Consider the following 71,706-nt stretch of genomic DNA (forward strand, 5'->3'; position numbering starts at 1 on the left):
TGTTCCAGTTCCTTTCATAGTTTTCCCGTGGTTGCGCTGCTTCCAGACATGTTTTTTCATATTAAATCATTGAACCAATCAGATTTCAGGCATCATCTGTTGCTAGGGTCAAAGAAATCTGCCCGAGGCCTTCGCTATCCGTTCCTGATGGCGCAGTGAAGTAAAGTGAAGCGTCAAACAGACAGCTGCTTCAACCAATCAGACAGTTGCTTCAACCAATCAGACAGTTGCTTCAACCAATCAGACAGTTGCTTCAACCAATCAGACAGTTGCTTCAACCAATCAGATTTCGAGTTGGCGACTCAGCGCCTTCTAGCTAGCTACACTAACAACAGCAGATCCAGGCCCTCTGATTTACATTCACCAAGAGATACAGTAGGGGGCGGTATGCACCTAAGTTGTTGGTCGCCTACCTCAATTATTCCAAAGAAGAAGAAGAAGAAGACCTGAAGAGAAATAAAACTTAGCCAGAAATCCCACAGGGCAGCTGGACTTTCAGCCCTGGCTTTATGGAACTGAAACACACGGATAATCTATATGACAGAGCAGTTGAACTCTTTTTGAGGAAGGAAAGGAGGATGGATTTTGTTTTCAAATAATCGGGATTTTGGTGAGTAAAATGTTCCTCTTTTCCTAAATAATATTGCTGTTTCATTAAGTTGTTGATGCTCATTGTATGTGCACAGATGTAGTCGGAGACTAGTGCACTTCAGCAAAGGCATTTATTCTGGCTGCACAAGTATCTATCTGCTGTGCAACAACTCTTTATGTGCATATCTGTATAATAAGATTGTTTTTTTTTTTGTAGAAAAAATAGTTATTGAGAGGTGGATTGGTTCAGGCGGATCTGTTCTGAAGGCCTTAATGTGAAATGCACGGTCCGCCACTGGAATTATGTATCTCAGCATAAGCATAAGCAGAAATGATAACATACCAGCATTTTAACAACACGAAGCCTGGACCCCAGGATTGGCCGGTCATTTCTCTCTCAGATGTTTTGGGCCAAAAGTAAAAACGTCTGTTTTATCAGAGTTTAGAAGCAGAAAATTTCCACTCACTCATCCAGACTTTTATGTCTTTAATGAAGAAATGAAGTGTTGATAATGCAAAGGGTGTGTTGAGGGAACATTTAAATCACAAGTGGTGTGATTACGAGTTCATTGTCCAGTCAAAGTGACAGAGCCTTTAATAGAAACCACAGTTGGCATAAAAGAAGCAAACCAAGAAAATGTCCAATTAAATAAAATGTTCCTCATCCTTCTTCACAAACACACATTTTCAACCACAACTGCTAAATAGATTCATAACATCATCTTCATCAATAACAAGAACTTTGAAACATCATCCAACAACTTCATGTCTCATTCAAGAAAAAAACCCAAATCCCCAAACCAACTCAATCATGCTACAAGCTAACTATAATATTCCAACCACAGCTTCCCTCTTTCAGCATTCTGTGTCATTAATGAGCATCACGTTGTGGAAACTGTCTCAACACTGAATTTCATTCATCAAGAAACTTCTTCATATGATTATTTAGACTAATATTTCACTTATTTCCAACCCAAATCACAGTAGATTCGTCAACTGGATGCAGAACAAAAAGCATTGGGTGTTTCCGTTTCATGTGAAGAGCTCTTCTTGGTCCTGGACTCAGACACTGGACTCCTTCTTCTGCAGGGCCTTGCGGAGGACCTCCTGGATTTTCTCCTTGTTGTTTAAGATGTTGTAGGTGGTCAAGTCCCCGAGAGCATCATAATCCTCCGGGGAGTAGACCAAGTTGATTGTTGCGTATGGAGTATCATCACTGGTCACATCCACCTTCCCAGCCTGGATTTCCTCCTCAGTCTCTCGTTTCACACCTGGAAGGGCACACCATGAAAGATCTCATTCAAATTATACTTTAAATCACTGATTTACCAAGACAACCTGAAAATGTGGAAGTGTTCCAGAGTCAGTTTCACCAGTGGATGCTCAGAGGGGGACACCACCCTCAAAATACGTCCTGGGTAACATGGTTCCTGTCATCACTGTTTCATGAACAGCACATCTTATCCAACCCATCAGGACCTGTCAGACTCCGCATGAGCCTCATCTCTCTGACATCTCTGCATGGATCAAGCATCCACATGGATAACTCAACCAAACTCTGCTCCAAACTCTGGTGACTGATGACCAGCTAACTTCTGGGATTCAGCACATTCAGACCTTTTTTACAAATGGAGCATGAACTGTTGCACCAAACCTCCCTGGATACAGTTTGTTCACAGAGGAAATGTTTGGTTTTCAAAACAGAACAGAGCAGATGAAATCCCTCCACTCACTGACCAGCAGACTAAACTAACAGAGACCAACCTGTCAATCACAATGAGAGACCGAGAGACAGCTGAAGGGAGAGAGAGTACTCCCAGCACAGCAGGTGTTTGTACTCTAACATTTACACCCTTCAACGAACTAAAGCAAAAAAGTACTACAAACAAAAACAGTTCAAAAGACCTTTTACAGTCTGATGGAGACATATAAAGACAGCACACGCTGAAAATCACTGACCAGGTTTTTTATATTGTTGATATGAGAGGTTGATGAGTGGGAAATGCATCACGATGGGAGCCTTGGGGTTCTCCTCATCCTCAAAGACGTAGACCTCCTGTAATGGCTCCTTTTCCAGACTGGCAAAGTCTGCGTCGGGGAACGGGATGTCATGTTCTTTACAGTACACAGCGGTGTCCTCCAGGACCTGCAAGATTCACAACGGCCATTTTCTCTCTGAACAATACATTTAGGCTGTTTCTGGAACAGCTGGAAGAGGAAGATTGATGAAGAGTTACATCTCCACATGGGAAATTAACGTTTTTTTGTTTTGTTTTGTTTTTTTAACCTGTCCTGTCCAGCATGGAAGCAGCAGACTGGAGGCCTGGCTGCTGTCATGTGCCTGACAGATTTCCTCTTCCAATAAGTATCAAGCTCCTCTTATTAACATGCTTTTTAAATGCATTTTATTTATTTTGAGTACTGATGCATGGTAATGCTGGACCTAACAGGGGGACTGAAAGTGAAAGAAACAAGGAAGTGAACAGACAAGTAAACAACAACAAAAAGGGGGTGAAGAGAAGGAAGAGAGTACAAAGATACGACGGTCTGTAATTAGTATCGTCACTCCAGATGATCGGCTACTGCACCTGCATAAAAATATGACAGAGGGCATCCTACGGACTTTGGTTGGAGAATATAGCTGGTTGTGAACTGGGACGTGAAGCTGAGGATCCAAGTATGAAATTAAACAAGCGCATCAGGAAAAACCTATCACAGATCACCATTAGTATAACCCACCACAAGAAACCAAGGTAACCGAGTCCACATGTAGAAAACGAAGAGTGATTAAAGATCAGCCTGATCATGTAAATCTGACAGTGATCATGCATATAAGACCTCTGACCCCTGAGAAGACCAGAAGCAGGCCAGGGAGGCCCTCAGGCCCCAGACGACCAATGGCCATCCCAGAGCCCAGATCCGAGCCACTCCCCCAGGCAGACGTCCACACACCGGTCCAGCAAGGGAAGGCCCCGGCCTGGACCCCCGGCGTCCAGGGAGCCAAGACCAACAGGCGCCAGCCTCCTCCCAGGCACCAGACACCCAGGGCGGGCAGAGCCAAGAGTCCAGGGCCCAAGAGCCCAAGAGCCAACCCCCCAGCTTGGCCAAAACATACCCAGGAGACCAGGCCCACACGAGCGGCCACCCAACCCAGCCCAGTGCCTCCCCAGCGCTCCAGCTGCACACCCTGAGATCCAGGGTATCACAACCCCCTAAACCACTCCCCAACACTAAACCCCCCAACCTTCCTCAAGCCTCCACCCCCACCACCCCACCCCCAGCCCCACCCAGACCACCCCCTCCTCCCAAACCCCTCCACCCACATTACACAGCCAGTCAAACATACTCACATTTCCGAGTCAGTCAGTCATCCATCGTGTCCTGCAGGAGATTCCCCCCCCCCCAGAAGGCAAGGGAACACCGAACCCCACATCCGGACCCTCCCTCCACCCCCACCTGCAGACAGATAAACACCCCCCGGAGCCAGCAGCTCCCCAACCCATAGCCGGCCCAAACCCAAGGCCTGCGGGGAAACAACCACCCCCCTCCCGCCCTCACACCAGGACAGCCTCAGAAACAGGGGTATAGAAAGATCCCATTGCTTTCTCCTGCCCCGCTTATGAGTATTGATGAAGTGTATGTTGTTTGCATTTAAAATTGAGGGGCAGTAACCACACACTGCTGCGAGTGAGGCCAAGCGAGCAGTCCCACCTACCTGAGCAGCCTCCCCGACATGGTGTGACAAGTCCCCCAGATGTGTGTGTTGTTCGTTTTTGGTCATGTTAGATGAAAACATGTCCTGACAAATTTGGTTTGTTTTTTCTTCTTCATGATGCCTTTCAGACAGATGACTCAGAGGAGTCTCATAGTCTCCAAATGATGGTAACAAGCAGGAAATTATTACATGGAGATCATGTAAACTCCACAGCCGAAAGCCAAATTAGGGGCGCTGTTGCTGTGAGGTGAGAGCGAACCAACTCCAAGTAGAGCGGTCAGTACAGAGCCCATGAGCAAGACGGTGAACTCCAAGATGCCTCCCAGAGGAGGTGGAGCTCCAAGCCCGCCAGCCGTCACCATGGCTGAATGAATGTGATTAACAATGTGGAGTGCTTTGGGACTACTGAAATGAACATCATGGTTTTAAAAAAGTGAAATCCTCAAAGTTAAATATGTTCAAATGCATCTGAAAAAAGGAGGTTTATAAAAGCTAAGAGTCTAACTGAAAACTAGAAAGACTTTATTTGGGCTTTGAACGGATGTTCAGGGTCGGCTGCTCACCTTCAGGAAGCGTTCTCTGTCCAACGAGAAACCAATAGATATGATGACGTCCACGTCTCTCTCTGGCCTCAGGACCGGCACACAGCCCTGTGTGATGGAATGACCGGCATCCACTGGGTGCAGAAAGGCGTCGCTGGGCGTCAGGCGACTCGGGATAGAATCAGGATGTAAGTCTGTGCAGAAAACAAAGGTGGAGGAGGATATATGACATCTTACTCCTCAATGATTCTTTAATCACAAACACATATCTGACATGTTCAGTTTTCCTGCAAATTTGAAATGTGTAGATTGACATTAGCTAGAATTGTTATTAAATGCCTCAACAAAGCAATAAACATCCACCTGATTTTAATGCGTGAATAAAATCTATGAGGCTATAAATGGAGGAACCTTTTAAATATATAGTTTCTATTTTTCTATCCGTTTTCAAAGAGCAGGGAAAAATCTGAGGTTAATATTGAACATTGTGAGACTTTTTTCTGTTACTGTTTGGGAAGAATGAAAGAAGTCGAAGGTAAAACATTATTAAACATCACTTAAAATAATTAATTGTTATATATTTTATCTATGCTGGCAATGTTGTTGGTAAAAATCGATCAGAAATATCAGTTATTTATTTCTTCAGTTTATCTCACTGTACGTTCACATAAGTAGCTGTTGAAAGTACAAACATGAGTTCACACAATAATTTAGGAAAAGGTGAACCAACAACGTGCTTTTAGCAGGCAGCTGCTGCTGAACGTAGCGTTTCACGGCTGACCTGTGTCCGTGTTGAAGTTGCTGTTTTCTGTGTAGTTCCAGCGCAGGGAGAATCCACGCATGAAGTTGAACATCTTTGCAATTACTATTTCATCCCGCAGAAAGTCAGACACGTCTTCGGCCGCATCTGATACAGGGTCAATGACCACCGTGTCCAGACCAGAAGGTTCAGAGTCCGTTTCTGAAAACAAAAGTCACTTTTCAGGATGAAGGGGAGAATGTGTTTCTTTAAAACACTTTCATACAGTTGATATTTAGAGCTGAGTGGTAATGATGGTTGCCCCATTATTGGTTACCATCAAGACGTCATGTTGTTGTACGTACTGACTGAAATTAAGCATATTCGCAAAAAGTTGCTCATTTGGCAGAAAATTCTCCAAAGAAGGACAACATGAGTTTTCATTTGATTCTGATCTGATTATTAGCTTTCAAAGAATTAAAGCTATTGTGTGAAAAAGTGAATATAGAATGTACCAATGTTGAAAGCATTTTGGTTCAGTCATTTAACGTATGCTGTAGGTGGCTGAAACAAGAAGCAGTGTAGTGTGGTGAGGCAACAATCCCACATTCAATATGTAAATGAATCTGTAAATCCACTGTTGGGAACGCATATGAAAACATTAATCTGTGAGGAGGTCTGAGGCCTCCTCACAGATTAATGTTTTCATATGCGTGGCTTAAAACAGGCCCCGAACCATCTTGCAGGCCAAGGTGCTTACGGGACCACTTTTTCCTCCTCATTCACCAGTGAACTTTTCCCCAATGGAGCAGACGGGCAAAGCAGGACCGCACAGACGAAGCAGGACCGTAGCCCGCACAAAACCACAAAAACATCAGTGAAAGTTGACCGATCACCACCTGGTGGTGAGTTGGATCCGCCGGTGGAGGAGGAATCCAGACAGACTTGGTAGAACCAAACATGTTGTGGAAGTCTGGAGTGGTCCTCTGTCAGCAAGGTATCCAGCTCCCACTTCCAGGAGAGTTTCTCCCAGATCCAGAGGGAAGCTGGGGACATTTAGTCTAAGTGGACCATTTTCTCCACCTCCACTGTTGAAGCAGCTGCTTGGAGCTGTGGTCATGAGGTCTCCAGTGTCTGTTGTGGCTGCAACCCCTGAACCTTGTGGTGGACACAGAGGTATTGACCCATGGGTCTCCCAAAGCACCTGACGGGTACCGGCAGACCAGACGGACTGCAGCCCGAGTGGTTGTGGAGGCAAAACTTCGAGTCTGGAAGGAGTTATGGGAGGACATGGAGGAGGACTATTGGTCAGCCTCGAAGAAAATCTGGCAAACCGTCCATTAGTGCCTCAGGAGGAGAAAGCAGGTCTCCATCAACACTGTTTACAGTGGAGGAGGAGAGCTGCTGATCTCAACTGGGGATATTATCAGATGGTAGAAGGAATACTTCAAGGATCTCCACAATCCTGCTGACATATCTTACATGGAGAAAGTGGAGGTTGAGGTTTCAGGGATGGAGTCATCCATAACCCAAGCTGAAATCACTGAGGTGGAGGAGAGGATTCGACTGATAGCTGATCTCTGGGTCCAGGAGGAACAATGTGGTTTTCATCCTTGTCATGAAACACTGGATCAGCTCTACATTCTCCATCAGGTGTTCGGGGGTTCGTGGGAGTTCGGCCAACCAGTCCACATGTGTTATAATGGAGAGAAGGTGTTTGACCACATCCCTCATGGTATATTGTGAGAGGTGCTTCAGGAGTATGGAGTCCGGGTCCCTTTGCTAAGGGCTGTCTGGTCTCTGTATGACTGAAGTAGAAGTCTCTGGCAGAACTGCCCTTTGTCACCTGTTCTACAGAATCTCTAGTTGAACACAGGGGCAGGAGGGGGTCTGATTTGGAGACCACAGGATCTATCTCAGCTGTCATCTTTGCAGATCACAGTGTCTTGTTAGCTTCCTCAAGTCTGAACCCACAAGATTCAGTGGGGCAGTTTACAGACGTTTGTGAAGTGTAAGGGATGAAAATCACCACCTCTACATCTGAGGCCATGGTCCTTGACCGGAAGAAGGTACTTTGCCCTCTCTAGGTAGGCATTGAGACCCTGCCCCAGGTGGAGGAGTTCATCTATCTCAGGGTCCTGTCCACAAGTGCTGCAAGGATAGACTGTGAGCTTGACTGGTGGATTGGTGCAGAAGCTCTATCAGTCCATAGCCGTGCAGATTTACCAGTCAATCTACGTTCCCACCTTCACCGATGGTCATGAGCTCTGCACCATGACTGAAAGAACAAGGTCGCAGATACAAGCAAGAAAAATGAGCCTCCTCTGTAAGACTGAATCTCAAAGCACAAATACATTGGCATCATCCAGAGATGAACATCACATGCTGAGGTCGTTCTGTGCTGCCCTGCGTTGCAGAGCTTGTTTGCTCCAGCCTCAACAATCACCAGGTGAGTCATTATTGTGGAGTTTACAGAAAAGATCAAAATCAAATAAATTTTCTCGTCTATATCTACCTGTTGTACCTGTGATGCTGACTTGGTCTACAAACTTGCCACTCCATGGAGCTTCACGACCTGTGAAGCGCTTCCATAGATCAGTGATGGATAAAGAAAAGTCACTACCCCATATTCCTGAACAGAAGAAGAAGCACAAGCAAACACAGATTGAATTTTTCTTATATTTTTGAAATTCCTCTGCATATTGAATGAAGACCAGAGTCTCACCAAGAAGATACGCGATGCGGAGCTCAGGGAGTTTGTTGATGATATAACCAAGGAAGAACTCGCTTCCAAAGTTCTCAGTTCGGACAAATACTTCATACTTGTGAAAGCCGACCTCATAGGGGGTAAATTCATACCACTCTGTCAAAAAAAATCAGTTTGAAAGTCAGTATATTTGATGTTGTTTTTGTTTTGTTTTTTCAGCAGTCCATCGATTTTTTTCGATGAGGATGAGCTCCGTTGATTTTGAGACAGATCATGGACAAGCCAGGGCGAAGTTCATGGCCCTTCTCAGCCTCGCTGGTAGTGTCCAATGCAACGGAAGAGACAGGCTCTTGTAGTTGGCACCAGCGAGCTTGGCCACAGGAGTTGCCGGAAGGTACCGCAATGTGAGAACCAACCGCCTTCAGGGCTCCACTCCGGATTTTTCTTTAGGGGGTCTCCCTTAGCCTTTGTCACTCCCGTGACGACCACAAGGCAGTGGTGCTATTTTACCTACAATTATTTTACCCTGGGGGTTGCGACATGCAGACAGGGGAAAGGAGCCCGATTGTAAGACAATTGTGCTTCCCACCAGACCACAGCCGCTCCCATGGACAGCACAGAGTCACATCTTGGATGAGTTAAACATTTGAAGCACCCAGCATTTCTTACAATAGTACATGTTGTAGTTCATCAAAGTGTCATCAAATCTGACACATTCTAATTATCTTTGTTCATTTATTATTTCAAATTTTAAATGAGCTTCGGATTCAGTCCTAAAACTTTTCATTTTCGTTTAAATAACATGTTAACCATATATATCTATATCTATATCTATATCTATATATATATATATATATATATATATATATATATATATATACAGTATATATCTTACCTGCCTTGTACCAGCTTTGTATTGTACTATGACCAAATTAAAATCTATCATTTCAGATGTCAAAGGTCCAGTGGTGTTTGTGCACTTCCACCTGATCACACTTTAGTGTTGTAGTATTGATGAGAGCAAATCGTGATCATCAGTATGAAACCAGTTCTGATACAAATCAAAAGAAGAATTCCAGAATATTTACCAGCTTCACTTCCATTGAACTGTAGGTCGTCTTTTATATTGACAGCAGTGTAGATTGGTAAAGGGTTTTGACCTTCATTCACTGCCATCTGCTGCTCAGACACGGTACTCTCGACTTTCTGCAATGATAAACAACACGCCACAACACTTGGTAACCTTTAAAACATTTGATCAGCCAGCTTAACTTTCAGCTTCTCACCTCTCCAAATATAATTTGCTCAAAAAGCAGCCCGGCGAAATCAGTGAGGGATGAAATGTGTCCCTGCTCCTTTTTCTCTGCCATCTCTTCTCTGTAGTAGCGCAGCCTCTCGGGTGAGAAGAGGTCCAGGACGCTCTTTGTCAGCTGTTCTCTCTCAGCTGAGATGACTTTGTTTAAGTCCTGCTGTGACCAGTTTGCCTCCCGATACAGAGCAGACAATGCCCTGTTCACCAAGAAAAACACTGATGTTACTTTCCTTTGGACTGACTGTAAAACACAACTGAAGGTCTCTGTTCTCTTCCTCACCAGGTGGATCCAGAAACACCAGTAAGGTAAGTGACAGCATCCAGGACCCCTATTTCCTGCAGACCCCTCAGGCTTCCCAGCAGGCCCGTCATTGCTCGAGAGCCTCCGCCTGACCCTGCCACTGCTATAGTTGGAACCTGGACACAGAGAACAGACAGGGATTCACACATTACTATGTTAACGGAGTCAAAAGGAGCAGCATCAGAACAACAGCTTAGAGGTCGGTGAAACTCAGACATGATATCAACATAGAGATGAATCCTACAGCTTATCTTTCAAACATTCTAACAGTTTGAGTTTAACAGTTGAAAATGGTTCCTCAGTTCTCTTATTCCACATTGAAATTCACTTGCTGCAGAGGTCACACAATAAAAATAATAATAATAATAATAATTTATTCAATTTAAAAGCGCCTTTCACAACACCCAAGGACGCTGAACATTAAAACACCGGGAAAAATTAAAAGCAGTTTTAACAACATAAACAAAAGGCAACAACATTGAATGGTGAGTCTATGAGCCATTGTTGAAGTAGGATGCACAATGGTGCAGCGGGAAGGACTGCTCACAGAGAGAACACAATATACTACATATCATCAGGATTTTACTTTACTTGAACACCAATCCATCCATCCATCCATCCATCCATCCATCCATCCATCCATCCAACGATGCAAACTGGGTGGATCCAGTCCCCTGGGGTAACAGTGGCAGAGAGCCACCAGACCAAACCACAGATATAACCCCTCCAGTGAGTCCTGGACCGGCGTTGGTTCCTCCTTCCAGGCAGACGTACCTGGTAAACCTGGGAATGGAGGTGACCAGGGGGCATCCTCAAATCAACATAACTTTATTGCTATGGCACTTCAAAAACCACCTGCTTTGACAAATCATCAAGAGTCAGCTGGGATGTGCACACAAGTCTGAGCTCCTTTCCTGTTCTCAAGTAAAAAGTTAAAGATCTTGAGTTATGATGTTTTTTGTTTTTTTGTTATTTTTCATCTGTGAGACTGTTGGAAGGTTTCTGGGTCCTGGTTGGTAATCTAAGCTCAACAGGTCCACAGTTCAGCAGAGTAGATCCAAAATAGAAACACATATTTTAAAAGATTTTGGTTCAAAGAAACACGAGAGCAGATAAAAATGCTAAAATTGTGAAATGTGGCTTAAAAAGGTCCAACTGCCAAAACAACAATAAGAATACTCAAAAGCATAGGAATGGGTAGAAAATGGGAAAGTCAAAAGTAAAATGTCTGAAAAATGTAAAATACATTAGAAATTAAAGCCGCAAGCGGCATTGGTCGGGACCGAGCCTCCTCGCCGGCCCACGACTGAGACGTCCACCCACTAACATGTAGCTGTTAGCATCTGTCATCCACTAAAATGGAGCTGTTAGCATCTCCCATCCACTGACATGGAGTAGTTAGCTTCTCCCATGCACTAACATGTAGCTGTTAGCATCTGTCATCCACTAACATGGAGTTGTTAGCATGTCCCATCCACTAACATGGAGCTGTTAGCATCTCCAATCCACTAAAATGGAGTTGTTAGCATCTCTCATTCACTAACATGGAGTTGTTAGCTTTTCCCATGCACTAACATAGAATTGTTAGCATCTCCCATCCACTAACATGTAGCTATTAGCATCTTTCATCCACTAACATGTAGCTGTTAGCATCTCTCATCCACTAACATGGAGATGTTAGCATCTCCCATCAACTAACATGGAGCTGTTAGCATCTCTCATCCACTAATATAGAGATGTTAGCATGTCCCATCAACTAACATGTAGCTGTTAGCATCTGTCATCCACTAACATGGAGCTGTTAGCATCTCCCATCTGCTTTTGAGAGTCACTGAATGAAGGCACTGAGTGTCAGAGTTTGATTGACAGCTGCTGTCAGCTGTGTAACTGCACTGTATGCCCATATATGGTCATGTCCGTTAGAGTGGAGAGAGGAGAAAATAAAAGCTTCTGTTTGGGAAACAACTGCTCCTTGTTCCTTTCCTGTGTGGCAAAACTGAACAAAAAATATCACGTTTGATAGGAAAATTAGTTGTCTTTCAGTTGGTGAGGCTTTCAGAGCAGTCAGACTTTTAGTTTGGACCGTAGAGGCCTCAGTTTGTGAGAAGCGCGAGATTTTTCCCCATCCGGCTCCATTATAACTGAGAGCAAAAAAAATGCAGAGCGCACACCTTTTCATACCTGTGAAAACATACATATAACATGAAATTATCCTCACTTATGTAACATCATCTTGTTCGGGAGAACCTGGTGAGGCTTTACGTGTGCTCGGTTTGTTGATAGGAGTCACGGTATAGCCACAATCTCCAGTTGTTCGAGGTGCTGAAAAAAGGCGACTTTTTTCTTTTTTTCTCCATTGTAACGGATGAGGGCCGGAGCAAGGCAGGATTTCAGACTTCCAACTTTGAGCGCTAATAAAATCCACACCGTTAGATTTATGACAAAGATTAATTTTTAATTTTAAATTTTTTAATTTTTAATATTTAATTTTTCCATTTTATAAAATGTTTCACCGGTCATGAAGTGCGTGCCAAATTTGGTGAGTTTTCGTGCATGTTTAGGGGGTCAAATTTGCGTTTGTTTGGGCGTTAGTATAATATAGAACGACAAACGAACGAATAACAATAGAGACCGAGCCCGGAGGGCATGGTGGCCTCCGGGCTCGGTCCCTAATGAAGAACGAGAAACAGACGAATAACAATAGAGACCTTGCCCTTGGAGGGCTCGGTCCCTAACAAAAACATAACATAACAAAAACTGTCTAAACTATTGTAAAAGGGAAAGGAGAGAAAAAAAGAAACCAAAACACTTAAAGAACCAAAAATGTCTAAAAACGACTCCCACACAGATCAACATGTATGTATTGCAAAATTCTATAAACAGAGGTTTCTTAGCTGTGCTGTCGGCATTTTAAAGTTGGCACAGGTTTTCTGGGCTCAGGTAAACTCTGCAGGATGCCACCGTTCAGCCTGAGACAACTCTTGTAGTGTTTATTTGAATAGATTATCAGAGACTGCTGTACCTTCTTGGGGTCGAGTGGAGAGGTGAGGGACAGAGTCTTCTCCAGGGCCTTCATCACCAAGGCCTTCCTCTTCATCAGGAACTCTCTCTCCTGCGCCGGGAGCTCATTATCTAGCCGAACGGCAAGATGCTCCTCCTGGCTATTTATAAGGTACGTATATGAAAAGCGTGCAAACATACACACGTATACAAACACAGAAACTTTCAACAGTTCGTCTCCAGTTTTGGATCATCACCATACCTCTGCTGTGCTTCTAGGTCCAATACCACAGTTTTCTAGAAAGACAAAGTGTCATTAAGATCGGCATAAAAACTCACTGTTCAACATTCTCATGATGCTTTTCAACAATATAAATTAGGAAAATGTGACTGTATACCTTATGTGCCCTGGAAAACCTGTTTTAACTCTAAACAACGCTGCAATCTTTATCTGTATGTCTGATAAATGGAGAGAAAAGTTGAGATAAACAGTTGTGATGAATGAACTGTCTGAATGACTGAAATGACTCAGACTTGATCAAATTTAATCTGAAATTTAGTCTGAAATGCCTTTTAATTTCATAAAATCAATATCATTTCCCCTTCATAGGAGAGAAAAAGGAATATCTTCTTATCAACTGAAGCTTAGTAAATCTATCAAAACTAAGCCTTGAATCTTCAGGCTGATTTTATTTGGCAGTCCGAATGTCTCTTCTTGTCCTAAAGTTGCAGACCTCTGCATGAAGAAGACGTATGAGTGTCTTTCTGTTGGAAGTGGAACAGTTTGTGAAAAGCGAAAGGAACCATGTGGTCACTGTTTTGTTCTCAACACACACACAGATTCACTTTCTCCCTGCTGGTCTCATTGTTCTAAAGTTTCCCACCAGCATGAGCAAAAAGGTCACCTGGTCAATAGTGAGAGTGGCCGTCCCTGAGTATCGAGCTGGGAGAGGCGGGACGTTGAGAGCAGATTCCAGAGGAGCATCAGCATCATCTTCATCAGAACCAGACTGATGGACACCAGAGGAGAGAACCACGTCGTGAGATATCATGTGTGGGATGTCATGTCAGGTGAAGAAGCTCTTTGTTTGAAGTGAGTTGATACAGAAGATGAGGAGCCTGTTTTGTACAGAAACATGGAGCTGCCACAGTTAATAAATATGTTTCTGAGCTGGTTTTCATTATTATGACACAGTTGTCTCGTTATTGTGAGAAAGTTTCTCATGAGCATGACGCAGATTTGCCATTTTTACAAAAATGTTTCCTGTTAATATGATAGTTCTTTCATTACAGTTCACAGAATCATGCTCTCGGCATTTGAGCCTCTGAGTCTGAACTGTTACACTATGGTCCGACCATGATGAAGTCAGCGGACAGTTGAACTGGTGTAGATCAGGTCTCCAGTTCACCAACTGTAGCAGAGGCCATTGCTGGTCATGAGGCCATGCTAGCTTATCATGAGTATTTGTTACGCACCTTTGTATGGAGTAACAATGCTCACATCAACCAGATTTCTTAGCTAACAGGGAAAGTTACTTCGTTACTTGTATCTGCATCAACTGCGAACCCGTCTGCTTCTACCTCTGCACCTCATCCTGCAATGTCTTATACGAGTCCATCCCAGTTCCTCCGTAAGCCTTCCATACCTGCACATGAGCTTTATAAATTAGGTTCATGTCAGGCATTTCTTAGTCAAGTGTTCTTAAAGGAGTCATATTATACAGAATTCACTTTAAAAAGGTGTCTTTACAGTCATACTGCCTCCCAGAGCCTCTGTATGATCCCCCAGAAGGGAAAAATTCAGTCACCTCCCTCAATTGTGGCTCCACTTTTAAGAAAATATACACTCAAACACTCGGTTCTGAAATCTCCCTCTTCTCGACGTCATGAAGAGGAACACCCCCCCCCCCCCCCCCCCCCCCCCCCCGGAAGAGAATCCAGCCTTTGGCCGCCCCCCGGACAGGTCGCTCATTTCGGCTGTATTTTCTCATCCATCTCCAGTGTTTTCATAAAGTCAGCTCCTCCCCCGTCTTCAGGTGGGTCAGCTGACCAGCTGACAGTTTTTGCTAACTTAGCCACAATTAGCTCGGATGGGAACGTAGCGGAGCTCCTCTCCCCAGCAGAGAGGCTCTTTGAGTCGGCCGCGGCTGTGACGGCGCCCGGGCGTCTGACTTCCAGGAGCCGAGTTGGGGCCGATTGGGTAAACGGCCCGGAGCTGCTCCACGGAAGCTGGTCCCGAAGCCGGCGGAGACGCACGGCTCGCGCGGCCGCTGGGCCGCTCCTCTCCTCGCCGGGACGCTGCGAAGCTCCGGAGCCCAGCGGAGGCGCACTGCGCGAGGCGCAAAGTCAACACACACCGGCAGCGCCGTCCGGATGGGGAGGGCTGCTCCTCTGAGAGGCTCTCTGCTCTCGATATCTCGATTGCCCCAGATCCCGAAACGTAAAGCCTGATGCCCTGTACCACCTGTATGCAAAGGAAGAGCAGTTGGAAGAAGTGGAGACCATCCTGCCCAAGACCTGCCTAATGGTTGACTTGGGAAACTGAGGAAGTGGTACGGGGAGCTCCAGATCAGCTGAACGTACCAGGTAGTGTTCATCCTAACACTATCTGTTCCCAAGTCTGCTCACTCACAGGTTTTCCACTGGAGCCACTCATCTCACCTGACATGCCGCCCTGGAGCAGCCCGAACTCTTGGGGTCCTGAGGCTGAAGTTTTGGTGGAACTCCATGGATAAGGACACTGAGGAGTTTGTCTCAGCCTGCTCTGTGCGTGCCCGTCACTGTTGTTTTCATAAACAATGACGACAACGAAAATATTTCATCAACGCCCCTTTTTTCCGTTACTAAAACGAGACGTGACAAGCTAAAAATATCTCTTTAAAGACGGAAATTTGACGAGACGTATCTGTTGTTTTAGCTAACGAGACGAGATGAGAGGAAAATGGCAGCATTTTTACTCTCAAAATAAATTAAAAACATGCGATTCCCCCAGCTTGTTCACACACCCGGTGTGCTTTACTCTGAAAATATCATCCATCATGAGCTACTTCCTGTTCTTGTTTGACCACGCCCATCAGCAGACCTGCACTGGCACACAAGAGAGCATGGCAGCAGCTTTGGCACAGGGCCTTGAGGGGAGGAAAAGACGCTCTGATTGATGGATGTACTTTAATCATAATCCAGCAGAAAATAAAACTGAATGCCTAGTGGTGGGAGACGGAGGTGTAAAATGCGGCTGTCAGCAAAACTCCCATTAGTCCTCTCATGCTGTCTGGCAGAGCTCATATGAGCAGCTCACTGCATTACTGAGGGTTTAAAGTATCAAACTAGTCCAGTTTATTATTTAATATTCGAAGGCATCAATGCGTTGTGTTGGTTTTGTGCTATTTAAATTACATTTGTTTACTGTGGCAGTCCCATTTTCCAAAGTTCAGTATCTCTGTGATGCCAAAAGTCAAATCAAAGTTTCTGAGATTTTCTAATCTTTAATGTAACTGAAATACTCGTGGCCATTGGTTTAAGGCCAACTTTTTTTTTTCAATTTCTGTTTCATTTGTCAAAATTCTAATTATTATACTTCTGAATATCAAGGAAGGCAGATCTTAAAGAGCTTAAAATACTGCCAGATTTTTTGTTTAATCATTTGGTTGTTGATGTTCGTAATTCCCAATGAAAGGAGAAAGATTTAGTCAAACTGAGCTCAATGTTCAGTAACGATGGATCCTCTGTCTCTTTAACAAGTTTTAGACTGTGGTTCAAAATACTCACTGATTGATCTTGAGATCAATCACCAACAACAAAATGAAAACACAACACATTTACAGTAAGTGTAGTGATGTGAAGGTAGACACGAACCTTCCATCTGACTAACTCACACACATCAACATTCATGTCACCACAGACTTCAACAGTCCAAACATAATCACACAAAAACCATTTGACATGAACAGCATTAATTCAGGATACTTTTGTTTTTCATGTAGATGAAGAAGAGACTGAGACTGATTTATCGCACCATGTTTTTGAACACAGGTCAGTGACGCATTAAAACTTATTAGAAGCTGTACAGGCAGAGGAAAGATGTTGCCACTCACCAGGACTCCCAGTTCAGTCTCCAGGTCTCGGTTGATGTAGAAACACAGGTCCGTCCCCTCAGAAGTGAATCTCTGGGTTTCATCATAAGCCCCTCTCACCTTCAGGATCCTGTCTTTCAGATCTGGTGGAGAAAATGAGAGGCACCAGAAGCTCAGAGACAGGTTGTGTCAAACAGGAAGTCAGGAATCATCCAGGAGTGAAGACCTACAGTCACTGTTCTGATGGTTCCTCATGCTGAACTGCAGCACAGAGAGCGGGGCAGCCTGTAGGAAACCAGAGGACACTCACCATCACAACACAACCAACAACCAATCAACTCCCTCAACCCAAACCACTCTCTATGGTTCACCCTGAAAAGGCTCCGGTGGCGCCTAGCACGCTAAGCTAGCTCATCTGGTCAGGACCCCTACTTGTCCATGGGCAACACATCAGTCAGCAAAGAGGTCAATGTGACTGATGCAGAAGCAGGATGATATGATCGCAGCAGCTGGGGCTTCCAGCTAGACCGAGCTGCTACAGGGCTGCTTGTTGAAGACGTACCGGAGTTGAATTATGAGGACAAACACCTCAGAGCTACTCAAATCCAAGGAGGATGACCTCCTGACCCCCTCCGCTCAGTTTACCACACCAGGCGCTGTGGCTATGGGGATGGCTAGTAGCTACGTCATCGAAGCTGAATACGTCACTTCCGTGTCCAAAGGTGCGACGGTGCAGTGCTGTGTCCCGTGTTGTAACAACAGGAACGATGTCAACAAAACCATTTCCTACTACTGCTTTCCTCCGATATTGCATCATTATATTATTTTACTGATATTACAAATAATGAGGCGGACTCACGTTATATAGATCAGATTTTTATTGTTTCATTTAATTATGTCTCAGAGCCAGACAGCAGCGGCACCGTAGCCAGGTCTCCTCCCCACAGCGGGGACGGTCCCACCGAGACACACACACCCAGCACCGGACCCGGTCCTGAGCAGGACCCCTGACCGAGCGGGACACAGGACGGAGCGGAACCGGGACTCAGTCCACGAGGGCGGCGCGTGCCCCCCGCTCCCGGTGCTGCTTAAATTAAACACAATTTATAGAAGTCTAAATAAAATTTTTGGCTACACGTCCTCTGTCTGTGTTTAATCTCCCTTTAGCTAATATTATTTTCGAGGCTGCTGGCATCACATCACTGATTAAATAAATCATTTGCTAAACTTTAGAGTTTATTTACGTGTCAGTCGCGGTTCTTCAGGTCCTGCTGGTTCCCACATCAGCTCCTCTCGTGGCGCCGGCGCATCAAAAGTAACTCTATCGGCCAGAACAATATTGTCTAAAACAGCACAGGACAAAATAAAGTCCCACATCTTTTCAGGGCTGAACAGCAGCGTTTCTCTCGCTGGATCTGAAGCTGCTCTGCAGCAGCTGTGTCTTCTCTCACTGTTAAAACTGCCTCCTCTCCGTGGCAGGATGGACCAGCGGAGTTATCCAAAGTTAATAATCCTTTATTAATCCCACAAGGGGGGATATTATTAGATATTCTGTAAGGGCTTTTTATTATTATTATTATAAGTATTATTATTATTATTATTTTACTTTTTACCCTGTACTGAATGTGTGCTGCTTCTGCTTTATGGCGTGTTTGAGGTTTGGTTTAAAATTATTTCCCTGGATGACACTTCTACAATAAACTGTAAGTTGTCCTAAAACCGCAGACAGACAGAACCCAATTCTAACATTGCTAATTAATTAATAGTTAAGTTACACAGCTTGACGCGACGACTGACACCCGAGTGTTAATGCTAGCTAGCCACTTACTCACTCACCTCAACCTCGTAAATGTTGTTTTTCATTGAAGCCTGTGCTTTCCATTTCAGACTTCCACCTGTCACCACAGAAATATTTACAACTCGGTTTGAGTTGTAAGAGTTTAAACCCCTCTTCACTAACTTTGGAAAGTCAGCAAAATTCACTGTTACCGTGAAAAAAGTGACCGTTTCTTTGGCAACAGCCATGGTGTTTACATTGCGCGCTAGAAGCCTTGGACCCGGAAGTGACTTGTGACGTCACACTAGCCATTCCCATAGCCATGTGGACAAAGAGGGAGGCATGTCCACTGCCCCTCCACCAGCATGTCTGTGCTGGTGGAGGGGCAACAAGCTTCATGCTGGCTGAAAGTCCCTTTGCCTGGAGCGACTGACACCAGCAGTTCCTGTGATGAAATTAAGAAATTCCTCCAGACTGGCAAAACAGCAGCTTCCTGTCTTCTCTGGGCTGCTGGAAGAGTTGTCCTCCTAATGGAAGGACCACCCACGACAAAACCCGGTACACGGACCTTCCTCCCTGGACTGTGAGTGCATAGAGCAGGTTGGCATTCCCCGTATACGCCTCATGGAGCTCTTCATCTCCATGGTGAACTACATCCTCCAGGAGCCCCACTCTGCTTCCAGTACATCATGACGGAGCAAGCCTATAAGCACTGGCTGTCAGGGTGTGTCATGTTTCCTCAATGCTCGCAGGTTACCAAGCTGAACGATGTGGCGATATGTTGACCAAGCTTGACCCGGCAGTATGTGACAAGATTATCATGATGACATATCTTCTGCCACATGCAGCACTGTGCGCTTCAAACCACTGGAAAGTCTCCGCCGATGATGGTGTTGCAGGAAGGAGTGTGATGACTCAACATGATCAACTCATTTGACAGAGAAGAACATTCTGGACACGCCTGCTGGCCTGTGAGCTCATTCTACCCGTGGCCTGGGTGCATCCTGGTGAGATGTCTCTTCAGACAACCCTTCTTACTGGGCAAAACAAGCAGAGGTGCTTATTTGAGTGACGGTAGCCCAGGATACTTTGGGGTCGGTGGCTCCACCCAGTGCAGGCGTCATTATCACCAGCCAGTCAGGGCAGGAGTAACACTGGGTAAAACATCTTCCTCATGGCACTCTAAGAACTAGGATTACCTCAAGCAATTCATCCATTTTAAAGATGACCAGTGTCTACAGAAAGCTCACGGATCTCTGGAATTAAGTGTCGCATTGAACAAACTTTTCAGTGTGACATGATGTTACCATGACGATGCCGTTGCTGATGTACTCCTGAGGGGCTTCATCACTGCAAACAAAGAAGAAAACAGGATTTATTCAGATGTTATATCGGACAATATGTTCAGGTTTATGAACATATGTACAGAAACCTGTGTGATCCAAACCTCTGAATGAGCTCGAACTCCATGACAAGCTCATCATCTGTCTGAAAGAGAAATAAGAGAAAACTTCACCACAGCTTCTGGTTCTCAGTTTGACAGTCTTACATCAATAATTATCTGGTTAAAACCTCCAAATAATGACTTGGTCTGAATTTAATCAAGCTGGAAGCCTATTTTTAAGATCATGGGCAGACTTTGCTTGGCGCAGTGACAATTTCATGCTAAAACACTGCGCAGAAGGTGAGCTGAAAACTGACCAGATGGAACCTGGTCTATTTTCGGCACAGATGAAGCACGCTCGGTTAGTGTTGGTTTGGTTGACAGTCACGCAGGTTTCCAGACTGTTAGCGTATTCTTTTTTCAAGACGTGTGCTGCAGCAGATAGTCTTACTCTGCGGATGCCAGTTTGATGCTACAGAGGAGAGACTGTCACCCTGCATTCCCCCCCCCCCCCCCCCCCCCCCAATTCAGCTAAGTTTCCCTCATCACCATTTAAAGTGTTCATACACTGAAAAAATGCTATTTAACTCATATTGTAGGGTTTTAATGTGCAACATTCAAACAGGTTGTTAACCTAAATGATTAACAATAATTAATTAATTAAATGTCTCAGGCCTGAACCTTCTGTTTTACAGTCTTCAGGACAATTCTTTGGTTTCAGTGACAGTCTATTTCTCACACTGCTGGATGATCAAGAGGAATATTCTGGAGGACTTTCAGTCTGTTAACATGTTTTACCTCAGAGTTCAACTCAAACACCTTGGTCTCCTTTTCCCCAACAGGCAGGTTTCCCAGGTCAAACAGGACTGTTGAAATGTGGTCGTCAGATGTGATGGGATCCTCATCATGGACCTGGATCTCCAGAACATTCTGGGAAAACAGGAGACAGTGTTTGGTCAGAGAAAATGGCTTTCTCTCTCTTCTGGCTGAGAATAGATTTAGTTTTTTCCGTGACTGTTCAGAAAGTGGAGAAGGGATTGGTTGTTTAGAAAATGAAGAGTTCATTCTTTCTTTCAGAGGGAGAAATGTCCTGACCACAACCAGAAAAAGTAGTGAACATATCCACCTGTAATCACCCTTCATCTTTTAGTCAGTCAAGAGACACCTAAAGTTCTAGAACAGGGGTGGGCAACTGGTGGCCTGTGGGCCACATACGGCCCACACCCTCACTCCGTACGGCCCTCAGATTAATTTTTGAAAAAGAAGAAAACGTGTTTTTTGCTGCACAGACTAAGTTGCAATGACATACTTTGGCCACCAGATGGCACACCCCTCGTGTTTCCAGCATGGTCCTACACCAGTGAGGAAGTGAAGTGAAGTTGCCCATCCCTGTTCTAGAAGTTTGACCAGCAAGTAACAAGATGTCCTACCTTGAGCAGGACGGGGACCCGGAGGGTGAAGGTTTCCTTCCACTCCGGCTGGTTTGTGTTTGACACAGTTCTGGTGCGGTGCTTCCTGGCTGTTGCCGTTGGAAGGAAGAAAATGACGTAGCAGTCTGAATTTGAAACTGGAACACAGAAACAGAAAGCCGGTGAGAGCAAGTGACACATGAAGATAACGCCTTGGTTTCATAATCATCCAGGAAAAACAGGCTCTGTTCCTGTGGTGACTGTTTTCATAGAAGTTTGCAGAGGTGGAAAGAGAACTGAAGACTTGTACTCAATTACAAATACCAGCTGAGGCCGTGTGTGTGAGTGTGTGTGTGTGTGTGTGTGTGTGTGTGTGTGTGTGAGTGAGAGAGAAGGGTCTCTGACCCTCTTTTCACCATGCATAAAAATGCGAGTCTGATGATCCGAACATAAATGTCCAGATTACAGTTCATTTAAAAATCAAGTCTTCATCTGAAATATTGTCAAAACATAAATGTGTTCTTACAGAGATCTTCAGAGGTGTGCAGGCGTGCTCTCAGTATGGAGACCTTCAGGGTCCAATAAGAGACCTTCTCCTTGTGAATCTGTTCAAGGAAAACAGAGAAGCCCAGATCACATTGTTCAGTTCAGTCCTTCCTGAACCCCCTACCCCCATCCCCCACCCACCCCCATATGTGTCACTATAAACTAACAATCAAGCTTCCTGTCTGTAAAGATTGAGGCAGTTTCAGGAAGATTTTCATGTTTTTCTCTTCTCGAGGATGATCTGTGAAGACTGGAACATTAACGCCACCTATTCTGCCACTGCTGCACCACGAAAGAATGGAAGAAAACAACTGTTCATTCCTTCAATCACTTAATAAAGTCATCTTAATTTCAAAACAAAACAGAGGACTATATCATAAAAGTGATAAACTTTTCATCACTTCTCATATGACAACCCTGAAAATTTCTTGATCTGCAATCGGAAACACTGAAATAGTGAATAAGGCATATTTAAAAACCTCAAATCAACACATGACCAGAGTCCCAGGTTGGAGGTCTGGGGGGTTTGAGACTGTCCAACAGAATGTAGTTATACTTAGAGTCCATAAAGGGGCATTGGTCTTCCTGTCCACTCTCCCTGCCACTTAGATTTGTCTCTCCATGGTTACTAATTCTGTTTGCATCCGACACTCTGCTCCGGTATGCTGGACTGTCTCTGGGGCATCTTTGCACAGCCTGCACCTTGGATCTGGTCTACTATGGTAGACCCTGCAGGCCTTTATGACCCTTGGATCTGGTCTACTATGGCACACCCTGCATATTTATGCAAGCTAAAGACAGGGAGCCAGGGCGTATCCCACATCTCCCTCGTGGTACTTTGAGTACCAGGATTACCTCGAGCAATTCATGGTTTTCAAACACGGCCAGTGTCTACAGAAAGCTCACAGATCTCTGGGATTAAGTTCCCCACTGAACAAACTTTTCATTTTCACATGATGTTACCATGACGATGCCATTGTCAACGTTCTCCTGAGGGGTTTCGTCACTGCAAACAAAGAAGAAAACGGGATTTATTCAGATGGTATGTTGGACAATATGTTCAGGAACATATGTACAGAATCCTGTGTGATCCGAACCTCTGGACGGGCTCGAACTCCATCACAAGTTCATCATTTGTCTGAAAGAGAAAGAAAAAGAGAAAACTTCACCAGAGTCTCTGGTGTTCTCAGTTTGACAGGCTTAAATCAATAATTATCTGGTGAAAACCTCCAAATAGTGACTTGCTCTGAGTTTAATCAAGCTGGAAGCCTATTTTTAACTTCATGAGCCGACTCAACTTCGCGAAGTAACAATTTCGTGCTGAAACACTGGAGAAGGTGTGCTGAAAATCCGTTTGCACATGGTTGGGCCACAGTTTACTCAGTCACATTAAAAATACACAAAATCACCCATGAAACAAATGGATTCTCTTTAAACGAATCTCCTTCCTCTTCCTCCTCACACACTGGGGTCTCAACGGCCACCTGCGATGGCTCGGCGGTGGGGGGGGGGGACCCTGCAGGTGTTCAGCTGCATCCAGCCTAACGAGGCTGTAGTCAATAGCCAAGCTTACATGCATGTATAATCGGTTTGCAGGGCGGAGCGGAGTGTAAATGCGTCATGTAAACGCCAGAGTGGATCCGCTTCACTCAGAGCGGATTGCGTTTCAGAGTGATTTGTACAAGGTGGTGTACGCCGATCGACAATCCGCTCCATGTCTCATATTGAGCTTTGGAGCGTGATGTCACAAAAAAAGGGGCGGAGCCATTTAGTATTGATCCGCCATTTTGAAAGGGTACAACAAACGCACTGCAGTGCAAACCCATTAGATTAATACGATTGTTTACAATCGGATTGAAAAAACACCCATGTAAACTGGACCAACAGGGGAGAGATGGAAGTCCAGGTCGTGGAGCCGAGTTTCCATGCCTTCGAGCCAGGCATTCAGGGTCACTCGCTGTCTCTCTGGCATCTCAAAGCCCCTCCCCCAGCTGGATGTCGAGAAAGGGTTGATCCTGGTTTTGTACTTGGACCCATCTCTGCCCACCTCTCTGTCCCACAAGGCGCTGTCAAAGTAAAGATTATTTCTTTTTCAAGTTCCATTGAATCCTGAATTGCTTTTTGGACGTCTGTTTTTGCATTCAGCTCAGTTTTGCTCATCACCATTTAAAGTGTTCATACACTGAAGAAATGGTATTTTAACTCACATTATACAATTTAATTGTGCAACATTCAAACAGGTTTTTAAGCTAAATTATTTCTGATATGTCTCAGGCCTGAACCTTGTGTTTGTCAGTCTTCAGGACAGTTTTTTGGTTTCACTGACAGTTTATTTCTCACACTGCTGGATGATCAAGAGGAATATTTCGGAGGACTTTCAGTTTGTTAACAGTGTTTTACCTCAGAGTTCAACTCAAACACCTTGGTCTCCTTTTCCCCAACACGCAGGTCTCCCAGGTCAAACAGGACTGTTGAAATGTGGTCGTCAGATGTGACGGGATCCTCATCATGGACCTGGATCTCCAGAACATTCTGGGAAAACAGGAGACAGTGTTTGGTCACATTACATCCTGCAAAACCAAGAAAGGCAGAAAGGCAAAGCCATCTCAGTAGAACACACAGGAATGAAAATTACGAATGTAACTATGGTTCTATGAATGCCGGATGAAAACCAGATGTGTGAATCTTTAACAGTTGAAATCCAGCACAAGAGAAAATAAGTATAACAGGGTATAAAGGAACAGAGATCTTCGAAATATCAAGATTTAGGACCAAATTAACGGAAAGTTGCAATCAGGCTCGGGCTGAAAGAAGCTACAACACACACATGTAAAAAAGGAATTTAAACCAGGAAATTACTAAATGATAAGGAAATGAAGAAGGAGTTTCATCGTGTTGTCATGACAGAAAACTGATATGAGTGAGGTGGCTGTGCAGACCTCTGAGACTTTAAGCTCATTTATTTTTAATGTTCATTATAAACTGATTGTTTCATATGAAGAGGCCGATTTCATACGCTGAATCCCATTCAGTATCCCAGAATCTCAGAATCCCAGTAGCGAGCAGGGTTAGTTTACTTCCGCAATGGCGGGAGCGCTCGTTTCCACACCCGCACATTCCAGGCGCATTCCAAACACAACCGATAGATGATTATTTTCAGTAAACTGGTTTCTTCAACACCGCCCGCCTGGAATGCTCGGGTGGGAAACAAGTGCTTCCGCCAATGCGGAAGTGAACTAACCCCGCCCGCCAGTCACGGTGTAGGTGGACAAAACAAGCGCCCCTCTCCACTGGCCGCCACTGGATGACAGATTTCCCAGAAAGCCTTCCAAGATCGGTAAGATGGCGGTGTCCGCAATGAAGAAGTTCATAAATGTCAGTATTTTGTCAATTAATAAAGTTTTAAACTGTAAGAAAAACATTCTTCTTCAGCAAACAATTGTCGCATCTGCCTACGTCATCGGCAGCGGCGACTACTGATGACGTACGTGATTTTCAAAGGGGTGTTCCAATTCGGAAGGGTTTACTTTCGGCCCTACCCCTTAGCACTCCGTTTCAAAGGGGTAGGGCTGAGGGGGAGGGCTACAAGAGAAATGGGATTGGGCCATAATCTTACTCTTGTTCTTGCTTGTTGTCTCCTTGAAGTTTAGAGTCTTCTTTCCGTGTAATAAATGTTTCTTACTTTGTCAATGCATGAAATGAAACAAACAGAGAAGAGAGAAAATGGTTTTCTCTCTCTTCTGGCTGTGAATAGATTTTGTTTTTGCATGACTGTTCAGAAAGTGAAGGAGGGATTGTTTTTTCTGGAAAAATGAAGAGTTCATTCTTTCTCTCAAAGCGAAAAAATGTCCTGACCACAACCAGAAAAAGTAGTGAACATATCCACCTGTAATCACCCTTCATCTTTTAGTCAGTCCAGTCACACCTAATGTTCTAGAAGTTCGACCAGCAGGGAACAAGATGTCCTACTTTGAGCAGGACGGGGACCCGGAGGGTGAAGGTTTCCTTCCACTCCGGCTGGTTTGTGTTTGACACAGTTCTGGTGCGGTACTTCCTGGCCGACTCCACTGGAAAGAAGAAAGTGACGTAGCAGTCGGATTCTGAAACTGGAACACAGAAACAGAAAGCCGGTGAGAGCAAGTGACACATGAAGATAACGCCTTGGTTTCAAACTCAGCCAGAAAAATTAGGCTCTGTTACTTTGGTGACTGTTTTCATAGAAGGTTGCAGAGGTGGAAAGAGAACTGAAAACATGTACTCAAGTGCAAATACCAGCTGAGGCCGTGTGCGTGTGTGTGTGTGTGTGTGTGTGTGTGTGCGTGCGTGTGAGCGTGCGTGCATGTGTGCGTGTGTGTGTGTGTGTGCGCCGACTTCCTCCCATGTGATGTTGACTGGTGACTCTAAATTAGCCCTCAGTGTGAGTGTGAGTGTGAGTGTGAGTGTGTGGTTGTGTGTTTGCCTGTCACTATGCGATGGACAGGAGTACTGTCCAGGGTGTATCCTGTCCTTGCTGGTAGCTGGGATTGGCTACTGGTTGACAAAATGAGTGAATGAGGACTGCAAGGTGAAGGGTCTCTGGCCCTGTTGTCACCTTGCATTAAAATGCCAGTCTGATGATCCGAACGTAAATGTCCAGCCCTGAAGAGAAGTGGCCACAGGCGTATTGGTGCGTCTTCACTCAGACCTCTTCCCGAGGTGCTCTGGCATGCATGTGCTGGCACATGTTTGGTAGTAGAAACAATATGTGTCTTGAATGCTCCCTCGGACAGCGGCACATCCGGAAGATACGTCACACACAGTGAAGCTGGAGGTAAATTTCTCATGAAATATGTCGACACATCTCTGCCACAGTTTGCTGGTGTGTGTGTTGTGGTGTCAGCCTCTCCTGGTTCCCCTTCCCCTCTGTGACTGTTGGGCGGAGTCATCTTGTCCGGCACCCAGCAGAGCTGCACACCAGTGAATCATCATCATCATCATCATCTCCTCCATCAATTCTCTGGACCTTTCTCCACTCCTGGCCGGATTGTCCCGTTGCCTACGTGGTATTCTGCTCTGCCAGGATCCAATTCTTGTTTAGGCTCAGCTCAAGTAGTCCATGTCTTCTGATCCATGTGACTTCTCTGTGCACGGATCCCGTGCGCTCCGTGGATTTCCAAGTCAACTGCACTCTCGTTTTATGCGATGGGTCCGACAGCAGCCCCAGCCTATGATCTTCCTTACAATCTCATGGCATCCAAGCAGCAGCAACCCAAATAAAAAGTTGTTGCTCACTCACCTCCAGCTCCTTGTCAGCTCTTGGGTCCAGCACTCACACAACCGTAACAATCACAGTTTCAAAGACAAGACTGAAAGTAATCAAATGGCTGGGCAGGCTTCAACACTTCAACTTTAAAATGCCAACTTGTGTCTGAATGAGTTTACCTGGATGAAGGCTAAACATCAGCTCAAATACATAAAACTCCCTCCATCCAAATGATGATTACAGTTCATTTAAAAATCAAGTCTTCATCAGAAATATCTTCAAAAAATAAATGTGTTCTTACAGAAATCTGCAGAGGTGTGCAGGCGTGCTCTCAGTACGGTGACCTTCAGGGTCCGAAAAGAGACTGTCTCGTGAATCTGTTCAAGGAAAACAGAAAAGCCGAGATCACATTGTTCAGTTCATTCCTTCAATCACTGATTAAAGTCATCTTAACGTCAAAACAAAACAGGCGACTATATTATAAAAGTCATAAGCATGTCGTCACTTCTCACATGATTACTGTCAGGATTCTGTTCAGGCAGGCAGTCCCAGCCTCCCTGGGTCCAGCTGATTGCTGATTGCATTCACCTGGGGACTGCCACTCTGCCTGCCTGTTTAAACCTCTCCCTGCCACCTGCTGTGCCGGATCGTTATCTCTTCCAGACTCCTGTGCTGCAGAAGGGCTTTCCTGCTCTTTCATACTCAGTGAGAGATTTTTTCAAGCCCTGCCTGGACTTCGTCTGGACCTTGCCTCGCCTCAAGCTACCTGCGATGCTGCTGCCAAGCTGCAGCTCCTTTGGATCTCTCCTGCACTCAATTAACTTGAGCAAACATCAAGCCTGGTTCTGGTCTCTCTGGATCTGGGTTTAACGGCACACTGATCATGATAATGATGCTGAAATGTTCTTGATCCTTCATCGGAAACAGTGAAATACTTGATCAGGCATACATAAAAACCTCAAACCGACACATGACCAGAGTCCGCAGTCCGACGTCTGTGGGTCTGAGATCTTTCACAAGAGACCTGGAGGTTTGAGATCCTCCACCAGAGCCCAGAGGGTTTAAGGTCCTCCACCAGAATGTCGGTACTTGGAGTCCTTAAAGGTTTTGCTGTCCACTTTACCTGCCATTTAGTTTTGTCTCTCCGTGATTGCTGATGCTGCTTGCATCTGACAACCTGCTACTTATTTTTATTTATTTATTTATTTCACAGGGACATTGCACAATAAATGTATTGCACAGGCCAGATATAGCTCGAAGCTAATTTTCATCTGTAGTCCCTGAGCAGAGGCAAAGTGAAGCAGGTTTGCACAGTGCACAGAAGTCCACACTGAAAATACAATTGATATACAGCACAACAGCAAGAGACACCGACAGAATTAAGATCAACCCAACAGCAAGTCACAGTTACAGAATGATTAAATATTTACAACAACTTCTTTTTACATGTTTACAACTTGAAAAACACCTAGTGATCACAGACCTGACTATCTTTTAACCACTTTTTCAAGTGGTATGCTGGACTGTGTCTGGGGCATCAGTGCACAGCCTGCACTGATCTGGTCTCCTATGGTAGACCCTGCAGGCCTCTATGGCCCTAGGATCTGGTCTCCTATGGTAGACCCTGCAGGCCTCTATGGCCCTCAGATCTGATCTCCTATGGTAGACCCTGCAGGCCTCTATGGCCCGAGGATCTGATCTCCTATGGTAGACCCTGCAGGCCTCTATGGCCCTAGGATCTGATCTCCTATGGTAGACCCTGCAGGCCTCTATGGCCCTAGGATCTGATCTCCTATGGTAGACCCTGCAGGCCTCTATGCAGGGTCAAGACAGGGTACCGTGGTGTATCCCACAGTGAAACATCTCCCTCATGGCACTCTGAAAACCAGATTTACCTCAGGCAATTCATCATTTTCTATGATGCTGTTGCCGGCATTCTCCTGAGGGGTTTCGTCACTGCGAACAAATAAGAAAACAGAATTTATTCAGATGGTATGTTGGACAATATGTTCAGGTTTATGAACATATGCACAGAATCCTGTGTGATCCGAACCTCTGGATGAGCTCAAACTCCATCACAAGTTCTTCATCTGTCTGAAAGAGAAAGAAAAAGGGAAAATTCATCACAGTTTCTGGTGTTCTCAATTTGACAGTCTTACATCAATAATTATCTGGTGAAAAACGCCAAATAATGACTTGGTCTGAGTTTAATCCAGCTGGAAGCCAATTTTTAAGTTCATGGGCAGAGTCAGGTTGACCCAAGCAGTGTGCAGGAGGTGTGCTGAAAACTGACCAGATGGAACCTGGTCTGTTCTCGGCACTGATGAAGCAGCCCGGTTAGAGCTGATTTGGCTGACAGTCACACACACCACCAAAACCTCCCCGACAAGTTTCCAGAGTGTTAGGGTTTTCTTTTTTCAAGTTCCATGCTGCACAGGATAGTCTCACCCTGTGGATGCCACTTTGATGTCACGGGGGGGGGGGGGGGGGGGGGGGGGAGGGGGTCAACGGAGGTGAGATGGAAGTCCAGGTAGTGGAGCCAGGTTTCCACGCCCTTGAGCCAGGCATTCAGGGTCACCAGCTGTCTCTCTGGCGTCTCAAAGCCCCTCCCCCAGCTGGATGCCAACAAAGGGCTGATCTTGGTTTTGTACTTGGACCCGTCTCTGTCCACCTCTCTGTCCCACAAGGCGCTGTCTCGCTGCCCCCGTCCCCCCATCCCCACCACTGGCACGATGCCGGTGAGGCACAGGGCAGGTGTGTGCTGTGTGGGTTTTTAACTTCAACGATTTCTGATAATAAATCTCAGGCCTGAACCTTCTGTTGCACAGTCTTCAGGAGATTTTTTGGTAACACTTTATTTGAATGGGGGTTCATAACACTGACATAACACTGTCATAATCATGACATGACACCCGTCATGAATATTTATAAATGCTTATGACAGTTGTCATTAAGTGTCACCCGGTAGATTATGTCACTTTTGATGCAAGTTGACGTTGTTGGAGATGTCTTTGTTATGACAACTTGTCATAAACCAAGACGACAGAACCTGTCAGAAACATGACACAGTCGGCTTACTGCCAAGAATCATTAGATGGATGCAGAAACATGGCGTATTGAAGAGGACTATGAAATGTGCAAAATGCAGGAGGAGGATGCATCTGATGACGTGCCGTGTCAAGGATGGTCAGCGGTGGTAAGCAGAAGCTCACTCTAACTTTCTGATTGAGCCATATTAGCATTGTGGTTAGCTTCAGTTTCTTATTTAAGAACAATTATTAACCATCAAGACAGTCAGCATACCAGCCGGTAGTAACATTTGGGTTGAATGTTACAAGTGGATCATGTCTTATTACATAACCAGCCAGAGGGCTGAAATTAGGATTAACTTTATTAACATTAACATTTAGAAACTTTTGGAAACCACTACAGTATGCTATAGTTATCCCATCACATGGAATATTATTTCATATTTTCATTTGTGGTAGTCCACTTCTCAGGCTCTCCCTTTCTTTTTTCCTCAGGGTCTGTAAGCTTCATAAAAACTTCCCACAATCTGTACGCAGTGGCTCAATATTCAGCAAGTCTCACGTCCCTTTGAAAACATGGCTTGACTTCATGCACAGGTACAGTATTATTCATTTACCAAAGAAATTAAATGTGAGGAGGAGTTGTTGCTATAGGCTTTTTTTCTTAAATAATATATTAAGCAATGTGATTTTTAGATGTGTAGTTGATGTCTGAATTCTGTTCCACTAGTACCTCTAAAATGTTAATACTAGAGGTATTTATGTCATCGAACTCCACCTTACTATTGGATTGGATTGCATTAGATTACACATGTGTCCCTAATGAAGAGGCCAGTGACTCTATATATCCTATAAAATATACCTTTAAGTAATAAATACATACAGTACAAAAGGCATGACACTCACTCACGCTTGCCTCAGTCAGAAGTCGTCGTCTGGTTCTTCAAGCTTCAGAACACGCACAAAAACAGAATGTAGAATTTGGACTGCACACATACATGTAATCTTGTTTTACACAGTACAGTCTACTTCCAGTTTCTTGTCAGCCCAATTCAGTTACAGGATATTGTGCAGGCCATGTCAGTTACGTTTCGTAATTATTTTTCTCCTTTCTTCAGATTTGCACAAGGTTTGCAGTTGAAGCAACTTGCCATGATCGCCGAGGGGATAGCAGCAAGCTGGACATTGACGGGAAAGACAGATGTCCTCAGAAAGGTTGACGCATTACATACCAGTCTTTAACTAATAATTAATTGATTCCGGTAAAAAAAATAGATGCTTGATAAGTTACCACTGTAGACAATTGGATTCAACACTGCTATACAGTTATCTAGTAATCTCAGTGACACATGCAGTTTAACTTTTTTCCTCAAGTTGTGCTTCACATATTCATCAGATTCAACAGTAAGGCCTTATCACAACTGAACTTGCTGATGTTTTATTTCTTTATTTGAAGGCGTGCATTACTGACCTCAAGCGACTGAGGAAAAGAGGAATGAGGATTGGTGGCCGTCATCGATTTGTGGTTATCGACGAGAGCAAATTTGCCCACAAATGAAAGGTGGGCTGTGTATTTTTATACATCGACTATATTTAGACCAAGATTTGGTGTGGTGGTGCTCATGTCCACGTCAAGGAAAAATTAAAGTTCCTCACAGATGCTTTAAACATCTAATAGATATTTTAGCTGGCTGATTGAAAAAAAAACCCAAAAAACATTTAGTAATCTCTTGGAAATCAATAGAATAAGATAAGCAAGTCCCTGAAATTAAACATTGCTCCTTAAACTACAAGCAGTATTCTGATAGGACTGTGTAAACGGTATTTTAAAATGCTGAACATAAAGATTTCAGTACTGTCATCGCATTGAAAACACCACAAACCATAATACTTTTGGATGCACAGTTTGAGTGGAAAGAAAAACAATATTTTGCATTAAGGAGGGCACATTGGTGGCCACATGCTGTGGAAACACTCTGGAAAAGTTTTAGTTGAAGATATGCAAGTTTTACGTGAGAATTGTGCAGCATTACCTCTGACCTGTTTTTATAATCCAGAATAACATTTTATCCTGCAGTGCATGTGGAAAAGTCACATACTAAACATTTGATACAACCCAGATCTTATTAATGTTTTTGTCTTAATTTACTTTCAGATCTGAGGCTGAGACTCAGTGAATCAGCAACAAATAAGAACCTCAAAGGTTCACTAACTGCATTAATGATGTAAATAACTTTATAACCATCAAATTCAAGTTCTATTCAACTTCATGAACATTAATAATTCAGTCTAATATATCTTGGCGGCTTGGCAGTAGTTTGTTGACTCTGCGATAATTACCATCAGTTTAAAGGTGGCATCAAAACTTCACCTTCATTGTTTGCTCACTTGTTGAGAGTTCCAGCTCCTACGTTCCAGATGGTCACGTTCCTCCATTTTTCATCAGATCACTGTGACCACAGACTGTGATGCTTCATTCGCTTTCTGGTCACCAGTACTTTGGCTCCATCTAGCGGCGCGGATGTGTAACGACAATCTAGTCCTTGATAATAGTACGAACCCATTTTGGAGAATACAGTTTCTGGAAAAAAGTACCGTCTTATATTTGGGCCAATACAGTATATAGCAGTTTAATGTCATGTTAAGATATAAAACTAAGTAGTTTTTTAAAGTTTGGCAGTAAGTCTACTGTGTCATGTTTCTGACAGGTTCTGTTGTCTTGTTGTCATAACAAAGACATCTCCAACAATGTCAACTTGCATCAGAAGTGACATAATCTACCGGATGACACTTAATGACAACTGTCATAAGCATTTATAAATATTCATGACGGGTGTCATGTCATGATTATGACAGTGTTATGTCAGCGTTATGAACCCCCATTCAAATAAAGTGTTACCGATTTTCTTTGGTTTCACTGACAGATTATTTCTCACACTGCTGGATGATCAAGAGGAATATTTCGGAGGACTTTCAGTCTGTTAACAGTGTTTTACCTCAGAGTTCAACTCAAACACCTTGGTCTCCATTTCCCCAACTCGCAGGTTTCCCAGGTCAAACAGGACTGTTGAAATGAGGTCGTCAGATGTGATGAGATCCTCATCATGGAGCTGGATCTCCAGAACATTCTGGGAAAACAGGAGACAGTGTTTGATCACATCACATCCTGCAAAACAAAGGCAGAAAGGCAAAGCCAGCTCCCATCATATGATTCCTCAGTAAAACACACAAGGACAAGAGTTATGAATGTAACAGCGGTTCTATGAATCCCGGATGACCACCAGAGGGTGGTGCTGAAAGCCCTGGAATGTTCCCTTTGCTCGCACGCAGTTCCAGTATGTATACCAACAACATCACTTGTGACCCCTGGGTGACCCAGGAACAACCATAAGTTCTGGTGTCCAACTCTGCGCAGCATGTGAAAGCATGCCCGAGCTGGGTAGAAAAGGCGGCCACCAGCAACAGCATGTGGCCCTCCTGACAAATTCCCTTGGGTGCGTCAGATCAGAGGATGCGGCGAAAGGCGTAATGGAAGCCTGTTAGGCAAGGGTGTAACAGCAGGCCCCGGTACAGAGGCTGATGGTTCTTCTCAGGGGAACCGGGAAATATGGACTCAGGTAGAAACTCTAATCAGAATTTACAGGAGATATAAGATGTAAAAGGAACAAGCAAAAACACATTATTTCCTGTTAATAAACAAGATTTCCAGTGACTGAAACACTAGAAAATGTTACTTACAGATAGATAATGTAAAATCTGAATCATGACAGACAACATGTGGTGTACCTCAGGGGTCAGTGCTTGGACTGAAACTATTTTATATATTAACAACCTTATTTCTCTGCTCAAATGTATTCTTTTGGGAAATGATACCACTTTCCATGTATGAAATAAAACAAACGTAGAAGAGAGAAAATGGCTTTCTCTCTCTTCTGGCTGTGAAATGTCCTGACCACAGCCAGAAGAAGTAGTGAACATATCCACTTGTAATCACCCTTCATCTTTTAGTCAGTCCAGTGACACCTAATGTTCTGAAATTCGACCAGCAAGTAACAAGATGTCCTACTTTGAGCAGGACGGGGACCAGGAGGGTAAAGGTTTCATTCCACTTCGGCTGGTTTGTGTTTGACACAGTTCTGGTGCGGTACTTCCTGTCCGTCTTCGTTGGGAAGAAGAAAGTGACGTAGCAGTCTGATTCTGAAACTGGAACACAGAAACAGAAAGCCGGTGAGAGCAAGTGACACATGAAGATAACGCCTTGGTTTCAAACTCAGCCAGAAAAATTAGACTCTGTTACTTTGGTGACTGTTTTCATAGAAGGTTGCAGAGGTGGAAAGAGCCGGTAACTCTGTGGTTGTGTGTTTGCCTGTCACTATGCGATGGACAGGAGTACTGTCCAGGGTGTATCCTGCCCTTGCCGGCTGCTGGGATTGGCTACTGGTTGACAAAATGAGTGACTGAGGACTGCAAGCTGAAGGGTCTTCATCTTGCACTCTACTGGCATCCAGCAGCAGCAACCCAAAGAAAAAGTCTTTGCTCACTCACCTCCACCTCCTTGTCAGCCCTCACCATAACAGTCACAGTTTTAAAGACAGGAATAAATGTAATCAAATGGCTCAGACTTCAACACTTCAACTTTAAAATGCAGACTTGTGTCTGAATGAGTTTACATGAATGAAGGTCAAATGAAGATGAAACATCAGCTCAAAGACATGAAACTCCCTCCATCCGAATGATGATTACAGTTCGTTTAAAAATCAAGTGCTCATCTGAAATATCTTAAAAACATAAATGTGTTCTTACAGTAATCTGCAGAGGTGTGCAGGCGTGCTCTCAGTACGGTGACCTTCAGGGTCTGATAAGAGACCTCTTCGGGAATCTATTCAAGGAAAACAGAGAAGCCGAGATCAAATCGTTCAGCTCAGTCCTTCATGAACCACCTCACGATAGAACAGAAAATGTCTTACAGACTTTTAGTAAGTATAATGGTAACTATTCAGAAAGACAAGCTGAGGATACAGGTATCAAATTACAAACTATGGCATCAGGAGAGCCCTAATCCAGATAGCCAGTAATCTAACAGCGTACAAGACAGGTGACTGAATCCACATGCAGTACATGAAGAGTGATTAAAGATCAGCCTGATCATGACCTCTAAACTCTGAGAAGACCAGAAGCAGACCAGAGAGGTCCTCAGGGTCCAGACAGCTGGTCCCCCCCCCCACCACCCCGCTCGCCCAGGTGTCCCAGCCCCGTATCAGAGCCAGAGTATCACAAGCCCCCCCCACTCCCTCCCTCCACATTCCACCCAGCCCACCTCCTCTATAATGACTATATCATTACTGATAGTTAATTCCTTCATTGACTGCTGAACCTGTGCTGTGTGTTTTGTGGAGTTTACCTGCTCCTGACTGGTGGAGACACTGGTCACCTGGAGAAGAGTCAGCAGCGCAGTGCAGCCGAACATGGACCAGAACCAGAGACCCTGAACAGAGACCAGGACAAAAGACTCTGAACATAGACCAAAACCAGAGACTCTGAGCAAAGACCTGGACCACAAACTTTGAACATGGACCAGGACAGCAGGGCCTGAGCATGGACTAGGACCAGAGGCTTTGAATCTGGACCAGAACCTGAGACTCTGAACTTGAACTGACAAAAGCTGACTGCCCTACAGTAATAACAGATAACAGACATTTGAATTTTCTATTGATGAGGTTCAGTGCTTTGCCTTGGTTAACCAATCTTTATTCAAAACCTCTTTAGGAATCTAATGTTTTTTGATTTTTTTTCAGTTGTCTAAATTCAAAGTAGTGACATCTGATTTAGGAATACTTTGGATTTTCTTGATGTCCCTTCAAGTTAAAAGCTTCTTAACAGAAATACACTGACTAAGTGACCGATCTCTTTAACTCTCTTATCTGGATTTATATGTTTGGTGTTAATGTAATCCAAATGCAGCTGACAGTCAGCCGCTGTGTTATTTTAATTTCGTGGCAGGGTATGTTACTGATTACATTTTTCATCAGGTAACGTGCAGATTTTCACAGATTAAATATAACATTGACTAGATCACACATTTGACAATTTCTTACTGAGAAATTAGATATTTTATTGACTTGATTATCAACAACATGTTTACCGAGGGACTGCAGAGGGATTTGTTAGCTGCACTGGGTGTTTCTGGTCTGCTGCATGGATGTTCTCAGAAACTCAAAATGAGCTTTGATACAATTTGATGAACACCAAGTTAACCGAACAACCAGTGTGTGCAAAACATGGCAGGTTTGTTGAGAGTGACCACCGTTGACCAATCAGCAGACGGCAGTGTTGTAGCTCCTCCTTACTGCAGCCAGAGGCTACTGTCCTCCTGGCTACTATGAGCACGCGGCAATAGTGTTTGGTATGGCGGTGTGTGTGGGCGCCGCCGTCTGCTGCAGCCTTTGAAAGGTGGTACACCTGCGGTGGGCAGAGCACAGAGCCCAAGAACCCAAAAGCCAACCCCCCCACTCAGGCGGAGGGCCATGACCATACCCAGGAGAACCGGCCCACATGGACGGCTACCCACCCCAGGCCAGTACCCCCCCGCGCCTGAGCCATGTACCCCGAGGTCCAGGGTATCCCCCCTCTCCCCCCCCCCCATCCCCCCGCCCCAACACCCCTTCCCTCCACCCTACCCCCCCCGTCACGACAGATGACGAAAGTGCAGTTAAGACTGAGAGGCGAGCCACTGAAGGGTGCAGTGATTGAGGCCAATTAGACGGTCCCCTCCACCACACCCATGTGTGAATGAGAGAGGGGGGAGAGAGAGGGGTCCGGGGATGTCGTGTAGCGGGAAGAGAGAACTTACCCCTAGACGACATCCCAACTGATGGAAATTAAGCGACTTTCAAAAAAAAAAAACTAAATGAGCACTCTAAATGTGCACTTTCAAAATAAAACTCAATATAAGACTAAGGGATGTGCACATGTACACTTTCAAAATAAATCTGTTTATTCTTTCTGTGCGGCCGGTAACAGAGGGTCCATGGACAGCTGCCAGTCTGCTGCTCAGAGGTTGTAACCCCTGTTTTAATGTGTCGACTTCATAGATTCCAGGTGGCTTGGACCTACCGTCCGGCCCTGCTTCACCACTCCATCCATTGTTGGCTTCACCGGGAAAACAGACAGGAGTTGTCCTCAGCAGCCTCAGGAACAGGAGCTTCACGTCAGTGTGGATAACAGAGAGCTGCTTTCTGCCTGTACAAACAGCCACAGGACAGGTGAGGAGAGAAAATCCTCCATTAGACAGGAGCAAGACCACATTCCTCCCAGATAGTCTTACCTCACTTCCTGGACGTTCACAGACAAAGAGCTATTACACCAAACATTGTCCTGTCCCAGCCTTTTGTTGGACATGTCGCTGTCATCCAACTCAAAATAATTCAATGACAACATATTTTAAATCCATGATCAGACATGATGTTTATATTCTACTCTGAATGAAACATATTTTAATAAAATAGCAGGAAGAGCTGAAGCTGTTTCAGGTGACTGAAGTACTGATTCCTCTTCTGTTTCACTTTGCACTGTGATAAATGATAAATATCGCTACTAACATCACTAAGTTTGAGGTTCTTTCCTGCAACAGTGATAAAATGTGGGGAAGCTTCAGGCAAAAGCACAAATGAAAACAGCACAGCGTCCAACCACAGTCACGACAGATACTCTTCTTCATCCGGTCTCTAACAGGTCTTCATTTTAAAGCAGAACACAAATCTCCTAAATAAATCTTTAAAGTCTTACCTGTTGTTCTGTTGGTCTTTGTACTTTGAGTCCGTGCACTTTCCAAAGATCTGTTAGTTCTTGTTCTAACTGATTATTTAGTTTGTGGTTCCTGCTTGATGGTAGAAGAAAGCGTTTGGAACTGTGCATGAATGGCCTCAGACTGAGTATTCATCACATGGAGGCAAGCCAAGCCCTTCTTTCTCTATCATGAGTAACCCGTCCATCTGAGCGATGCTGGGCGTGACCTTGTCAAACCTGCTCCTGGTCCCATGTTCGACCTGTTTTGAAGAGTGAGGACAGTGAACTTGTGGGAGTGCAGCAGGTATGAAGGTCACACTGCTTGGCTTGGTGCCCATCGAGATGCCAGAGGCAGACAGACGTCATATCCACTGGCACGAAATAAACAGTCAGAAGACTGAACAACAGGAAACAAGGAAATGTTCATGTGGTCCTACTAGAAGAAAGACTGTCTCTCATCAAGCCACGTCTAGACGATTGAAACATGAGATGATTTAAGTAGTTAGAATATGAAGACTTTCAGCAGTTGTCAGTTACGGTCTAACCATTCCTGCTGAGAGCTGCTTCAGTCCAGAAAAAGATTCAAATTTTTCTAACCAAGTTTAAAAAAAAAACAAACAAAAAAAACAAATTCTGAGAAGGAGTTTAGAAAACTATGAAACCATGATTTAATAGTTTTCTTTTGGCGGTGGTCGGGTCTGGACACATGAAAAAATTGAATACTGTATTGGTCTGAATGAGGATAAGACGAGGCATAGATCTGGGGAATGAGTCTGAAACAGTCAGCTTGTCTTATCGTCATCTTGTCTTTTAAATGTCGATAAACATAGTCTGATCCGGTTTGTATTCTTCACAGAAGCAAGAGTGTATAAAAGAAAGTTGCTCCTAAAACATGGATCAATATGTCTTCGTCAGGTGACATAATGCTTGCGATAGCTGCAGTCCATTGTGGGACGAATCACCATTTTTTTGTGGTCACTCAATGTAAATAAATCAACAGTGGGCATCGTCTTTGCGTTCAGCATTACCAGAGATGGTACAGTTTCTTTTGAAAAAGAGGCTCTGGACAGGAGGTTGAGGAAATAAAGAAGAGGCGTCGGATATCCTGGGTCACAGCGGTGAGACAGAATGGTATCATTCTCCACTCCATATCTCCCTTCATGCATCTTTGATCTCAACATTTTCACAAAGACAAGTAAGAAGGTTTGTTGTGAAGTACTGCTACTGAATATGCTGTTTTTACATTGGCTAACCTTCGCTAGCTAGCTCGCGAACTAGCGTGACTTGTAAACTACAGGCAAAGCAGTTAGGCAGTAGAAACGGGTTAATCTGTTCATGTGAAATCGGTGTTTATTGTATTTCAACATTTTCTCTCTAAACATTACAGAGGGAGTGATTCTAAAGATCCAGTCAGACCTGGCTGCTCAAAACAGGACAGGTTGTGTCGGCTCTGTCCACACAGACAAGTGGAAGACGACGGCGTGGCCGGTGGTGAAGCTTCCGGGTCTGCGGTGGTCTCTGCTGAGGCTCCCCGCCTCGACGACCCGGCAGCCACGGACTCGGTGGTTCCCTCTCTGCCGCTGGACACTGAGACGTCCCTCATCCCGTCGGATCCGGACCTCGTCGCTCCGCCCTGGCTCCAGTGCCGGATCGCTCCTCCGTGGTCCCGGAGCAGCAGCCATTGCCCCGGGCTTCGACCTTCGACCCCCGGTACAGGCTACTCAGGGAGGCTGTCCGGAGACGTTCCGGGAGCCTCTACCATCTGGAACAGATCTCCCATCCAGAGATGAGGTTGCGATCGGCGGTGATGCTGCTCTGGCGGAGCGTCCCCCCTTCCCCGGACGACAACGTTCCTGACCCGCCTCTACCTCGTCCTCTCTTCACCTTAACTTCTTTCATCATTGGAGACAGCATCGAGCGGAACTTTAGCCTCTTTAACCTCATTAGACGGTATTTTCCCAGCGCCACCGTCCCACGATCTTGGATAAACTCTCCAAGCTCCTCCAGTCCGTCCAATCTCCTACATATCTTTACTAATTAGTGATTTAATAACTGATCATAATTTAAATTTATTAAAAAAGGATGAATATCTCAGTTTAAATGTAGTTTTCAGTTTTAATTTAGAAGATGTCTGTCAGAGGATAATGTCATCAAATTCAAGGAAATGATCCCATCAATATTAACTTCACTCCCATCTGTTGGCCCAGTGGACAGCACTATCAGCCCCACTCAGGTTGGTTTAGTTGTAGATGTAGCAGCAGTCTCACTTCACTCCACACTTGATTCAATTGGTCCCCTGAAGTTAAAAACAACTCGGAGGAGGACAGATCCATGGTAGAACAAACAACCTCAACATTAAAGAAAGCAACAGGAAAACTAGAGAGGAAACGGCGTCTAACTCAACCAGAAGTATTCCGTACTGCCTGGATGTTGTTGAAAAACCACTTCGACCTCAAGCCAAGTGAAATCATCCAGAGGTACAAGTTTGATTCTCACAGTCGTAAACCAAATGAGTCAGTGATGGAGTATGTAGCAGAGCTGCGCAGGCCTGTAATTATGGTAACACATTGGAGCAGAAGTTGAGAGACCGGATCGTGTGTGGCATAAATGATGACCGGATTCAAAGAAGAGTCCTGGCAGAAGCAGATGTGACATGTGGAAAAGCCTTGCCCATTGCAGTTGCGACAGAAACAGCTAATAAGAATGCACAGGACCTGCAGAATCCAGGTGCCGTGGCAAAGTGCTTCAAGCTAAACAAAGGTGTGCATCATAGAGGTGCGTTCAAGAGCAGCTGTGTTCAAGAGTGTTATCGTTGCAAAGGACAACATAATGCTGCAGGATGTAAGTTTAAACAGGAGAAATGTCACGCATGTGGAAAAATGGGTCATACTGCTCAAGCTTGTTGGAATAAAAGTAAACAGAAAGTGAATGCTAGAGCTGGAGCAGTAAAAAAGGAGAAGCCTCATTCAAGCCATCGTTCCCATAAAGTTGTAGAACAACAAGAAGAAAATGATTCTGAGACTTCAGTGGAAGATGCTTTTGCTTTACAAAGCATGAAGTTTAAGTTAGGGCGTATGAGTGAAATACACCTAAGGAAAGTGGATCCATACTCAGAAATCGTGAAAGTAAATGGGAAGAAAGTTCTTTTAGAGATTGACACCGGCTGCAGTCTCACTGTAATGAAAAACACCAGAACACCCCACATTAAACCAGTCAGGATTAAGTTGGAGACATACAGGAAATCCAGTGGAAGTTGTGGGAGCAACTCAGGTAAAGTAAAATGCAAAAAGCAAAGAGCCACACTCCCCCTAGTGGTTGTGAAGGGAGAGGGTCCCAGTTTGCTGGGCCGAGGCTGGCTGGAACACATTCAACTGGACTGGAAAGAAATAAAAGCCCGACACAAAACTCATCCCATGCATAACATTCAGTCTGGGACAGGGACACAAGAGACAACAGAGGCACTGCAAGAAGTACTGTGGAAACATGAGGACGTTTTCAAAGAGGAGCTAGGTACATTAAAGGCTACCAAAGCCACAATTCATGTCCCCGATCGATTCCTTATGCAATGAGAGCAAAAGTCGATGAAGGAATTGACAGATTGCTGAAAGAGGACATCATCACACCAGTGAAATATTCAGAATGGGCAGCACCAGTCGTACCCATCCTGAAACCAGAGGGCACAGTCAGATTATGTGGTGATTACAAGTTAACTGTAAATACTGTCGTCACTTGAGCAATATTCAATACCCAGAGTGGAAGATCTGTTCAATGCCCTTGACAGGTAAACAGTTTTCAAAGTTGGATATGAGTCATGCCTATCAACAGATACTCATGGATGAAGACTCCAAACGATACCTCACCGTTAACACGCACAGAGGACTGTTCACTTACAACAGACTACCGTTCGGTGTGGCCTCCACTCCGGCCATATTTCAGAGAACAAGGGGAGAGTCTTTTAAGTGGTATTCCCCTGGTCGCAGTGTGTCTGGATGACATTTTGGTCAGCGGTGTGGATGAAGCAGATCATATGAAGAACTTAGACATGGTGCTAAAAAGACTGAAAGAAGCGGGACTGCATCTCAGAACAAACAAAAGCACATTCCTTCAGGAAGAAGTGGAGTATCTCGGTTACAGAGTTGACTGGATAAAAAAGTGAAAGCAATCGAAGGTGCTCCTGCCCTAACAAATGTTACAGAGCTTAAATCATTCTTGGGTTTGTTAAACTACTACAACAAGTTCCTTCCAAACCTGGCAAACCTGCTGGCATCATTGCATGAACTTTTGAAACAAGATGGGAAAAGAACAGGAAGAGGCATTCCAAAAGGCGAAGGACTCGCTGAACACAGAGGATGTCGTGGTGCACTACTCAGCAGACAGAGAGCTTGTTTTCTCATGCGATGCTTCACCGTACGGAGTAGATGCAGCATTGTCGCATGTCATGGAAGACGGAAGCGAGAGACCAATTGGATTTGTTTCCCCTACTTTACAACCCACTGAGACCAGATACTCTCAGTTGGACAAGGAAGGACTTGCAGTCATGTTTGGCAGAGAAAAGTTTCACAAATACTTGTATGGTCGTACTTTCACGATTTATACAGATCACAGCCATTGATCTATCTGTTCAATGAAAAGAAGCCAATCCCACAAATGGGATCACCAAGAGTACAAAGGTGGGCTGTGAAACTCAGTGCATACAAATACATCATTGTCTACAAACCGGGAAACCATCATGAAAATGCAGACACTTTGAGCAGACTACCAGTCCCTGTCAAATTAAAGCTCGTGTCCGGAGTTTCCATTCGTTTCCAATGTATGAATCATTTTTTAACAGGGGTTAAATGTGTCAGTCTGGTTCGATACTATAATATAATATTAGCATAAAGCAATATAAAAATTTGTTTATGAGCTCCGCCTTCGTCTCATAGACCCCCATGTTATCCGAAAAAGCGCCAGTCAGCTTCAGCCAATAGATTTCGAGCTTCCACTTTGTCATGCTGTCAATCAAAGTGTGGAGCAGCCAGAGAGCACGGCCGCTCGCCCAGCAGAGGAGAGTTAGCTATGCAGCAGCCGCCCCGCTCACCTCGGATATATCCACTGTCTGCTGAACATCCACCGTAAACAGCTGAACATGGAGGATGCTGTAGGACTCGGAGGCTCTCATTTTCACCCCACGGGTAATGCGTGTTGTCGAGGACGGAGTTTTCTTCCCTCCGGTGCCGGGCGGGGCTCCCCTCCGATCGCTCCTCGTACCCTACAGATTCTTTCTTGGATCCCAAATAGAGTGCAGAAATAAAGAGTCCCAATGCAGATTTCCAACGCTGATTACAATTTATTTGTGCAAAGCCTCTAGACAGAATTCTGGTCCCCTGTGTCCCTGGTCTGTCCTCCAGCAGCCTCACTGACAGAGTCAGAGCAAAAGGCCATGTCTAATCTAATGTGTGTGTATTTATGAAGTCTTCGCTCACAGGCGGGGTGATATCTTCATTCTTCTGGGTCACACGTCCCTGGAGCTGGTTTGGGCTGGTTGGGCCTCTGCTTCTCTCACACTGATGTGGATAAGGTGTTCCTCCTGTTGTCCAGCACAGCCGCTCCGCCTGATAAGGAGTTGTCTTTCTGCACAGAGATACTCAAAGATTCCTTGCATGAACATTAGCGTATGTCTGATTAGGCGAGCAAGATTATGAGTCACAAGCTGCATTTCTCCATAATATTAAATAGGTCAGAAGACAGTAGAATAGTAATAGAAGTTGTAAATTTCAACAGCGAGCACAATTAAAGGGCCGTGGCTTGGTCGCTCACGAAAGCAGAGGGAGGGCGGAACCTCGAGACGTTTGATTAAAAAAAACTCATTCTTTCAAAACACGAGCTTTAAGGAAAGAGGAGAGGACTGAACAAGTGTTAATGTTGGACATGTTGGATGAGCCACTGATAAATGCAAACCAGATAACGAGCTGGACAGCGAGAGATACTGTTTTGTCACAAGTACATGAATACATCCTCAAAGGATGACCAGCAGAAGCTGATCCAAGTCTTAAAGCTTCCACCAGAGGAAAATGGAACCCAATGTAAGAGACGGTTGCATTCTTTGGGGAGCTTGAGTCATAATTCCCTCAAAAGGAAGAGAAAAGATGCTCAAAGTGTTACATCAAACTCACACAGGGATTACTAAAATGAAAGGACTGGTTAGATCATACATGTGGGGGCCAGGAATGGATCAAGATGTGGAAAGACCTGTTCAGGCATGTAGGGAATGTCAAGAGAACCAGAAAGCACCTTAGGAATGTCCTGACTCACCTTGGTCTAGGATTCATGTGGACTATGCTGGACTGTTCCTTGAAGAAATGTTTCTTGTAATTGTTGATGCATATTCAAAGTGGCTGGATGTTTATCCAACAAAAACATGCACCTCCCAGGTCACTATTGGAAAAACTCCACCAAAGTTCCAGTAGTTTTGGAATGCCAAAAATGCTTGTTTCAAACAGTGGAACTCGCTTTACAAGTACTGAATTTGAGACATTCACAAAACAAAATGGAATAAACCACGTGAGGTCTGCCCCATTCCACCCATCTTCAAATGGACTGGCAGAGAGAGCCGTTCAGACCTTCAAAGAGGGAATGAAGATGATGAAAGAAGGGACACTCCAATCAAGGCTATCAAGATTCTTGTTTAGCTACCGAATCACACCTCACGCAACAACAGGCTTATCTCCTGCCGAACTCATGATGTCACGAAGGCTAAGATCAGCCCTGGATTTGGTTATTCCAGATGTGAAAACCAAAGTGCAAAAGAAGCAACTGAAACAGAAAGTCAACCATGATGGACGCTGTAAAGAGGGAGGATTCACATCAGGAGATGACGTACTCATCAGGAAATACTCCTATGGACCAAAAAGGATTCCTGGTGTGGTCCAAGACTGTTCCGGACCTCTGTCACACACTGTTACAGTTGGTTCTGGACAAGTTGTGAAAAGGCATGTAGATCAGGTCAGAGCGAGATTGGCAAATCCAGAGCTAAATGTTGAGAAAGAGAGAAGCTCAGTGTTTTTTCCTGACGCTGCTCAAGAGGTTATTTCACCACCAGACAGGAATACACCTCAAAGGTTTGAAGAGCAGAGCTCTACTGCAGAGACAGTGGTGTCAGAGATTCCACAGAGCCCCGATGTTCACATTATGAAGCCTACGGAACCAGAAACCAGGCGTTCTACAAGAGAGGCGTGCCCCTGTACGCCTGAAGGACTTTCCTCGTTAATTTGTAATGCTTAGAGCGTAAAGATTAGTTGTGTACTAAAGCTTTTTCAGTTCAATATTATGATTATGTTATGTTTGATTTGTTACTTAAACTATTGTAGTGGGTTTTTGCTTATTTATTTATTTATTTATTTAATATGGACTTAACAAAGGCATTGGACAAACCAGATGCATTGCTTTCAGTCTTATAGCAGGACTGCTAATTTTCAACACCAGTCCATAGGAGGCTTTTAACAAATTAAACATAATTACATACATAAGAATAAGTCCATGTTGAATAAAATCATGTGCATTTCATACATCGTCATGTGTACAGCTTTCCACCTTAAAGGTGGGGGAAATGTGGTATACTGAGTTATAACAGTTGTTTTAAATATTGAATAGATGCTTAATTGTAAGTTGCTTGTGTCTATAGGTTGAATATACTAATGGTTCAGAGTTGTCATGTTATTTAGGAGTTTGCCCATTAGGGGGCACTCAAGTTTGAGTGTTGTATAATAAATTAGACGAGGTAGAATGATTAGAAGAAACCGTTGAGAACAAGGTTTGTAAAAGACTGTGCAACTGGAGTAAAGTGGTCAGTAAACTTGGAGATGTTTTATGGAGTTCTTTGGACCACGGTGCAACAAGTTGTAACATAAAATGTTCAAGTAATTTTGTCTCACTTAAATCGCACCGTAATCACGAGTATGACTCATCCCGAAATGTGCTGAATCTGTAGAAAGTGAGAAAAAGCTGAAACCAGGAGGTCAGTGTTAACAGCCTCAATGGCCCAGTTTACATGGCTGTTTTTTTCAATGCGATTGAAAACAATCATGTTAAAAGCATCTGTGATCCACATTCCATCCTGGTTTACCCTGAGTGGAGCGGAGTATACAGTGTGTGTAATTGTGTGCAATTCCTGCTTCCTTTTTTCTGTCACGTCATCACCTCACTGCGTACGAGGAAACGCATGGCAGGACCAATAATCCACCTCACAGTCCGGCCGAGTGAAGCGGATGCACTCAGATGTTTATATGACACATAAACGATCTGCTTCACTTTACAGTCTGATTATAAAGAAAACATTTTTGGTCCATGTAAATTGTGTCATGAATACGCACTGAAATACGAGATAGGTCCAATGAAACCACACCACCAGGTCAAATCACATCACTTCACAGAACACAGTGTATTTCATCCACTCCTCAAATTCAACTTATTCTGACAGGAAACTGGCCAAAATCGCAATAAAGACCATTTCTTCCACACTGGTCTAAACTGTCACAATGCAGTAAACAGGGAGGGCCATTTCAATGAGAAAGTCTGAGAAACAAAAAAGTTTTCAAATCATTACTGACTGATGTTGCAGGTGAACATCATAAATGTCTAACTTTGACAGTGATTGTTGATTATGATTTAGTTAAACATTTACATCCAATCATGAAATCCAGACATTGTCTCTCATTAAAATATTTGATTCCACGTTGATGTCTCACAGACTGTGATAATTAAACTGATAGTTGTAAAAGACACAGGACAGCTGATTGATAAAGGAGCTCCAGCTGTTTGAGGTGAGTCCACTGAGCTGCAGTTCCCCCTGTGTCCAGTAGGGGTCAGTATGAAGCTGAACGCTGTTTGTGATCCTCCAGAAAAGCGAGAGAAGAAGCAGCTTGAATGGCGGCTGTGTGGAGCTGAGCTGTTGTGTCTCCCAGAGGAAACATTTCTCCTCCTGCAGCAACAATGACTTCAGTTCAGGCTTTAAGAGAGTTTATCAGCGAGAGACTAACTGCTGCTGCTGGAGAAATCTTCACCGCGTTTCTACAAACTATCGTCCCCTTCGAGGAGGAGATTGACCGACAGAGAAAACTGCTGCAAATCAGCTCCAAACTGAAAACCAAGTCACACAGAACAGGTATGAAAACGTGTGAATGAACACATGAATGTGGTTGATGGAGGAGCGTTACATTTGTTTTGAAGCTGCAGACAGAAATGAGGCTGCAGCTGCAGTTCAGTCCGGTGTTTCGGATTAACTGGTTTCCGTGTTAACTGGTGACCGACAGGTGTTTAAAACCCGACTGAAACTTGGGTTTGTTCCAGCGAACGTCGATTTTTTTTTGCAGTTACAGTTTACTTTTCCGTTTAGAGCCTTTTGTGAGCTTTACTGTAATATCTGCTGTTACCCACATACGTTTACAGAAATCAGTCACCAGCTAGCAGGGGAACCAGTTAATCCGAAACACCGGTAGAGTTAGAAAGCTCGTCACAGATTCAGACTTTCAGCATCAATAACTCTTTGACAAAACGTCTTAAACACACAAAGTACGCCTCTTTCGCATCTTTGTGAGCTATACAAAGTGCTACAAGCCCTTTTTTATTAGAAGTATCTGTTTTTCTCTCAGCAGAAATAGTATTGATCTCTGAGAGCAGCCAGCAGTGTGGTGTTCAGGGACCGTCTGTAAATTCCAAGACTGTGCAACAGTGAAGACAGACAACACAAAAATACACAAAAATATAACTGATATTCACTGCAGTGTCACCAAAATCACTACCACCTTCACTTGTCTCCTGAAGATCAGACTACAACACTTGGTTTATGAATCAAAAAGTACTTTTCATAGTTTGAATGGATTGTTGTGAGTGATAAAATTCAATAACGTCATTTTTACTGTAACGTGTACTAACGTGTAATTTGCTGTAGATGAATGAAACAAACAGAAAACTCCAACTGAACACACTGCAGCTTTTATTTTAATAGTTCCACTCTGTGTTTAATACATTTTTTTCCCATATAGGCTGTATTGGGACCATGGAAAAAGTTCCTAGAAAGTGAATTTCGCTCCACTACGCTGGATCTACGTGTTCAATGCATTTTTTCAAAGTCAATACCCTTCTAGACTCTGGGTTAAAAGTTCTACTCAGAATATTTGTCCAAACTTTGTCACCAACCAGCCATAAACACATCTACCAAACATCTGAAACAAGTACTGATGCCTTGGTGTACACATAGGTGAAATCAGAGTGAGAAATGTAGCTACTTTCTTGAAGGAAACGCTTCAACTTAAAGCTAGGGTTGGCGATTTGAATGAGATACATTTTTTTAAATAGTGGTTAAAATGATCTTTATGACCCGATGGGAAGCAATTCAGAGCATGTTCTTAAAGTAGTTTGGAAAATATCCGCTATCTACAGCAGGAGTAAAACAGGAAAAACAGCAACTGATGCCCCTTTCCCACTGGCCAAAAAACCCGTTTAAACCCGCTAAGTCATGGCAGTGGGAAAAGGTTTGACCTGGGATTTTGACCTGGGTCGTTCACCCTGCAATCGACCCGGTAAATTCCCGGGTCAGCTTTCTACCGACTTTTAGTGGGAGGGACACATCCGGGAACTTACATGACGACGTTGACGCAGTGCGGCTAAGTTAGCGAGCTAGTTGTTGTTTCTGGACACAGCGTGAGATTTCCTTCGTCAGCATGACCCAGCAGTGGCAAGACAGCGAGACCAGAGAGCTTCCCCTGATCCGTGGGGAAGAGGAGATTCGTCTACAGGTAACAGGGACTGTTTTCCGCTGCATTGTTTACTTTCGTTTTGCTCCGTCGCGCTGATGATGTCATCAACGTGGGACACCATCAGTGCGGGAAAACGCAGCGATGCGGCTCGCCAGCAGGAGGTGAGACGCGGGTCTGCAGGCGGTGGGAAAGGACTCTAAAAAGGCGATAGTTAGCGGGTCGCAGACACGGGTCGACCCGCTAGTTGCAGTGGGAGAGGGGTATCATAATCTTGCCGGGACACCTTGGTTGTAAACCAATCAAATCCCTTCGCTGTTCGACCTGCCCCCTGCGCGTTCATGTCAATGGCGTGCACTGACCCTGGTTCAGTGCGTTCAGTGGAAGGACGGAGCGTCGTTGCAGAATGGCAGAGAAGAATGTTTGGGGGTTTACTTACCGTTGAGTGCACCATACTTGGCTTAGTGCAAATAAAGAAAAACGAAGCGCTGAGGACAGCGGTGCTCGTGCATGTAAGCGGGTGCGTCCGAGCTCCCAACGGGAGCTCCTCCAATGGGGTGGGAGCTGGGCGGAGCCTTGGGGAGATGTTACATTCGTGCTACATGCTAGTTTTTCAAGATCGCCAACCCTAGCTTTAAGTGATTTGCACCCAGCACAATGAAATATATGGTAAATTTAGCTAAAAGATTATGTGTCATATATTAAAAATATCATCACAACCTACTGTGTAATGAAAGATAGAAAATAAAAAATGCACACCACGGCCATAAATGGCTGAAAATCAACCGAATTGCGACCACGCCCTCCGAGTAATGGCAAGAATGGAATAAGACAAAAAATAAATGCACAAAAGGTCAGAATCATTCACAAGCATGGTATAAAACATTTATTCAAGTACGACAGTGTCTCTGAATATGAACATATAGATTAATACACATACAAATATAGGAAAAAAAAGAAAAAGAAAAACTACATGGTGATATGGTGGTATATTACTCATCAATATCATTTTCATCAAAGTCATCATCCCATACAGCTCTGTCCTCTGTTTCTTCTGAAACATTCTCATATGCTTGGCACCAACATAAATCTGTACAAGACAGTCTTGGAGACATACAGGAACATCTTTCAGTTTCACATTTAGTTGCAACTACAGTGGAACCACTTGCAAAACACTGCAGGAGCAGGATTTGTAGTCCTCCATGTCACTGCCAGCTCCCATCCTCACTGTGTCGCCCACTGCCTCACATTCTACCAGTCAGACAGTGTTTCATAATGGCTGCTTGGTAGTTTGCTCTCCTGCAGTGTCGGTCCAGGGCATGACTTGTTGGGGGAATGGAGAGTTCTGGCCAGGCTGACGAGGCCATACAGAAAGATTTGTATCTTGCATCATTTACATTTTTGGCAGATGACTGGCCATACAGGAGGCACACATGTTTATTCAGCGTGTTAAAGGTAGGCAGGTCAGGTTTGAAACTGCTGTCCAGCTTTGCAGACCCAGTCAGGTGTTCTTCTTTTTGACATGCAACATTTCTGAAAGAACGGGCCGCTCTCAGGATCTCAGTGAATTCCAGGTCCGTTGGGGTGAGGGGACAGAAAGAGAAGGAGACAGGACAGACAGTTTCTTGTACGACATTTCTTATATAAACACAGAGTATATAAGCTACAAGAGGAACAATCATTAATGACTTGTTGTGATACCTTGAAATTACAGTAGTACAATGAAATTAGATTGAAACAAGAGAAGGAGCAGAACTGGGAGCCGGTTCCACATGGTAGAACCCGGGGTTCAGTAACCCTTCCACCCACTGGGTCCGGGTTCCTCCATTAATCAGTGGAGCAGCTGTTTTGTTTGATGCCCAATTAGAATTACACCCATTGAGTCCAGGCTGTCTCAATGGATCAGCTGATTGATGTTCTGTCTGAGATCCCTCAATCACTGCTCTAGTCCACCTCAGAGACAGCCTCTTCGTCCAGGGTTCTGCTGTTCTGACTCGTTGGTCTCCTACAGTGGAAAGAGAGAGAGAGGGAGGGCGAGAGATCATTTTATTTCCATTGAAGTGGACACAGATTTATACAATAAATCCACCACTCATTTTCCCAACATCACCTTACAGAACAGTTACATAACAGTTGAGAGAGAGAGAGAGAGAGAGAGAGAGAGAGCTAACTGTAAGCTTTATTGAATAGCAGCCTCCCTCACCCCTAAATTCCACTGCGTGTGTTTGTGCTGTGCTCCGCTCCGCTCAGCTCTGCTCCGTTTTGTCAGAACCCTCCGCTCCGCTCTGCTCCGCTGCGTCTCTGTTCCGCCGGCCGGAGAAGCAGAGAAGCGCAGCGCTGTTTAGCATCGACCTCCAAAAGCTGAGCAGTCTGGGCCACACTTGCATTTTTCTCTGTAAATCCTTGTAGAAAGAATGACTGGGGTCATATAAAATTTTATGATTCTCCACTTCCAAAATCAGCGTCTCTTCATCCTGGTTGTTGTGCTTCAACACGCTGAATTTCGTGCGACAGGATGTTGACATTCGGGCCTTTCAGAATAAAATGCATACATGGTCCTGAATATGTATTTTGTAGAAAACACGAAATTTATGGACAATAGCCTACAAATGGGCCATATATATGCAGCTGTGTAAACATTCAGAAACGTTCAACTATAGCTTGATTACAGGCAAAATAGAAGTTTGTCATATAAAACTTGAAATTGTGTTTTATTTTTTGTTTGCCCGCTTTTTAAAGTGTGTATTTTAATCAGTATGGTATGTCTATTCGTGATATATCTGAAACTTAATGTGAGGACAAATAAAACGTCTTTAAACAGTTTAAAGTTTTTAATAAAGACAAAATGATTTTATTTAGTATAAAGCTGGAGGTTGTTGGAGTTCTCTTTCCTGTTTGGTGCATCTGAACTGTGGAAATTTATGCGTACGGAGACCCGGACGGACCGGACCGGAGAGAAAATTAGACCTTGGCTCTATTTTGGACTGACGGAGGGGAGCGGGGCGGAGCAGAGCTGAGCGGGGCGGGGCGGACCCAGACGGAGCCGATCGCAGGCTGTGGAATCAGCTACAGTCATTAAAATAGCAACGTATTTGCTGCGGCGGTCGGACCGGAGCGGAGCGGAGCTGAGCGGACCGCACACAGTGGAATTTAGGGGTTACAGACACTGGGAGCTGGTTCCACATAGCAGGAGCCTGATGGCTAAAGGCTCTACCTCCTGTTCTACTTTTAGAGAACCTAGAACCTCCAGCAGACCAGCACCCTGAGAACCAAGCGTTCTCCTGGGACAGTCTGGGACTAACAGCTGTTTAAAGCTATATTGCGTAACTTCGGTCGCCCTCTAGCGGAATTCTGCGTTCTTACAATAAAGCCGGCGCTTCCACAGGACGTTCGCCCAGGTGTCCCCGGTGTCCCCGTCCCGCTTCCTCGGTCTGCCTGAGCTCTGCCTGTTGCTATGAGACCCTCCCGTCCTCCCCCTCCCTCCCCCTCCCTTCTTGTTGTGATGTAAAATGCGTAATTTCCTTCGCGCCAGCGCGGGAATGTCGCCGGTCGACAAGCAAAGCAAGAATTTTCCATACTGAAAAATCCCGCGACATGTTAGAGGAGCCGATCGGCTTCATCTGCATTTTGTCATCTCCACTAGTAGTGGCCTGGCTAAAATGGACATTCAGAGACATTTAAAAGTTACGCACTATAGCTTTAAACTGGTGTCCAGAGTTTCCGTTCGTTTCCAATGTATGTATCGTTTTTCAACAGAGCTTCAATGTGTCAGTCTGGTTCGATACTACAATATAATATTAGCATAAAGCAATATAAAAATTTATTTATGAGCTCCGCCTTCGTCTCATAGACCCCCGTGTTATCCAAAAAAGTGCCGGTCAGCTTCAGCCAATAGATTTCAAGCTTCCGCCTTGTCGTGTCGTCAAAGTGTGGAGCAGCCAGAGAGCACGGCCGCTCGCCCAGCAGAGGAGAGTTAGCTCTGCAGCAGATATATCCACTGTCTGCTGAACATCCACCGTAAACAGCTCAACATGGAGGATGCTGGCGGACTCAGAGGCTCTCATTTTCACCCGACGGATAATTCGCGTGCACAATTAAAGGGGCGTGGCTTGGTCGGTCATGAAAGCGAAGGGAGGGGGAGCCTCGAGACGTTGGATTAAAAAAAAACCCTCTCTCTTTCAAAACTCCAGACACGAGCTTTAAGATCTGATGGTTCCTGGTTGTTCAGGGCTTTATAGGTTAAGAGGAGGATTTTGAATTCTATTCTAGATTTAACAGGAAGCAGTGAAGAGAAGCTAATATTGGGGTGATATGATCTCTCCTACTGGTTCTTGTGAGAACTCTTGCTGCAGCATTTTGAACGACTTGGAGACTTTTTAGGCAGTTATTGGTTTCTGATAACAAGGAATTACAGTAGTCTACTCTGGAGGAACAAATGATGGATTCATGTATTTCAGAGCTCAGAGAGGCTCATGTTGCATCCAGACAGTTTTCTCATTAATGTCTAAACATCACAGCTGCTGCCAGTTGAAGTGAAAGGAGCATTTTGTTTGTAAATGTTTGTCTTTTAAATGTCTCCTGTTGCGTCTCGTCCGTCCATCAGTGTAAAATATTCCCCTCCATCCCAGAGTGACTTTGTCTTGTTTCCCTCCAGAGAGTCCACAGCAGCACATTGGTGAGCAGAAGAGCAGCTCCAGTGTGGAGCAGGAGGAACATGAAGCTCCACACATTAAAGAGGCGTCTGTTCCTGATGGTGAAGGTGACGATTCCCACCACTCTGAGAGAGACTGGAGCAGCCAGAGACTGACTGCTGCTGCTGTGGAGATCTGCACCCTGTTTGAACAAGCTATTGTCCGGAGCCAGGAGGAGGTGGAGCGTCAGCACAGACTGCTGGAGACCATCTGGAAACCTCAGATCAAGTTACACAGAGCAGGTAATGAAAAGTGTGAATGAACACATGAATGTGACGCTGGAGGATCTCCATCGTTATGGCTGTTTGACACAAGCAGGATCTGAGTCTCTTATGTTTTCTGTGTCTTTAATCAGCTTTATTCACCAGACTGGGAACTCCAAACGCACTCTCTCTTCTTCTCCACTCTGTCCTTCCACTCAGCCACACAGCGCCCCCTCTGGTGTGGAGGTGGAATCACAGCAACAGCATTTAGGAAACACAGCGTCTCCCCAATGACATGTTCCTTCTCAGTGTTTTCTGGAAGTGTTTTTTGTTGTCATTAATGTTTCACAATTATCAATGGAGTTTTGACCTGTTCCAGAGCTCCAGAATCCTTTAGGTTATTAATCCAAATTCCAAATTAGTATTTTAACCTAGTCTATGTGACTGATCACAACAAATTGGTTTCTCTTTCTTTGATTTATACAAGTGGCGCCCCAGAGGTGATCTAATGTACATCAGAGCCCAAATTCTTTTAATTAATCATTATCTTGGAACATCATTATTACTGATAGCTAAATTCTCTAAGTCAAAATCCCAACACTAAATTTGGATCTTGTACTTTTTGTCCCTCCAGAGCTCCAACAGCACCATGACTGTAGAGAGGAGCAGCTCTTTAAACAGGAAACACACTGCTGTCTGGAACAGGAGGAACCAGAACCTCCTCAGATCAAAGAGGAACCAGAAGAACAGGAGGAACCAGAACCTCCTCAGGTCAAAGAGGAACCAGAAGAACCAGGACTTCTACACTTTAAAGAAGAACAGGAGGATTCAGAACCTCCTCAGACTGAGGATCAGGAGGAACTGGGTACCAGCCAGGAGGGAGAGCAGCTTCTCCTGAAGTTTGAAAGTGATTCCTTTAAGGTTCCTTCTGTTGAGGAGCAAAGTGACCTGAGAGAACCAGAAGAAGAACCAGACTCTGAGCAGTTCCTCTCTCAGGACTCTGAAGTCCATGATGGAAGAAAACAGAATGACTCAGAATCAGCTGTAAATGCAGAGCTGGGAAAAAGCAGCATATTTCATAGTGACGGAGTGGAGAACTTTCCTGAGTCAGAGAAGCAGGCTGGATGTGAAAAGATTCTTTGTGAGGAAACATGTGGTGAAACTGTCCGAAAAAAACCTAAATTAAGTCAGGACTCAGGAACTGTCACTGAGAAGAAGAAGAAGTTTAGTTGTGAAGTCTGTGGTAAAGGTTGTACCTATCAGAGTGTATTGTTGATCCACATGAGATCTCACACAGGTGAGAGGCCGTTTTCTTGTCAAACTTGTGGGAAAAGTTTCATCCGACGGTTTCACTTTTTGCGTCACATGAGAACTCACACGAGTGAGAAGCCGTATTCTTGTCAAACATGTGCGAAACATTTCAGTCGACAGAGTAATTTGTTGGTCCACTTGAGAACTCACACAGGTGAGAAGCCATTTTCTTGTATGACATGTGGGAAAAGTTTCAATGAAAAGGGTTCTTTGTCGGTTCACATGAGAACTCACACAGGTGAGAAGCCGTATTCTTGTCAGACATGTGGGAGAAGCTTCGGTCATCGTGGTTCGTTGCAGCGCCATGTGAAAACTCATGGTATGGTATGCGTTTATTTAAACAGGTACAGTGCACAACAACACACACTGACCAAGACAAAGTTTGGAAAGATGTTTGGTGCCAGGTTATAGCAGATTGCCAAGTTACACCTGTAGTCCCCGGGCAGGTTGATGTTAACTAGACTAGAAACTATTACTACAATGCATATGGAAAAATGACCAGTAAAACATAAACGGAGTTACATCCAAGTAAACATACCAAAATTATTCTCTGCACACACACACACACACACACAACACATCATTCACGCCCCATCATTTTCATTCCTAATGATCACATTGTTGTTTACTGAGCAGCCATTTCTTTAACAGACGAGCAAAAGTGGGAAATCCTGTGCATGTAATGGTCTCTGTTGGGAGAGGATTCCAGAGGTTACTTGCTACACATGCAAAGCTTTTTCTGCCAAGGGCCTTGTCAGTTTTTGGAGCACGGCACTCTCCTCTAGAGGATGAGCGTGTCACTCTTATAGATATTTCTGAAGTTAAACAAAAGCTCTTAGAGGAGGAGCAGCACCATGAAAAAGTTTAAAGAGTCAGGAAAGATTTGCAAAGATAATTAAGTTATCAAAGCTTAGAATGCTATATATAGTAAGAATAGGACAGTGATGATACCGTCGATGTTTTTTATCATGAATTTTGATTGCCTGATTATATAAGGAGTGGACAGGTTCCAACACAGTTCTACACGCCTGTGACAGGAAGTCATACAATACAAAAAATGTGACATAATCATGGAGTTAAGATACATAAACGAAGCCTCGGTACTCAACGATCTTCTGATGCATCTACAGTTTGAGAGATTGAATCTGAGAGAGTTGCAGAGTTTTTTAATATGGCTCTTAAATGTTAATTAAACCAATGTGACACCTCAATAAGTAAAATCATTAACAACTTTAATTTATCATTTATAAAAATATCTGGAGGATTAAAGGTAACATTATTTCTAAAATACATGGCAACGGTCCTGTCAACATTAAGTGTTAAGCAAGAACTCTGGAGCCAGGCTGCAACTTTTTGCATGTCTGCTGTCAGTCTCATGGCTACCTCAGTTGCATTTTTCCCATGAGTAAACAGTACAGTGTCATCAGCGTACATTATTATCGTCACATCACACACAGAAGAGAGGGATCCCTCCATACTGTGGTTCTCCCCAAGATTTCTTCTTTTCCCACTGGGTTTTTGGAGTTTTTTCTTGCCGGATGTGAGGGTCTAAGGCGGTGGTTGCTTCGTTTTGTCTTGTTACTGTGAATTTGACATATTAATATTATGCTTATTCACTGTTTTTATTTTTACCAACCAATGTAACATCTTGAAGCCTCTGAGGCAGCTGTTGTTGTGATACTGGGCTATACAAAAATAAACTGATTGATTGAAGGTCGTTTATATATAGGCTAAATAGTAGGACCCCAAGGATTGAGCCTTGTGGGACACCCGTTGTGCAGTTTCTGAGAAGGAGAAGATGTTGTTCACTCTAACACACTGCTGTCTGCCTGTCAGGTATGATGTAAGGAGGTTTAATGTCCGCTGACAAAGTCTGATGTGCAACAGCTTGGTGAGAAGGATACTGTGGCTTACAGTGTCAGAAGCCTTTCGCAAGTCAAGGAAAACAGCTCCAACTACCCCTCCTTGGTCTAGACTTGATTTTATTTCTTCTAGAAAGTAGCCACAGGCTGTTTCAGTTGAATAGTTTCTCCTGAAACCAAACTGTAAAGGATTTAATATACAGTTTGCATCAAGATGTTTGATGAGCTGTTCGGCTATGACCTTCTCATAGACCTTGGAGATGGCAGGGAGTGTACTTATAGGTCGATAGTTACTGACCTCTAGCTTATCCCCTGACTTGAACACAGGCATGACAATTGCAGTTTTCAGGCATGATGGAAAAATACCTTCTTCAATCGACTGATTTATAATTTTAGTCAGAACTGTCAGAATAGTAATATGATTTTTCACAGAAACAGTATCCAACCCATGCACATCTCGAGCTTTGCTGTTATTCAATTTTGTGATAATATTTTCAACTGTATTGTTACTTATAGGTGTCAAACTAAAGGCAGATGTCTCACATGGGACTGACAGCAAGAGCCTCATGGTGACTGCTGTGGCTGCACAAGTTCCAAAACTGAATGGAAAAAATATTAAATTTTTTTGCAATAACTAAATCATCTGTCTGGACAACACCATCCAATTTAAGTTGGAAACTATGACTATTGTTTTTTTCTTTACCAAGGAGTTTGTCCATTGTATTCCATAAGACTTCACTATTTCCTTTTGCAGCAGTAATCAAGTTGAGGAAAAATTTGGCTTTTGATTGCCTGAATTGGGCAGTAACTTTATTTCGTAAACTTTTATACAATTGATAATATTTATTCCAGATTTAAGTGATTGTTTTAGTGCTGCATCACTTGTTTTCATGAGATGCCACAGTTCACTTGTAAACCATGGTAAACTCCGCTTTTTTAGTTTTAGAAAATTTTAAAAATACATTTTTTATTGTGAAAGATGCATTAAGGAGTTTTTCAACTTTGAAAATACTTATTTTCCACCATAAATATATTACAAATATTTAATGATGTGTACAATGTGCCCTGACATATTCATTGCAAGTACTTCTAACAGCGCTAAATTGTCACTTTAAAGTTGCAGTGCCGGTCGAGCACCAGAATTTTTTGGGGGGAGAATTTGAGATGATGTGACGTAATGCACACTCCCGCTGGCCTGATATCCTTAAGTTTCGTTTTGTCCGCCATTACTCCGCCAGATGCTTAACGAGCAACAACTGAGCAGGATCTTCCAGATAGTAAGAACAGACTGGCTTCTAGCACTGCAGCTCCACACAGACTCCACCAGGGAGAAGAAACTTAAATCTTACTCCAGCACTACTTAAAGAGCGAGGAAGGAGTTCCCCTCTTCCGTGCACGTACATGGACACAAGCCACAGGCACGAGGGTTTCACTAAGCTGCAGTTACGCCCAAGGCCTGCAGGGGCTGTTGTTTCAAATACAATGTGAAAACTCCTTAATGCACCTTTAATGAGGTTAGTGCAGCCGGCAACTGATAGTGGGAGGTTGGTTCCATGAGATATGTCAAGTTTACATTTGTCTCGCAGGGGCTGAAAATCTTTACTGAATAAAGTATTGAGAGAGTCTCTAACAAATATCCCCAAATATCCGAGTCCCTCCGAAGCTACCTTAAAGTGAAATACTGACAGAGGGAGAGCTTTCGCCATTTGACTGATGGGAAATAAGTCACTGTTTTGCAAATTTTATTTACAAACAGATAGCTTGCCGAAGTCATTGAGTATTTTCAGTGTAGTGGGGAGGGATGAGAGTTGGTTAGAAATGTACAAAAGCAGGTCATCTGCATAAGGAGAAAGTTTGTTTGCTAGGCCATGTCGGACAGTACCTTCAAATGTGGTTTCGCTGATGGTTTCCCAGATGACCGAGGCTCAGTTGCTAGGTAAAATAAAAGTGGAGAGAGGGGGCAGCCCTGACATGTTCCCCAAAAGGGGAAAAGGTTTGACAAATTACCATTTGTGTGTATTGCAGCAACTGGGGAAGAATACAGGATATAATATTTGGGTGAAAACCAAATTTTTGTAAGATGAAATAAAGACAGCCCCATTCCACTCTATTTTCAGTGTCGAGAGACACCACAACCTCAAGAGAACTAGATGGAGCAGAGTGGACAATGTCAAGTAATCGTCTAGGAATGAATGTCTTCCCACAGTGAATCCGGTTGGATCAGGAGAAACCCACGGCCGGCTGTGGGTTGTGCTGCTCACTCACTGCTGGGGCTGCCTGGCTCGTGGCGTCTCCCCGTCTGCAGGCTCTCTGTGTGGCTGTACAGCCGTCTGCGACGCCTTCACTCGGCTCAGCTGTGAGTGCTGACTCCTCCGTCATGAAGTGAGTCTTTCTCAGCACTGTAAGTTCTGATCATTACTGCTGTCTCCAGGCTTAGACCCACGGTGTGCGGTAGAGCTGTGACGTTCACGGAATGAGTGGTTCGTTAGAACGGCTCTTTTAAGTGAACGACAAGAGACGGTTCGCAGCTGTCTGAGAGCTGTTACTATGTGCAAATTGTCCACGCTTCCTTCGTGTGTCTTCAATGTGTCTCCTGAGTCCAGCTGTCACCGCTGCCTTCATGTGAATTACCGAGCTTCAGTTTTCCACAGCAAGCTCCAGTCACCTGAATGCAGCAGCTAGCTAGCGGAGGAGAAGTGTCTAAATGGGGCGACAGTAGCTCAGTTGGTAGAGCGGGTCGTCTTATAACCGGAAGGTTGGCGGTTCGATCCCCACTCCCGCAGGCGTAAAACTGTCGTTGTGTCCTTGGGCAAGACACTTCACCCACCTTGCCTAGTATGAAAGTTGTGAGAGTGAATGGTTGGTGGTGGTCGGAGGGGCCGATGGTGCAGATTGGCAGCCTCGCTTCCGTCAGTCTGCCCCAGGGCAGCTGTGGCTACAATAGCAGCTTACCACCACCCAGTATGGTGTGAATGAATAATGCAATGTAAAGCGTCTTTGAGCGTCCTGAAAAGCGCTATATAAAACCAATGCATTATTATTATTATAAAAACCGGAGTGGAGCCGGTGTTTTGGAATCACTGGTTTCCATATTAATTGGTGACTGAGTTTGTTTCACGTCCCTTGTTGCTGGTAGATGTTAAAATCCAGACACAAAGCTGTCAGACCTTTAATGAGTCTGATTTAAACATTGACTGCTACCTGCAGCAGCAGCAGGAAATGCTAAAAGAAGTCCGTCACCAGTTAACAAGGAAACCGCTTGTGGCAACCCGAGCAGTGATGTGTAAGAAAAAGGGGCAACGCCACCGGGTACTTGCAACCCCAGGATCTCAAGTCACCAATAAAAATAATTGTAAAACCGAAAGACTCGCAAGGTCAAATAATTCACTGGACCAGAGGACGTGATTTCAAATTAAAACAAACTTTATTAAACCATAAAAGTTAAAATGAGCCGACATGCAAACACAAACATTTACAGGAATACACAAACGGGCAGTGTTAAGCCAACTCATGCCGACTCACCAGTACAGATGCCATCGGGACCGACTGCTGGAGGTTTCAACGCCTTACTGGGGAAGTTTGAACCCACCCTGTCTTCACGTCCATGATCGCACCAGCTTTCACGCCTACAACAGGCTTTATCAATTTACACCGCCACGAAATAAAACCAAGCGTGCAGAAAATGTCAAAACAATACTCTTTGTTCTATCGAGACATTTACGCCCTTTTCGAAACGTGCAGGTTATGTTTGGATCTGCTGGCGGTGTTGATGCGTTGAGACACGCATGAAAAAATTGGAAAAAGACAAGGTGCATCTAAAAACTGAATTCACAGCACAATAGTTTTATTCCAAGAGCTTATTTAATACATGAATGAATGAATTGATTAATGAAATAATGAAAAACAATTAAATTAAGCCAAGGAAAATACACATATCAAAAATTATAGAAAAATGTCTTACAGTTACAAAATGAGTAGAATTTTTTCATTGCGCAGGACGTCGGTGAGGTGGAGCATCTCTCGTTGCTAAGCAACTAGGAAACTGAAACTGTATCGGCTTCTCTGATTGATTGTTGGAAACAGACTGGCAAATCAGCGTCGACTTGGTTGACACCCTGGAAGTTTGTGGATGTAGGTTTACAATTCTACAATTCTACAATGTCATTTAGCAGACGCTTTTGTCCAAAGTGACATACAACACAAGCAAGAATTCAGACATAAGGGAAAAACCTTTAGTAAGTGCAAAAAGCGCTTCAAGTGCAATTGGTCAAAAAGATGTCGATGAGTCGAGGCATTGCTGGCGCTGAGGTATGGATTTCTAAATGTCAGCTCTGGTTACTTTGTTCACTCACTGATTAGCACAGATATGCTGTTGTTACATTCCTGTTATTTACCAGAAGCACGAAATATAAAAACACAAGCGGCTAACCTGTGAGCTAAGAGGTTAGCTTGGATTTGAATTAGTTACCATGTCGATGCTGCAAGAATCACACTATCAGATGGATTATTTGAGATTTTTATCATTTCTCATCCACTGAACCAAGCGCTTGGGAGCTCCGTTCTTGAACAGGTTGAAGAGGAACCCCTAATACAAGTTCATTGAAAGCAAAATGGACTTAGGTGTGTGCATCAGCAAGCTATAAATAGCTAAATGATTCCTGGTGTCCCATCTCCTGTGAAGCGTAAGTCAAACACTCCTACACCATCAAAGTTTGACAGTTAAAGGATAAGTATGGTTTAAACAGCTTTCACATTGTTTTTGGAATGAAGTAGAACAATATCCTCACCTCGAATGCTTTTCTGATCTGAACAGTGCTTCGGGAGAAATTTAGATCCAAAATCGAGCGTCTAGCAGACGGGGCATGGGTAACGCCGCTCCTAAAACGGCTTTAATCGTCCAAAAAAAACTCATTAGTTTCACCAATATTTCATCATGGTCCACTCAGCCACTCCTCCACCACAGCCCGCTGTCGCCAGATATGTCACATATGCAGATATATGTTCAGTAAGAAGTGCAGCGTGTCTAGAGATCTATGTCTAGATATCTATGTCTAGGTAAGCCGGAGCTGCTGTTGTGTGTGTTTGACTGCCGATCCTAACGCATGTGTCTGATACCTGCTCTCGGGAATAAACATCCTCACGCTGCCAAACGCCTCTGGACTTCATTCGAACATATTACAAGATACATGTTGTTGTGGTTTTGTTGAGCCCTGAACTTTGCCCTGAGCTTTGTTTGCGGCTGCCATGCGCATGCGTAGTTCGGCTCATTGTTTCAGGGGCAATCGGAGGCTACACAACAACTTTCTTCTTCCAGTTTAGTGCAAAGTGGATGAATATCTGTCGTGGAGGAGTGGCTGAGCAGACCATGATGAAATATTGGTGAAACTAATGAGTTTTTTTTTTGATGATTAAAGCCATTTTAGGAGCGGCGTTACCCATGCTCCGTCTGCTAGCTGTATAGGGATGTCTGTCGCTCAATTTTGGAGGTGGTGTAATGGTCCAGATGGGAGACATCTCCAAAGGTGGTCGAGAACAATCGAGCCAAGATCCTGAGGGACTTCCAGATCCAGACTGACCAGCAGGTGATGGCCAATCAACCTGACATAGTGGTGGAGGATAAACAGCAGAAGACAGCTGTGGTGATAGATGTAGCAATCCCAAGTGATGGAACATCAGGAAAAAGGAGCAGAGAAGCTGGAGAAGTACCAAGGGCTGAGGGAAGAGATGGAGAGAGTGTGGGGCGTGAAGACAACAGTGATACCAGTAGTGATCGGGACACTGGGAGCAGGAACCCCCAAGCTGGGAGGATGGCTCCAGCAGAGACCAGGAACAACATCTGAGAGCTCTGTTCAGAAGAGCAATCCTAGGAACAACTAAAATCCTGCAGAACCCTCCAACTCCCAGACCTCTGGTAGAGGACCCGAGCTGGAAGGAGACAGACACAATACCGCTGGGGTGGCGAGAACACAGTTTTGTTTTTTGTTATATACATATATATATATATATATATATATATATATATATATATATATATATATATATATATATATATACTGTATATAGGGCTGTCACGATATCAAATTTTCTCTTCACAATTATCATGGGCAAAAAATATCACGATAACGATATTATCACGATATCAGCAAAAATTTAACTAATAATGGTACAAACATTCAGATTCATCTTTAATTTTATTTTTGTTTTCTCTCTTTTCCCAGATGAATTACATTCAGAATACCTGTCAAATGAGGTGTTGAAACAATATGAGAACAGTGACTGTACAGCTGCATACCAAAAGTGGAGTTACACTCAACTAATTAAAATCTGATGAACTGATTAACAGAGGATCCACAGCAGAGGCGTAATTTAAGCCCCGGTCACACCGCCCGAACTTTGCTGGAGCGTCCCTGGAACGGTGAAAAAAATCCATCACCGCTTGTAACCGTTCACCACCGCTCACCACCGTTCACCACCGTTCACCACTGCTCACCACCGTTTAACAGAAGTTGGCCTCCGTTAAAGCAACGCCGTAAACGCTCGGCCACTGCTGATGTTACACCCCCTCCAAAGGCTGCAACGATCAGCCAGACCATCATACATTTTGTAGTGTTTTTGCGCAGGAGCACAGCAGCAGGTTGTTTTTCTGTAATCTAATGTATTAGAAATTAACATAAATGAACAAAATATTAAGTCAAGAGGATCAGCAAACCTTTTAATGCCTCATGTCTGCTGTATTAATGCCTCAAATGAGGTTTTAAAATTTATTTGAGTTTTTACAGTGCGCATTTGCGCATCGTCACCTCTCACACTCCGCACACTCGTGTCCTTGATAAACACGCACACACACAACAACACACACAAAACAGTTGTGTTATTAACCATCAATAATAATCAAGAAGATATTAAAATTTGTAAAATAAGTCTCCCCGGCTGCGCACCAGGACGGACACCCAGGGCCGGCCCGGGCTTCAGAGGCGCCCTAGGCGAGCCCGAGACGAGCGCCCCTTGGGAGCGTGTTTTTCGAGCGGTCCCGACATTTGTTGGGGGGGGGGTGCGCGCTGAGGAGCGATGCCGAACAATACCGATCAGTGCCGGGCAGCGCCGAGGACGAGGAGCGCAGTGCGTCGGACCGCTGCACAGCGGGGCACACGGAACACAGAGCGTCGTGGCGCCCCTTGTACGACCGCGGCGCCCCCCTTGGGACGTGGCGCCCTAGGCGGCCGCCTAGTTCGCCTATGCCTAGAGCCGGCCCTGCGGACACCCCCCCACACGGTCTGTCTCACCCTGTTCATTTGATTCTGGGACTGCAGGCTCCACAGGACAAAGGTATTTATTCAGAAAATATGTTCGTTCTATAATTAATTTTTGGAAACGAAAAACACTTGGTTTGCTGTACTTTGCTGTACTTTGATGGAGGATATAATATTTTACCCGAATCTGTAACTGGCCCCTCTGGAGACGCTGCAGGGCTCCAACTATTGTGTATTGTGTTCACTGTTGTGTAGAGATTTATTACATTAGTTTGTTTATTTTTTTCACACCATTTTATGTTATTATTATCTAGTTGTAAACTGACAGCAGCCTGCAGTAATTCTCTATACCTGGAGGTGACGCGTGAGCGCTTCATGCGCCGCTGCAGGTTCTGCTGGACTGTCCGACACGTCTCCGCCATCCGACTCCCCCTCACTGACCTCCTGTATCATTGCTGAAGCTTCTGTTATGCCTGTTTTTATTGTCTTTTTTTATTTTTTATTTTTTTTTTGGGGGGGGGGGATTTGGTTGATATTTTTGGCCGATTGTCTGCTGTCAGAGCGAGCTCCCTGTTCAGATGCGGCATATGAACCAAAACAAATCAATTGCAGAAAAAAAGCAACGCGAAGTGCTTCTTCTTTATCTTTTGGAGATATAAATGCTTTGTAATATTATGTGTGTCATTGTTAGGACCTTATTTGCTTCAGAAACCTTATTTGCTTCAGAAAAACATACAAGACACACATTTAGGAAAAGTCAAAGAATTAGAGGACAGGGGAATTATTTTAACAGATTTATTTCAATTATAAAAACCCAACCGGTCTGTCAGAACGTCTTGGCTCTTCTGGTGTTAACAGCTGTGAAAAAAATACTGTTTTATATATATTACTTCAACCTTTTTCATTTATTATTCCATTCCACTATTCCACCAACCCCGTGTCTGCTCGTAGAACGCTTCCCAGCGCTCCACCGACGTTTGTGCAACGTTTAATCGCCGCCCGGGCAGCGCAGCGAAGCAGCGGTGGTCCAGCGTTCAAGATTGCGTTGGCCTGGCGGACCCGAGCGTCCACGAACCTGCGTCTAGCGGTGCCAAACTTGGACTGGGCGTTGGTGGAGCGGGGATGAACGTTGCCGGGCCGCAAAATTCAACGCTCCTCACCGTTCGGAATATTTTGTGCAGCTCAAAACTTTCGGAGCGGTGGGAGGGCCCCTCCGGTAACATCAGCGGTGGCCGAGCGTACACGGCGTTGCTTTAACGGAGGCCAACTTCTGTTAAACGGTGGTGAACGGTTACGAGCGGTGATGAATTTTTTTCACCGCTCCAGGAACGCTCCAGCAAAGTTCGGGCGGTGTGACAGGGCCCTTACGCAGGGTTTGTGGGTTATGAAAACCCTCGGACCTGTTGGGGTGAAATCCTGTCCCACCACCACACTGCCGAGGATTTTTGTTTGTTTGTTTCAATCCGAGGCGGAATGAGCAGCAGCTGCTTCTCTCCAGCCAGAGGCGCCGCTACTGGCTAGGGCCCCGAGCTGAAGGGGGCCCCGAGGGACGGCTGACATCAGTCAATTTCAATGACAAATTTAAGGCGCTACACTAGACGCTGCAACGACAACGTGTCGAAAATCCCCCGCATGGGGCCCTTTTCCGAGTACTCACCGGTTAGTTGCTAGAAGGGGGCCGGCGGAGAAGACGGCGGATATCAGCGACACAACTTGAAATCCCCCGGACACATTACAATGACACGTCTGGAACCTACCTAATGGGGCCCCACTGCTACCCAGCTAGCATCAACGTGCAGTCAGTGTTGCTAAACACACTTTCTTCGGGTTAGGATAGAGCGTCTCGCTGTTGCTGTCGGCCACCGCCGACATGTTTAGTTCACTCGTGACGCTCGCTAACTGGGAGCTAGCTAGCTAGGAGCCGTGCCGCTACCGCTGCTGCTGTGTTTATATGTGGGGGGGGGGGGGGGGGGGGGTGCGTGCAGGAGGGAGACGAAGCAGGGCGGAAGAACAGGAGCGGATTTTGAAAATACACTTCAACACGTTTCAAGTGGCTCTAGATCCTCTTTACGATATTATCATTTGCGCATTTTGAACACGATATTGAAATTTCATTTTTTTAATACCACGATTATCGTCAATACCGGTTTACCGCGACAGCCCTAATATATATATATATATATATATATATATATATATATATATATATATATATATATATATATATATATATATATATATATGTATATGTACGTATATCCAGTTGGGCCCTTGGAGGCCCTTAACACATACATGTCCACACCTCAGAATGAGCAAAACCATAAATGGAAGAGTCATACCGGCTCGGATGTCACCCGGGTCAACAAGGTCTGCGTCAGTTGTTGTGGAACCAGGGCATACTGATGACAAACTGGCTACTGGAACAAGACACTCGTGGAGCAGGTCGGAGAACAGAGCATTAATGGAATGCTACTACAGCAGTAATCCCAGCGAAAGGAGATACAGTATATGCAGAGAATGTGGGAACAATGGTTAGATAGATAGATAGATAGATAGATAAAACTTTATTAATCTCCCAAGGGAGAAATTCCGGTGTCCAGCAGCACACAAATCATTCACATGCAAATAATAAATAACAACAGTACAATAAATAAAAGTGCTCATAGTGTACTTAGTTAGGCTCAGGCACATCTGTTATACAGCCTGATTGCTGAGGGGATGAACGACCTCTTGAAGCGCTCAGTTCTGCAGCGCAGTGACAGCAGCCTGTTACTCCGCTCACTTTTTTGAGCTGCGTCTGTGTCGTGCAGTGGATGTTTGGAGTTCCTCAAGATACTCTGCATTAGAGCCCCCATCCTCCTCTCCAAGACTGCTCCAACAGAGTCCACCTTCCTCCCCATCACAGACACACACCTCCTGATCAGTCTGTCCAGCCGACTGCTGTCTCTTTTTGTCATACTGCCGCCCCAACAGACAACCCCAAAGAAAACAGCACTTGCAACAACAGACTGGTAGAAAATGTACAGCATGTCACCACACACATCAAAGGATTTAAGTCTCCTCAGGAAAAACAGCCTGCTCTGTCCTTTCTTATACAGGGCCCGAGCTGCTCCGACCAGTCCAGTTTGTGGTCAAGGTGCACACCAAAGTATTTATAGGTGTGAACAACCTCAATACTCTCTCCGTCGATGATGACAGGTTGATGAGAGACTTCCTGCCAAAGTCAATGATCATCTCCTTCGTCTTAGTGGTGTTTAGAATGAGACCATTGTCCCTGCTCCAGGTGGTGAATCCCGCGATGAGCTCCCTGTACTCCTTTTCATCCCTACCCTTCACACATGCCACAATTGCAGTGTCATCTGAATACTTCTGCACATGACACGCAGCAGATCTGTGAGCAAAGTCAGCAGTGTACAGTGTGAAGAGAAAGGGAGATAGTACAGTCCCCTGCAGTGCACCGGTGCTGCTCATCAGGGTCCCAGATACACACCCCCCGACCCGGACGTATTGTGGCCTCAGAGTCAGGTAGTTGTGGATCCAGCGAACAAAGAGAGGATCCACTCCCATCCTCTCAAGCTTCCCCTTCAGTAGCTGAGGCTGGATGGTTTCAAAGGCGCTTGTAAAGTCGAAAAACATCAACCTCACAGCCTCCAGCTCCCTCCAGAGAGGAGAGCGCCCGATGGACCATAAACAAGACCGCATCGTCCACTCCCATGCCGTCCTGATAGGCGGACTGAAGGGGGTCCAGCCCCCCCTCCACTTGAGGTTTGAGCAGCCGGAGCAGCAGCCTCTCAAAAGTCTTCATCACCACAGATGTTAGGGCCATTGGTCTGTAGTCCTTCATCCCTGCAGGCCTTGCCACCTTGGGCACTGGGACAAGGCATGAGGTTACTTCGAATCCCAACGTCCAAGCTGACTAAGAAACAGCTACTAAGTCAGTGCTCGAATATCCGCAAGAGGAACTTACTGTCACAGTTGGAGATTGATGAGACTCAACAAGAATGGGTACCAAGACCCAGCACCTCATCTACGGTACAAGATGCTACGGTGAGGGGGAGCCAGGACGACAGGTCAAGTGTCAAATAACAAGATTAGGTACCAAGCCCCAATAACAGAGCTTAGCTGAGAGAGAAGATCGTGACGTCCTGGGGGAACGCAACAACTTCCTGCTTGCCGAGGCTAAGTAATGATAAAGTACCATCAGAATCTCTACTGGGAGATGTGAACACTGCTCATAACTGCTTCATATCACTCCGCGCCGCCTCCAGCTGGCAGCCGCGCTGGTTTCACTTTGTTTACTGCTCATTAAGTTAGCTCCTGCTGGAGGCAGCGCGGAGTGATATGAAGGGAGAGAAAATAGTGCCAAGCATTTACGAGGTCTGACTTTTTCGTGAAAAACGGTTTTGTGATGCAAATATATCACTCTTTCGAACACATATTGGTTTGAGAGGAAAAACGCTTTATTTTTGGGGCCCCAGCAAACTTGCCGGACTGCTTTTGTCTGGACCTAAACCGAACAGGATCTCCGCTCACTGGACTCTGTCAGGGGGCAGGGGTCAGGGGTCAGTCTGTATGAATGGACAACACTGCTGACGGGGATGCCATACACATTCATGTCAACAATCCTGAACTATCCCTTTAAGAACCTGTGAATGTGAGAATGGTTTTGGAAATGTAAAAGAATATTGAAATGTGAATAAAGTGTGTTTTAAAAGTCAAACTCTCTCCTGGTTCAGACTCTCTCTCTCTCTCTCTCTCTCGTGCGCATGCGTGAGCGTGAGCGTTTGGTGAGTGGAGTGTGTTGGTGAGTGTATGAGCGTTTCCTCTGAAAACTTTGGTTTTCGACCTCTTTTTTCTCGCGGATGGTTTTTCTTTTTCTTTGTTTCACTTGTCACAACTGTTGTAAAGCACTGGGGGTTTCACAGGGGGGGTGGAGGGGGGTCACGGTGTGAGCGGGTGCGGCAGCAGCCGGTGTTTGGCTGGGTGCCATGGCCAGCGATGGTGGGGCTGGCGGGTTTGAGCGTCTCTCCCGGAGGCATGGAGTGAAAGTCCCGGTCGGAGCGGACTTCTCCGTGGAGGAGTGCGCTCTGGCGGTAGGAGAGGTGGTTGGTTGTGAGGCGGTGAGAGCAGCGTCGCGCATGAACAGCGCGGTGGTGTTGTTCCTGGAATCTATTGATAAAGTGAACAGCGTGGTGGAGCGAGGCGTGGTGCTGCGGGGCGCTCATGTCCGAGTTTTTCCTTTAATGAATCCTGCGCAAAAGGTTATTGTTTCCAACGTACCGCCGTTTATCAGTAACGAGGCTCTGCTGAGGGAGCTGTCACGGTATGGTCAGACTGTGTCTGTTATGAAGAGGATCTCTTCAGGATGTAAATCCCCCCAACTGAAGCATGTGGTGTCATTCAGGAGACAAGTTTATATGATCCTGAGAGATGGGGATGAGAAACTTAACATCGTGTTGAAGTTTAATATTGAAGGTTTCTACTACACTGTGTTTGCTACTTCAGATGTTATGAAATGTTTTGGTTGTGGGGAAGAAGGTCACCTGGTGCGCAGCTGCCCTGCTAATGCTAACAAACCAGCAGAAGAGACTGTTCAGGCTGAAGGAGAGGGAAACAGTGAAGATCATGCAGAGGCTGAGCAGGAGCAGGAAGGGCCGGGGGCCCAGGACCCGGAGGGGCCAGACACCCAGGACCCGGAGGGTCCAGACACCCAGGACCCGGAGGGGCCAGTCACCCGGGACCCGGGTAGCGAGCCCCCCTCAACCTCTGCTGAGGCTTCCACAGAACCCAGTCAGACCAGTACAGTCAGTCAGTTCACTGAAGATGGTGATAGAGAACAGGAGATAGATGTGGATGTTCTTTCTGAAGGCGAACAAAAAGTAATGGATGACGAATCTGTTTTTAAAGTACCAAAAGCTAAACGGAAAACCAACAGAGAAGGAACAGGGACAAGACCAAAGAAAATGGCAGCACTGGAAAAAGCAGATGTGAATAAAGGTAAAGATTCAGATGAATTATCTACATCGGACAGTGAGCGGGAGTCTTCAGATTCAACCCTCCCTGATGGTCAGAAGGAGAATGGCTACAGTCTTGAGCAGATACGACGATTCTTACAGGCAACTAAAGGGAAACGGGAAGTAAAAGTGGAAGATTTCTTTCCAAACCGTTTGTTGTTTGTTGCATCAGCCAGGTGGCTGATGAGAAACAGAGGTCCTGAGGGACTGGAGAGACCAGAGGTTTACCGTCTTCAGAAACTAGTTCAAAAGGTGAAACTACAACTTAATGATGGTTAAAAGTAAATCAAAACAGATAAAAATGTGTTTCACACATTTTTTCTGGTTCCTTGCACTTCTTCTGACCATGAGCAGTTTTAGGTTTGCATCTTTAAATCTAAATGGGGCCAGGGATGTTAGAAAGAGAGCAGTCTTCTTTGAGCTCATAAAAACTAAGAATATTGACGTTGCCTTTGCGCAGGAAACCCATAGTAATGCTGATAACGTTGTTGACTGGAAGAGGGAGTGGGGTGGGGACATAATTTTCAGTCACAAGTCCACAGTCAGTGCAGGAGTTGCAGTTCTTTTTTCAGAGTCTTTTCTGCCATTGTCCTATGAGGTTGAGGAAATTGTAGAGGGAAGATTATTGAAAGTCACAGCAAAATATGAGGAATGTACCCTGACTCTTTTAAATGTGTATGCACCAGTTAACCCTGGTGAGCGGTGTGCTTTTTTAGAGGATCTATCCAATGTCCTTTCAACCTGTGTTTTAACGGATTTTTTGATCTGTGCGGGTGACTTTAATTGCACTGTCACTGATTTGGACAGAAACCATCTGGAACCGAATGTGCAGTCAAGGAGGAAGCTGAAACGGATCATTGAGACGTATGAGCTGACTGATGTGTGGCGCTCTAAGCATGGCGACAGTAGGCAGTACTCCTGGGCACATATGAAGGATAATCAGGTCTCTCTGGCCAGGTTGGACAGACTCTATTGTTTTAAACATCATGCCCAGATTTTTAAATCCTGCACTTTAAGCCCAGTGGGGTTCTCGGATCACTGTTTGCTAATGGGAAATATTTTTATTACGGGGGCAAAACCCAAGAGTGCTTATTGGCATTTTAATACTGTTTTAATCAATGACGGCCATTTTAAAAAGTGTTTTGATTTTTTCTGGAAGCAATGGAGGTCCAGAAAGCCTCAGTTTTCCTCCTTGCAGCAATGGTGGGATATTGGAAAAATACAAATCCAACAGTTTTGTAATCAATATAATTTCAATGTCACTCGAGAGATCATAAAATCAGTCAAAGATCTAGAGATGGAGATCGTGGAGCTTGAAGAATTATGTGGTTCCACAGGAGATTCAGGCCATTTTCAGGCCTACAAAGCAAAAAAGACAGCTTTAGCAGATCTGCTGGGACTTAGAGCACAGGGGGCGCTAGTCCGATCACGCTTCCGAAATATGGCTGACATGGATGCTCCGTCGAAGTTCTTCTTTTCCCTCGAGAAGA

The 71,706-nt window shown here is 44.7% G+C and overlaps 2 protein-coding genes across 6 annotated transcripts; one reads left to right on the forward strand and one right to left on the reverse strand.

The window, feature by feature from the left end:
* Window positions 1-1,061: 1,061 nt before the first annotated feature.
* On the reverse strand, window positions 1,062-38,309 carry LOC115399724 (cytosolic phospholipase A2 zeta-like). 4 transcript variants are annotated; one of them, XM_030107263.1, is made up of 32 exons: window positions 38,153-38,309; window positions 37,481-37,606; window positions 35,769-35,852; window positions 35,171-35,246; window positions 34,434-34,570; window positions 33,364-33,495; window positions 29,392-29,432; window positions 29,234-29,294; window positions 27,640-27,715; window positions 26,066-26,202; window positions 24,497-24,628; window positions 23,194-23,234; window positions 23,060-23,102; window positions 22,077-22,155; window positions 21,572-21,708; window positions 20,940-21,071; window positions 20,205-20,245; window positions 20,065-20,107; window positions 17,211-17,265; window positions 17,002-17,123; window positions 13,813-13,917; window positions 13,170-13,204; window positions 12,930-13,068; window positions 9,887-10,023; window positions 9,581-9,803; window positions 9,383-9,500; window positions 8,313-8,450; window positions 8,103-8,219; window positions 5,630-5,809; window positions 4,870-5,042; window positions 2,551-2,737; window positions 1,062-1,862 (listed from the first exon to the last, which is right to left on the reverse strand). In XM_030107263.1, the coding sequence occupies exons 2-32, from the start codon at window positions 37,508-37,510 to the stop codon at window positions 1,654-1,656; spliced, it is 3,360 nt and encodes a 1,119-aa protein (XP_029963123.1). In that variant the 5' UTR covers window positions 37,511-37,606; window positions 38,153-38,309; the 3' UTR covers window positions 1,062-1,653. The 4 variants fall into 4 exon arrangements, with proteins under 4 accessions (XP_029963123.1, XP_029963124.1, XP_029963127.1 ...); XM_030107264.1 differs by having other exon boundaries at window positions 8,112-8,219; window positions 38,153-38,308; XM_030107267.1 differs by lacking the exons at window positions 26,066-26,202; window positions 27,640-27,715; window positions 29,234-29,294; window positions 29,392-29,432; window positions 33,364-33,495.
* Window positions 38,310-47,067: 8,758 nt separating this feature from the next.
* On the forward strand, window positions 47,068-56,648 carry LOC115399522 (oocyte zinc finger protein XlCOF22-like). 2 transcript variants are annotated; one of them, XM_030106944.1, is made up of 3 exons: window positions 47,068-47,294; window positions 53,540-53,818; window positions 54,414-56,648. In XM_030106944.1, exons 1-3 carry the CDS (start codon window positions 47,123-47,125, stop codon window positions 55,499-55,501), a joined length of 1,539 nt encoding a protein of 512 aa, XP_029962804.1. In that variant the 5' UTR covers window positions 47,068-47,122; the 3' UTR covers window positions 55,502-56,648. The 2 variants fall into 2 exon arrangements, with proteins under 2 accessions (XP_029962804.1, XP_029962805.1); XM_030106945.1 differs by lacking the exon at window positions 54,414-56,648 and adding an exon at window positions 53,932-54,067.
* The last annotated feature ends 15,058 nt before the right edge of the window (window positions 56,649-71,706 follow it).

This window comes from Salarias fasciatus, chromosome 13 (genome assembly GCF_902148845.1).
Source record: "Salarias fasciatus chromosome 13, fSalaFa1.1, whole genome shotgun sequence".
Classification (NCBI taxonomy): Eukaryota; Metazoa; Chordata; class Actinopteri; order Blenniiformes; family Blenniidae; genus Salarias; species Salarias fasciatus.

Bases quoted from the DNA above. Each gene is read 5' to 3' on its own strand.
- LOC115399724 (XM_030107263.1), bottom strand. From the start codon at position 37,510: ATGGATGGAGTGGTGAAGCAGGGCCGGACG. The intron at 29,433-33,363 runs GTAAAACACTGT...TTTCTCTTTCAG, and splicing joins TGTTTGAGTTGAACTCTGAG to ACAGATGAAGAACTTGTGAT. The intron at 8,220-8,312 runs GTGAGACTCTGG...TCTTCTGTTCAG, and splicing joins CCGCATCGCGTATCTTCTTG to GAATATGGGGTAGTGACTTT.
- LOC115399522 (XM_030106944.1), top strand. From the start codon at position 47,123: ATGACTTCAGTTCAGGCTTTAAGAGAGTTTATCAGCGAGAGACTAACT. The intron at 47,295-53,539 runs GTATGAAAACGT...GTTTCCCTCCAG, and splicing joins AACCAAGTCACACAGAACAG to AGAGTCCACAGCAGCACATT. The intron at 53,819-54,413 runs GTAATGAAAAGT...TTGTCCCTCCAG, and splicing joins GATCAAGTTACACAGAGCAG to AGCTCCAACAGCACCATGAC.